At 39.5% G+C, this 72,089-nt stretch overlaps 1 long non-coding RNA gene across 1 annotated transcript; it reads right to left on the bottom strand.

Annotated features, from left to right (window-relative positions):
- Positions 1-23,955: 23,955 nt before the first annotated feature.
- LOC128656061 (uncharacterized) lies at positions 23,956-48,940 on the bottom strand. Its single transcript, XR_008401967.1, has 2 exons — positions 48,433-48,940; positions 23,956-24,426 (listed from the first exon to the last, which is right to left on the bottom strand). It is a non-coding gene; the product is annotated as an uncharacterized LOC128656061 (long non-coding RNA).
- Between the last annotated feature and the right edge of the window lie 23,149 nt (positions 48,941-72,089).

Here is a 72,089-nt window from a genome sequence, read left to right on the forward strand (position 1 = left end):
AATTGTATTATATTCCTAAAACCTTTATTCTGCCATAACACAAAAATCTTTTGGTCTATTCCAGGTGGAAACTGAGGGTTGCCACAAATTGGTAGGTATTGGGATAGATGAGGGTTACTCTTGATTAGATTGCCATAAGATTGCCTTGCTACTATTACGTTCTTAAATACCAGTAATTTAGAAATCTTCCTAGGCAGGTCACTTAACGGACAGTGCAACAACGCCTTCAAAGAGAAGGGCCTACATAGGGCTGTTTCCAACTGATAGGTTGTAACATGGTTCTTTGCCATTAGCCAGTCAACTGCATATTTCAGGAGTGCTGCAAGATTATAAAATTTAAGATTAGGTAATGTTAATTCTCCCAGTCTATAAGGTGAGGAGAGTTTACCAACCGAACAACAAGATCTTTTGCCCTGCCATAGAAAATATGTGCACATTTTGTTAAAAAGATCAATATCTTTTCTTTCTAATGACACGATGAGTCCACAATTCATCTAATTACTATTGGGAATATCACTCCTGCCCAGCAGGAGGTGGCAAAGTGCACCACAGCAAAGCTGTTAAATATAACCTCCCTTCCCTCCAACCCCAGTCATTCTCTTTGCCTACGTTAGAGTAAGGAAGTGGTAAGGTTAGGTGTCTGGAAAGATTCTTCAATCAAGATTTTATTATTTTATTTGCAGTACTAGTATGTGCTGTTTTTTCCTCCAGGGTGTAGCTGTAGTCTATTTCAGTCTCTTCAGTAGAGCATTGGTGGCTTTTAAGCAAAGGGAACTTGTGGGACATAATTCTCACTGCGCCTCCCTCATATTTAAATAAAGTTGCTGCCCTTATTATTATTTTCCACAGGTCCATGTGAGGGAAAGGACCTCTCAAACCTAGTGAGCTGCTAGGCAGATTTTATTGAGGTAAGTGCTAACTTTATTTTCTTAAGCAGCTTTAAGGAAAAAACATGGCACTGACAAGGATACTTAATACATTACTCCTAGTGTTTTAAGGGGATTATGTATGGCAGTTTTGCAGGCACTGAAGACTTGAGGAAATTTGGCTCAGTTTTGGTGGTTTTATTAACGTTTTTTTATTAAAATGTCGACTGAGACGTTATATTTGACACGCCCATGATGAGCGGGGCATGTGCGGCGGTAAAGATTATCTGTTGCGCACTTCTTATTCTCTCACTTCCTGTATATGGAGGAGAGATATCTGCATCTTGATGGGTTTTTTTTTTGTTAAAATGGATAGTTGTTAGCCTGACATTATTGAAGCAGCTCCAATCTGGTTTCCGTTTTTTCTTTCACATATACTACGTTATCCTGCATGGTAGACACCTCAGCAAAGCTGTGGCTGAGGTGTAGAGGTTGTTTGAGGTGTTATTTAAGTCTTTTATATTTCATATGTATATCTTTGGGGGGGGGGGGGGGGGAAGCAGCAACATTTTTTGCATTTATTAAAAAAAATATAACGGTTTAGTTTTTGCATTGCATTAAAAATAAAGCAGTTTCGTTTTAAAATTTAAAGAAACAGTAACGTTTTTTTTTTTTTTTTTCTTTATTAATATTGTTTATAATTTAATTATTTAATTTATTCTGTTAAGATGGACCAAGACTCTGTTATAGATTACAGATGTCCTTTATATTTGAATGCTAATATTGAACCACTAATCCCTTTTATGTTCCTCATGTGTTGAGAGAACATTAAATGTTAAGGATAGTCTTTTGAGCCTATATTGTCTAGGACAGATGCTGTCCGGGAGTCTTCTGTCAATGTTTCTCCTCAGGTGTCCCAAATTTTAGTACCCATTAATACAGTGTCCTGCGCTTCCTCTCAAGATCCGTCTGGGGTCTCTTTGCAAGACATTGCTTCCCTCATGTCTTCTGCAGTTTATCTGCCTTTCCCATGCTACAGGGATAGTGCAAGAGGCAGTTTAAAGAATTAGTGTGTAAGGCGTCTGTCTCATTTGTGGCTATTCCGAATATTCCTTCTCGTAGATCTGTTGAGGAGGATTCTTTGGTGGTGTCTGAGGGTGAGATCTCAGAATCTGACAGTGTAATTCCTTCTTCTGATGCTGAAGTTGTATCCTTCAGGTTTAAGCTAGAGCCCCTCCCTTTACTACTCAAGGAAGTTTTGGCTACTCCGGACGACTCTGACACTACTGTCGTTGTCAACCCTAAAAAGTATGTTCACCAGGGTTTACAATAGCAACCTGCGGTCAGGGGCAGACTGAGACCAACCAGGGCCCCCTGGCAAAAGTGTGGCAGGGCCCCCCACCACCTCTTTGCTCCACCTACCTCCTATTGCCCCTCCCATCCCAGTGCCCCGCCCATCTCCATTGCCTCTCCCACCTCATATACTTCTCTTCTACCATGTTTTTAATTGCCATATAAAAAGACAATTTTTTCCTTTTTAATAAGAACTAAATATTGTAAATTAACAAGTGACACAGACTGATTCACACACACTGCCATACCCACGCTGATTTACACACACTGCCATACCCACACTGATTCACACACACTGCCATACCCACGCTGATTTACACACACACACTGCCATACCCACACTGATTCACACACACTGCCATACCCACGCTGATTTACACACACACACACTGCCATACCCACGCTGATTTACACACAGACACTGCCATACCCATGCTCATTTACACACGGACACACTGCCATACCCATGCTGATTCACACACTGCCATACCCATGCTGATTAACACACAGACACACTACCACACCCACGCTGATTCACACACAGGAACACTGACAAACCCACACTGATTCACACACAGGCACACTGATTCACACACAGGCACACTGCTAAACCCACGCTGATTCACACACAGACAAACTGCCAAACCCACGCTGATTCACACACAGACACACTGCCATACCCACACTGATTCACACACTGCCATACCCACGCTAATTCACACACAGACACACTACCACACCCACGCTGATTCACACACAGGAACACTGCCAAACCCACACTGATTCACACACAGACACACTGCTAAACCCACGCTGATTCACACACAGACACACTGCCATACCCACAGACACACTGCCATACCCACACACACACTGTCATACCCACACTGACACACACTGCTAAACCCACAATGATTCACACACAGACACACTGCCATACCCACACACACACTGTCATACCCACACTGACACACACTGCTAAACCCACACTGATTCACACACAGACACACTGCCATACCTACGCTGATTCACACACACACTGCCATACCCATGCTGATTCACACACAGACACACTGCCATACCCATGCTGATTCACACACAGACACAATGCCATACCCACGCTGATTCACACAGACACACTGCCATACCCACGCTGATTAAAAACAGACACACTGCCATACCCACGCTGATTCATACAGACACACTGCCATACCCACGCTGATTCATTCAGACACACTGCCATACCCACACTGCTTCACACACAGAGACACTGCCATACCCACACTGCTTCACACACAGACACACTGCCATACCCACTCTGATTCACACAGACACACTGCCATACCCATGCTGATTCAGACACACTGCCAAACCCACACTGCTTCACACCCAGACACACTGCCCTACCCACACTGCTTCACACACAGACACACTGCCATACCCACGCTGATTCACACACAGACACACTGCCATACCCATGCTGATTCATACAGACACACTGCCATACCCACACAGACGCACTGCCAAACCCACACTGCTTCACACACAGACACACTGCCATACCCACACTGCTTCACACACAGACACACTGCCATACCCACGCTGATTCACACCCAGACACACTGCCATACCCACGCTGATTCACACCCAGACACACTGCCATACCCACGCTGATTCACACCCAGACACACTGCCATACCCACGCTGATTCACACCCAGACACACTGCCATACCCACGCTGATTCACACCCAGATACACTGCCATACCCACGCTGATTCACACCCAGATACACTGCCATACCCACGCTGATTCACACCCAGATACACTGCCATACCCACGCTGATTCACACCCAGATACACTGCCATACCCACGCTGATTCACACCCAGATACACTGCCATACCCACGCTGATTCACACCCAGATACACTGCCATACCCACGCTGATTCACACCCAGATACACTGCCATACCCACGCTGATTCACACCCAGATACACTGCCATACCCACGCTGATTCACACCCAGATACACTGCCATACCCACGCTGATTCACACCCAGATACACTGCCATACCCACGCTGATTCACACCCAGATACACTGCCATACCCACGCTGATTCACACCCAGATACACTGCCATACCCACGCTGATTCACACCCAGATACACTGCCATATTCACGCTGTTTCACAAACACAGCCTGATACCAGCAGTAATTGTTTTTTCTATTAGTGTGCTGAGAAGCAGTTTCAATATGGTTACTCACTAATACAGCAGTATTACAGGCCTGTCAAACATGACATAGCAATGTACACTCCTTGTGCATTGGGGTTATGTACTGCATTTCATAGCAGTAGTTTTTCCTAAATGCCTCATATTTAATATTTAACAAACATTTATTATATTGATTCTTATAAAGCTAGCATATTACACGTCAAGCATCCAGTGAATTATTTTTTGTTTACTGTGCAAGTTTAATAAAAAGAAAAAAGGTCAAAATTGGTCATCTCTAAATACCTAGACTTCCTGGGGTTCATTAAGGGTAGTGTTAGTCTATCAGCTAATAATGTGTATAGCAAGCTAAATTATAGAGCCTTCTACTGAAGTCAGGAGGGAGCTACATCTGTAAGTGAAACAAGCAAGGTTTATGAATTACAGCTAGACCCTTATATACCTCACAATAGGGGTTAAGATGGAATTCATATAATAAGCAACTAAACAAAACATATTATTATCCATTTACTATCCCCCCTGCCTCTTTCTCACCTCTATCCCAGCAGCTCCCTCCTCACCTCTGTCACAGGCGTGAAGCATCATTATACTGAATTTTTGGCTGATAATTGTAAATGCTCCATATAAGTTTCTGTCAGAGATTTTAAACTAAGATTTTATTATAATGTAATAAGTAACTAGTCCTTGCTATGGGATCACAAGGATCATGGCCAGATAGTATATAACAGAATAGATCAGTAAAATATGTATCTGTGGCAGCCAATGGCAGAAATATTGTGCTGATCAATTGTTTGCAAATTGGGATGCAGGGTAAAAAGTTTATTCTGTGAACACTATCAATTTACAACACATATCATGGTGACACACATACTAATTAAACTCTTTTAATATTAAAAATACAACCTTTTAGAAATTATCTAGGCTTACTCCTCGGTTAACCCATATATATAACCCATAATAATAATAATATACTTACAAAAGTTTCACATCACATTCAATAACTTTACATTTGTGTCACTGTTGGGAGGTCATAGATATTTTCAGCATTAATTTGAGATTCAGGCTAAATTACAAATAAAAAGGCTGTGCATTTTTGTTTTGCATATAGATGACCTTATTGACTTCCACACCAAATGACAAAAAGCAGTGCCTAGTCCCTTTAAACCCCATATTGTTCTGGGGTAATTACTTATGATACCAATTTTATTCCATAATGTATCTAGTCTCTACAGTCTTTGGGTTATAAGTATGTGGTATAGGTGTGTACTCAAAGCATGTGTCAGTTAACAAGAAATCACAATGTAATATTCAATAATGAAGTAAAATCTGATCTCTGAAAACTGTAGTAAAATCATGTGCAAATATGGCTTTTACTCAATAGGGCTATTTACTTTTCTGTGTCTGCAGTTAAACCCAATGGTTTGACATATCACTGGTGATCCCTCTAAGAAGGCCATTCTCCTAGTAAGACAATAATTCTGTGCACAGGAAAAACAAAGCACCTCTGACCACCTCATATTGTGCATTGGGGATTTATGACATAGCAAGAGCTTAATACCTAAAGTGGTTAACGGCTGTGTATGTATTTGTGTAAAGCAGCTCCCTTCTCTCACCTCTGTCAAAGCAGCTCCATCCTCACCTCTCTCTCTTAGATGCTCCCTCCAACTCCAGCAGTTTCCTGTTCCTGTCTGACTCTGAATCAGAGAGCTGTGTGGGCGGTCATATGACCTCCCGCACGGACTGAGGACTCTCATTCAGAGGGAAGCAGGGTACCTGGAGAGGGAGCTGTGTGTGAGCGTCTGCACCTGACACTGTCACAGGTACACTCACAGCTCTCTCTGTGGGTATAGAAGGTGTGCTGCCTGGGCTGGTCAGGGGAGCAGTGTGAATTTGGTAATAGAGTCCCCCTCTTTGGGCCGGTGTGTGTCACAGAAAATTTTCATTTTGCCTTTGGACTTGCATGGGGTAAGTGCGGCCGTGTCATGGGGGATTTAAAGAGGCCCACCCCCCTTCTCGGCAACCCCCCGAGCCCCCACCCCCTTCGCGGCACCCACACTCGCCCCCCAACAGTTCCACCAAAAAAAAATTGTCTAAAATAATAATAAAAAAATTCTAAGAGCTGCATGATGCAACTGCCTGTAGTGGTAGAGGGCCCTATAAGATGCAGAGCCCTCGGACCAGGGCCGATTTGCCCGACTTATCAGTTCGCCCATGCCTGCGGTGTGTATTGCTACCGTTTCTAGTGCAGCGGCATACTGGTTTGATGCGTTGTCTGATTTCATTCAAACAGACACTCCCCTTGAAGAGATCCAGGACAGGATCAAGGCTTTTAAATTGACCAATTATTTTATTTCTGATGCTTCCCTTCAGGTTATCAAATTGGGAGCAAAGATTTCTAGCTTTCCCATTCTGTCTCACAGAGCCTTATGGTTGAAATCTTGGTCTGCAGATGTGTTGTCTAAGTCTAAGCTTTTGGCTATTCCTTACAAGGGTAAGACCTTGTTTGGCCCAACTTTAGCTGAGATTATTTCTGATTAGTGATGTCCGCAAAAGTTTGCGAACCGGGCGAACCGCCATAGACTTCAATAGGCAGGCGAATTTTAAAACCCACAGGGACTCTTTCTGGCCACAATAGTGATGGAAAAGTTGTTTCAAGGGCACTAACACCTGGACTGTGGCATGCCGGAGGGGGATTCATGGCAAAACTCCCATGGAAAATTACATAGTTGATGCAGAGGCTGGTTTTAATCCATAAAGGGCATAAATCACCTAACATTCCTAAATTGTTTGAAATAACGTGCTTTAAAACATCAGGTATGATGTTGTATCGATCAGGTAGTGTAAGGGTTACGCCCGCTTCACAGTGCGCAGTGTAGGTGATATACCTGCCCTGACCATGCTTTGCAGACCAGGTATCAGTGGTCAGATGGACCCTTGCCCCAACACTGTGTGCCAGACATGCCATTATAGCAGACTTATATGGCTTTGGCGTTGCTTTTTGGTAATTAGAAGGCTGCTAAATGCCACTGCGCACCACACATGTTTTATGCCCAGCAGTGAAGGGGTTAATTAGGGAGCATGTAGGCATCTTGTAAAGTTAATTTTAGCTTAAGTGTAGTGTAGTAGACAACCCAAAGTATTGATCTAGGCCCATTTAGGTATATTTAATGCCACCATTTCACCGCCAAATGCGATCAAATTTAAAAAAAACTTACATTTTTTCGCAATTTTAGGTTTCTCACTGAAATTATTTACAAACAGCTTGTGCAATTATGGCACAAATGGTTGTAAATGCTTCTCTGGGATCCCCTTTGTTCAGAAATAGCAGACATATATGACTTTGGCGTTGCTTTCTGGTAATTAGAAGGCCGCTACATGCTGCTGCGCATCACACGTGTATTATGGCTAGCAGTGAAGGGGTTAATTGGGTAGTTTGTAGGGAGCTTGCAGGGTTAATTTTAGCTTTAGTGTAGAGATCAGCCTCCCACCTGACACATCAGACCCCCTGATCCCTCCCAAACAGCTCCCTTCCCTCCCCCACCCCACAATTGTCCCCACCATCTTAAGTACTGGCAGAAAGTCTGCCAGTACTAAAATAAAAGGTTTTTACATTTTTTTATTTTTTTTTAGCATATCTACATATGCTGTGGTGTAGCATCCCCCTTAGCCCCCAACCTCCCTGATCCCCCCCAAAAACATCTCTCTAACCCTCCCCATCTGCCTTATTGGCAGCCATCTTGGGTACTGGCAACTGTCTGCTATTATTTCACAGTCAAAAAAGTGTTGTTTTTTTAAATGTACACTACTGTTACACCAGATATGAGTGGTGGCACTGGGCAAGTGGGCACAGTATACGCTGTGAGCCTGACACACACGCTGGCAGGCAGGCAACTGCAATTAGATTACACAGGGAAAAAAAGCAGACTGATGTTCTAGCCCTAAAAAGGGCTTTTTGGGGTGCTGTCCTTACAGCAGAGATCAGATGAGTCCTTCAGGACTGTAGTGGACACTGAATACACTAGCCTAGCTATCGATTTCCCTATTAAATCACTATACTGTCCCTCCTCTCACTAAAAATGCAGCTTCCAAATAAATCTGAAATGGATGCTGTCCAGGAGGTGGGAGGGTCTGCTGCTGATTGGCTGTAATGTATATTCTGACTGTGAGGTACAGGGTCAAAGTTTACTCAATGATGACGAATAGGGGGCGGATCGAACATCGCATATGTTCGCCCGCCGAGGTGAACATGCTATGTTCGCCGGCAAACTATTCGCGACATCACTATTTCTGATATACAGGAGGAAAAGGACATTTCCTCCCTCAGGATAAGAGAAATAAGAAGGGACGTCAGAGTAATTTTCGTTCTTTTCAAATCTTCAAGGGTAAACCTTCCTCTCCCTCTACAAGACAGGAACAGTCCAAGCCTTCCTGGAGACCCATCCAATCTTGGAATGAGGGAAAGCAATGATCCAAAGTCAGCATGAAGGGTCTGCCCCCGATCCGGGACTGGATCTTGTGGGTGGCAGACTTTTCTTTTTTTGCTCAGGTTTGGGTTTGGGATGTTCAGGATCCTTGAGCGATAGACAAACTAGAATTCAAGACCTTTTCCCCCAGGGGCAGATTTCTTCTCTCAAGATTATCTGTCGACCAGATAAAAAGAAAGGCGTTCTTTCGTTGAGTTCAGGATCTATCCAAAATGGGGGTGATAGTTCATGTTCCAGTTCAGGAGCAGGGTCTGGGATTTTACTCCAATTTATTTGTGTTTCCCAAGAAAGAGGGAACTTTCAGACCAATCTTGGATCTCAAGAGTCTAAACAAATTTCCCAGAGTACTGTCCTTCAAAATGGAAACTATTTGTTCCATTCTTCTTTTAGTTCAAGAGGGTCATTTTATGACAACAGTAGATTTAAAGGATGCGTACCTTCATGTTCCCATCCACAGGGATCATCACAAGTTTCTGAGTTTTGCTTTTATCCACAAACACTTTTGTGGCTCTCCTTTCGCTCTTGCTACAGCTCCCAGAATTTTTTCAAAGGTACTGGGATCTCTGTCGGCAGTGCTCTGGTTACAGGGTATTGCAGTGGCGCCTTATCTGGACGACATTCTGGTTCAGGCCCAGTCTTTTCATCTAGCAAACTCCCACACAGAGATGCTCTTATCCTTCCTGCGCTCTCATGGTTGGAAGGTGAATCTGGAAAAGAGTTCTTTAATTCCATCTACAAGGAGAACCATAATAGATTCCGTTTTGCTGAAATTTTTTCTGACAGAAGTCAGAAAATTCAAGATTTTCAATTCTTGTCTGTCTCTTCAATCCTCTCCTCAGCCATCAGTGTCCCAATGTATGGAGGTAATCGGTCTGATGGTAGCCACCATGGACACTATTCCTTTTGCTCGTTTCCATCTCAGACCTCTGCAGTTATGCATGCTCAGACAGTGGAACGGGGATTATGCGGATCTGTCTCCGCAAATTCATTTGGATCAGATGACAAGAGATTCTCTTCCTTGGTGGTTGTCTCAGGATCATCTTTCACAGGGAACCTGTTTTTGCAGGCCTACCTGGGTGATAGTGACAACGGACGCCAGCCTGATAGGTTGGGGAGCAATCTGGGGCCTTCTAAGGGCTCAGGGGACAAGGACTCGGGAAGAGTCCATTTTCCACATTCTAGAGCTAAGAGGAATCTTCAATGCTCTTCTGGCCTGGCCTCAGCTTCCGGATAATCAGATTTCAGTCGGACAATATAACCTCAGTGGCTTACATCAATCATCAGAGTGGAACTCTGAGTTCTTTGGCCATGAAGGAGGTGTCCAAGATTATTCAGTGGGTGGAAACCCACAACTGTTGTCTATCTGCGATCCACATTCCAGGAGTGGACAATTGGGAAGCGGCTTTTTTGGACAGACAGACCTTTCACCTGGTGGAATGGGAACTACATCCAGATGTGTTCTCCAACTTGATTCTCAAATGTGGACAGCAGAATCTAGATCTCATGGCATCTCGTCAGAATGCCAAGCTCCCGAATTATGGGTTGAGGTCCAGGGACCCTCAAGCGGTTCTGATAGATGCTCTGGCAGTTCCTTGGAATTTCAGTCTTACATACCTATTCCCCCTGTTCGCTCTCCTTCCTTGAGTCATTGCTTGGATCAAGCAAGAAAGGGCGTCAGTGATTCTTATAGCTCTGGCGTGGCCTCGCAGAATTTGGTATATAGACCTAGTGGAGATGTCATCTCTCTCCCCTTGGAAACTTCCTCTGTGAAAGGACCTTTTACTTCAAGGGTCCTTCCTTCATCCAAATCTAGTTTCTATGAAACGGACTGCTTGGAGAGAGAACGCTTAATTTTATCTAAGAGTGGTTTTTCTGAGTCGGTCATTGAGAATATGATTCAGGCTCGCAAGCCTGTTACCAGTAAATTTACAATAAAATTTGGCACAAATATCTGTATTGGTGTGAATCCAAAGGCTACTTTTGAGGTAGAGTTCGGAATTCCTAGGATTTTATCTTTTCTCCAAGAAGGTTTGGAGAAGGGTTTATCGGCAAGTTCCTTGACAGCTCAGATTTCTGCCTTGTCTATTTTGTTACATAAGCGTTTGGCAGAGGTACCAGATGTTCAATCTTTCTGTTAGGCCTTGGCCAGAATCAGGCCTGTGTTCAAACCTGTTACTCCTCCCTGGAGTCTTAATCTTGTTCTTAAGGTTCTTTAGCAGGCTCCGTTTGAGTCTATGCATTCCTTAGATATTAAGTTGTTATCTTGGAAGGTTTTGTTTCTTGTTGCTATTTCTTCTGCTCGTAGAGTCTCAGAGCTCTCGGCTTTACAGTATGAGTCTCCGTATTTTATTTTTCATGCAGATAAGGTTGTTTTACATACTAAATTAGGTTATCTTCCTAAAGTGGTTTCAGATCGGAACATTAATCAGGAGATTGTTGTTCCTTCTTTATGTCCTAATCCTACTTCTCATAAGGAACGTCTTCTGCAAAACCTAGACGTGGTTTGCACTCTAAAATTCTATTTACAGGCGACTAAGGATTTTCGTCAGTCTTCGGCGCTGTTTGTAGTTTTCTCTGGGAAACGTAAGGGACAGAAAGCTACGGCTACTTCTCTGGAGGTTGAAGAGTATAATTCGCTTGGCCTATGAAACTGCTGGGCAGCAGCCTCCTGAGAAGGTTACCGGCTCATTCTACAAGGGCTGTTTCCTCTTCCTGGGCATTCAAAAATGAAGCTTCTGTGGAACAGATTTGCAAGGCTACAACTTGGTCCTCTCTTCACACTTTTTCTAAATTCTATAAATTTGATACTTTTGCCTCGGCTGAGGCTTCTTTTGGGAGAAAGGTTCTTCAAGCAGTGGTGCCTTCGGTTTAGGTTCCCTGTCTTGTCCCTCCCTTATCATCTGTGTCCTCTAGCTTGGGTATTGATTCCCAATAGTAATTAGATGATCAGTGGACTCATTGTGTCATTAGAAAGAAAACAAAATTTATGCTTACCTGATAAATTTCTTTCTTTCTTGACACAAGTCCACGGCCCACCCTGTTTTTTTAAGACAGGCTTTTGTCATACTATAAACCTCAGACACCTCTGAACCTTGTTGCTTCCTTTCTCTCCTTTTACTTCGAATGACTGGGGTTGGAGGGAAGGGAGCTGATATTCAACAACTTTGCTGTGGTGCTCTTTGCCGCATCCTGCTGGGCAGGAGTGATATTCCAAATAGTAATTAGATGATCCGTGGACTCATTGTGTCAAGAAAGAAATAAACTTATCAGGTAAGCATAAATTTTGTTTTTATTAGTATAGGTAGGTTTTGTAACAGATAAAATATACAGGGGAATTTAATAGCTTTAATGAGCATTATACGTGCCAAAAGGGAGATGGGGAGAGGTGACCAGAATTTGAGATCTTTATTACATTTCTCTAAACATACTGTGATATTTTGTTTATACGATAAGAGAGGGTTACTATGGATATTAATACCAAGATATTTGATTTGGTCTACTTTCTTAAAGTGGCATTTAAGTTGATTTAAAGTGGGTTTAGTGATCCAAAGTATCTCTGATTTCTCAGGATTTATTTTATATCCTGAGAATGAGCTGAATTGGTGTGCCAATTCCAGAAATTGCTTAATACTTTTTGTATTACTAAGAAAGACTAGAAGGTCAAATGCAAATAAAGAAAGGGTCATATTTGATGTACCTTTCTGGATTCCTTCCAATTCTTGTCTGAGCATAATTGTGAAATGTTCAATTGATAAGTTGAAAAGTAGTGGAGACAAGATTAATGTTAGATGTGAGTCTTTTGTTTACTATTATTTCTTTCCTAAGATATGGTGAGTCCACGTCTTGAGTAATTACTGTTGGGAATATCACTCCTGGCCAGCAGGTGGAGGCAAAGAACACTATAGTTAAACTGCTAAGCATCACTCCCTTACCCACAACCCCCAGTCATTCTCTTTGCCTTTGGTGCAAGGAGGAGGTGAAGTTTAGGTGTCTGAAGAAAAATTTTGATTTCCTCTACAAGCAAGTTTTGGGGTATAGCCGTATTCCACGTTATTCCTTGCAGTCGGGTAGTGGTGGCTTTAAAGCAGTTAGGAACTTGTAAAGAGGTACTTACTGCGTTTTCCTAACAATAGCTGCCCTAGTTTAGAAAGCCAGTGTTGGCTACTCTGTTTTTTCTTTTTCAAAGGTCTCTGTGAGGAACTGTGTCCTCTCATACCTTGTAACTGTCTACATGCTGGACAGCGGAGCAGGTAAGTGCTTTTTCTTCCAGTTGGGGAGACCATGCACTTAACAAATTAAGACACTGCTTTTTTATTGGGACATATATAATCCTGTTGTATGAGTTACACTGGGGCATGAAGCAGGCACTGTAGCATGTGTGAGACTAATATTTAAACTCTTTTAAACAGAAAGGGTACAATGTTTTTATTAGGCTTTATTTTCTGGAAATTATTGGCTATCATAGCGGTTCAGTTTCCTGCCTCGAACTGGGTCTGGGAAGCGCACTGAGACATCTCCTTAACGGAGTATATCGGCGTTATACTTATTTGAGTATTTTTTAATTCAACTCTAGTCCTTCATACAAGATTTGAAGGGTGTTTATTTCAACCCCAATATTATTTCTGTTTGTGTTCATATAATGCCACAATTTCTATGTGTTTGTTCATATAATGCCACAATGAGGGGACTGAGGTTTCTGATTGCTTTTATTTTTCAATTCAGAACTATGTAAATGCAGTTTATATTTTTCAGGACGTTTTTTCTCCTGAAAATACTGTGTTTTCCTAGTATTCGCCGCCATCTGGTGGCAGCTAAGGCAAATGCATGCTCTATTTTATTTTATGCTTATTTCTGGAGTCCTACTATGATATATTCCATTGTTATATGTATGTAGAGGTAAAAAGTGTATTTATATAACTGTGTTGGTTATGCAAAACTAGGGAATGGGTAATAAAGGGATTATTTATCTTTTTAAACAATAACAATTCTGGTGTAGACTGTCCCTTTAAGTCCTTTTCATAGGAGATTGCTGCTCTTTTTTGGTAGCATCTTTATAAGATGCATAGGTGTCACGCCGCACTGCTCCTTTCTTCGGTGCGCAACGCTGTTGCCATAGACGTGGCGGTTGCTGTGAGCGTGCGACAATGACGTCATCGCCGCACATCAATTCCCCCTCATGCCGGTTGGATCCTCAGACTCTCCTTGGCGCAAATCAGCGCCAATATAAGTACCTGTATTCCTTATACTCACTGCCCAAGTATAGGACTTACTCTGTGTGCTCCTGGGTGCTATTTACTATTGTTGCTTGATTACCTTATTGCTGATCTTTGCCTGTCTGACCACACTGCTGTTTAACCCCTGAACTGCTGGATACCTTGTTGCTGATCTTTGCCTGTCTGACCACTCTGCTCTTTAACCCCTGAACTGCTGGATACCTTGTTGCTGAACTTTGCCTGTCTGACCACTCTGCTGTTTAACCCCTGACCTGCTGGATTGCCTTTCTGCTGTTTTATCCTGTACAGCTTATTTTAAGGACTGCCCTGTTTTCCGTGAGTACTACTTACCCCATTTCATACCTCTCATTTTGTTCTGGGATATTTCCTTATCCTTCCACTGGACGCTGGGATAAGAAGACTACTGGCCAAGTTTGGTCTGATATGGAAATATCCCACAAGCATTACAATAGGTTTCCAAATAAAGTTATACTTTTTATACAGGGGTCCTGTATTTTAATCTTTTCTCTTATTAAGATTTTTTTCCTATCGTCTGTGACTTGTAGGTTGCCAATGTATTATACTTCACCTCTTAGTGTCTTTAGGACGCTAATATATTTATTTCTATATTTTTTGATAGGAATACAATATTATAATTTTATTCATATTGAGGTGACTTTTGTCTGTGACATGTCTTCATGTCTCAAACTCATTTTGTTTGTGTTTTTAGGACACTTGTATACCTATATTGTTATTTCTATTTTTTATTTCTAGAAATACTATGCTATTTTCTCCTATTAAGGTGATATTTGATATGATTTGTTTGTTTCCCTGTATCATACTCCGTTCTTAGTGTTTTCGGACACTATTATATTTATTTCTACATTACATCTGACTGGCTCAACTCATAAAGAGACAGATTTGTAGAGCACATAGTCATGCTCAGATCCCTGATCAGTCCTGTCAGGCAGAATGCCTCCCAGATCTTGGGGCTGAATATCGGTACCATCTTACTTGTCTGATGTTATTTAGATAGATAATGTTATAAGCATTATGTTTGCTTATCGCTTCCTTTTCTACTGTACTTATGAATAGTGTTTGTTTTTTTTGTAGAAGTATATATTGATATCCTCCTTCTTTGTACATATTCAAATCTTTTTCCCTCTCTGTCTTCGGTAAAGGGATATTCTTGATGCCTTGACATTCTTCCAGTGGATGTAGTCTCCCAGGGATACAAAATAGGATCAAATTTTCTCCTACCTGAGGCAGATTTCTCAAGATTATCTGCAATCCAGATATAGAGAGAAGTTTGGAAGGATTGTCCCCTGTTCTTCTGGAGGAACTCGTCAAGGTTTCTATTCAAACCTATTTGTGTTTCCCAAGAAAGAGGGAACTTTTCGACCCATTTTAGAAGAGTCCTCCAGTGGTTCAAGGGAATATGCCATTGTCCAGAGATTGGAGGTTTCAGGATCTATTGCGGGCATGCTCTGACAGCGTGCAGTATTTCTATCCTAAGACATGGAGAGTCCACAACGTCATTCCAATTACTAGTGGGGTATTCACTCTTGGCCAGCAGGAGGAGGCAAAGAGCACCCCAGCAAAGCTGTTAAGTGTCACTTCCCCTACCCATAACCCCCAGTCATGCTCTTTGCCTCTGTCAATGGAGGAAGTGAAGTTAGGTGTCTGAAGATATTGATTCCTTTTTTGGGTACTTTTCCCTGCAAGCAAGGATTTGGGTTTAGCTGTGTCCATGTCAATCTCTTGAGCAAGAGTAGTGGTGGCTTTTAGGCAGTTAGAAAGTAGTGAGGTGGTCCTTGCTCAGTTTTCTAACATATATTGCTGCCCTTCATGTAGAAAGCCAGAATTGGTTATTATGTTCTTTCTTTTTCTACATGTCTCTGTAAGGAGTATGTGTCCCTTCACACCTTGTGAACTGTCTTCCTGCCGGACAGCTGGATTTGCAGGTAAGTGCTTTTGTCTTCTAGGTCTTGGAGACTTGCACTTCAGGGGATTTTACTGCAATAGTTAATTGGGACACGCTTAATCCTTTATACAGGATTTACTTAGGCAGGGTGCAGGCACTCTTTGTATGTGACAGGAGACTTAAAGGGCCATGATACCCAAATGTTGAAACACTTGAAAGTGATGCAGCATAGCTGTAGAAAGCTGACTAGAAAATATCACCTCAACATCTCTATGTACAAAAGAAAGATATTTTACCTCAAATGTTTCTCAGTAGCCACATCCCATTGTAAAGGACTTCTAAGTAGCAAATCAGTATGTCTGTCCCGGGACAGCTAAGGGAGTGAGCTTTCGTGCACACTCATCTTATTTCCCTATTCAGTTTAAGAAAGTTTACTATGAAATCTCATGAGAGTTAAGTCAAATCTCATAAGATCACAGTAAAAGAGTTCATGGCCTCAGCACTGCTGATGCTGATTGGCTGCTGTTCATTTCTTCTTCCTTTTTTTTTTTTTTTACCTGCAGCTGGGCAGCAGCTGAGTGTAACTTTTTACACAGATCTTACTCTGCTGAGCTGAGGAAATTTTGAGGTAAAATATCTTCCTTTCTTTCATGTAATTGGCAAGAGTCCATGAGCTAGTGACGTATGGGATATACATTCCTACTAGGAGGGGCAAAGTTTCCCAAACCTCAAAATGCCTATAAATACACCCCTCACCACACCCACAATTCAGTTTTACAAACTTTGCCTCCCATGGAGGTGGTGAAGTAAGTTTGTGCTAGATTCTACGTTGATATGCGCTTCGCAGCAGGCTGAAGCCCGGTTTTCCTCTCAGAGTGCAGTGAATGTCAGAGGTATGTGAAGAGAGTATTGCCTATTTGAATACCATGGTCCTCCTCTAGGGGATCTATTTCATAGGTTCTCTGTTATCGGTCGTAGAGATTTCTTCTCCTACCTCCCTTTTCAGATTGACGATATACTCTTATATACCATTACCTCTACTGATTCTCGTTTCAGTACTGGTTTGGTTATCTACTTTATGTAGATGAGTGTCTTTGGGTAAGTAAGTCTTATTTTATTTATGACACTCTCAGGTATGGTTTGGCACTTTATATGTAAAGTTCTAAATATATGTTTTATACTTATATTTGCCATGATTCAGGTAAATCAGTTTATTTTCCTTCTTTCAGACTGTCAGTTTCATTTTTTGGGAAAATGCATATGAATGAAATATTTTTCTTACCTAAAATTTTCAATTGACTTTTTTCCTTTAAATTGCAGGCTGTTAGGCTCGCGCGTGCAAAAAATGCTAGAATTTATTGCGTCATTTTTGGCGCAAGACTTTTTTGGCGCGAGATTGACTTTTGTCTGACGTCAATGACGTCATTTCCGGCGTCGTAGTTGACCCCGGAAGTTTTCACGTAGTTGCAGCATTTTTGAATCTCGTGTTTATTACAGACGTTTTTGGCGCCAGAAAATATGTGGGCGTCATACTTGGCGCCAGTTTTTTTACATTATTTAAGTCTCACTTTTTAGTTGCTTCTGGTTTCTAGAAGCTTGTTCTGTTTGCATTTTTTCCCATTCCTGAAACTGTCATTTAAGGAATTTGATAATTTAGCTTTTTATGTTGTTTTTCTATTACATATTGCAAGATATTCCAAAAACTGTTCCTGTATCAGAAAATACTGTTGGATTCCTGATGACTGATATCAGTCCTACCAAAGCTAAGTTCATTTATTTTAATGTTATGAATTTTATCTTTAGCTATGGTTTGTAATAAGTTATCATGATAAACTTTTACATGCAGAGTCCATTAGTATTTATGCATTATCTATTGCTATTCTTTTTACATCTAATGTACAGGATATACCTAGGAATCTATGAGAATGTTTTTCTGATTCTATCCTAAAGGCTTTGTCTGACATCCCGCCTTCTAATAAAATTTATAGGTCTTTTTTAAACTTCTCATTTAGTTGATGAATTTTTAAATGACCGACAACATACTGAATTATCCTTCTCTGATGATGTTTTTTCTCATTTAGAATATACTTCATCAGATATTTGACACTAACAAATCTACTTTTTTATTTTTTAGAGTACATTCGTTGTTGAAAAGGTGTTGATTATACTGGATATTGAGGAGTCTAGTTCTTTTGATTTAAGACTAGCTAACATTTAAATTCTGCTCATTAACCTCCTGTGGTTTCTTCAGAGGTTTTTTTCCCAGTTCATGATACTAGGGAATGGAATAGGCCTGGGACTTCTTTTATTCCTTCTTTAAGGTTTTTAAATTGTATCCTTTGCCGGCAGTTAGTTTATAGTTTTGAGGAAGATCCCCAAAGTTAATGGGGCTATCTCTACTCTTGCTAAACATACTACTATTCCTATAGAAAATAGTATTTTTTTCCTTCAGATGGGAAACTTGTATCTTATTTAAGAAAAAGTATTTCTTTCATGTAATTGGCAAGAGTCCATGAGCTAGTGACGTATGGGATATACATTCCTACCAGGAGGGGCAAAGTTTCCCAAACCTCAAAATGCCTATAAATACACCCCTCACCACACCCACAATTCAGTTTTACAAACTTTGCCTCCCATGGAGGTGGTGAAGTAAGTTTGTGCTAGATTTCTACGTTGATATGCGCTTTGCAGCAGGCTGAAGCCCGGTTTTCCTCTCAGAGTGCAGTGAATGTCAGAGGGATGTGAAGAGAGTATTGCCTATTTGAATACCATGGTCTTCCTCTAGGGGATCTATTTCATAGGTTCTCTATTATCGGTCGTAGAGATTTCTTCTCCTACCTCCCTTTTCAGATCGACAATATACTCTTATATACCATTACCTCTACTGATTCTCGTTTCAGTACTGGTTTGGCTATCTACTATATGTAGATGAGTGTCTTAGGGTAAGTAAGTCTTATTTCTATTCATGACACTCTAAGCTATGGTTGGGCACTTTATATGTAAAGTTCTAAATATATGTGTTAAACTTATATTTGCCATGATTCAGGATAATCAGTATTCCTTCTTTCAGACTGACAGTTTCATTTTTTTGGGAAAATGCATATGAATTATATTTTTTCTTACCTTAAATATTTTCAATTGACTTTCTGGGATTTTACTCAAATCTGTTCATTGTACCAAAGAAGGAGAATTCCTTCAGACCATTTCTGGATCTAAAAATATTGAATCGTTATGTAAGGATACCAACATTCAAAATGGTGACTATAAGGACTATTCTGCCTTTTGTTCAGCAAGGGCATTATATGTCTACAATAGACTTACAGGATGCATATCTTCATATTCCTATCCATCCAGATCACTATCCGTTTCTGAGATTCTCTTTTCTAGACGAGCATTACCAGTTTGTTGCTCTTCCGTTTGCCTAGCAACAGCTCCAAGGATCTTTTCAAAGGTTCTCGGTGCCCTTCTCTCTGTAATCAGAGAACAGGGTATTGCGGTATTTCCTTATTTGGACGATATCTTGGTACTTGCTCAGTCTTTACATTCTGCAGAATCTCATACAAATCAACTTGTGTTGTTTCTTCAAAGACATGGTTGGAGGATTAATTTACCAAAGAGTTCCTTGATTCCTCAGACAAGGGTAACCTTTTTGGGTTTCCAAATAGATTCAGTGTCCATGACTTTGTCTTTAACAGAAAAGAGACGTCTGAAATTGGTTTCAGCTTGTCGAAACCTTCAGTCTCAGTCATTCCCTTCGGTAGCTTTGTGCATGGAAATTCTAGGTCTCATGACTGCTGCATCGGACGCGATCCCTTTTGCTCGTTTTCACATGAGACCTCTCCAGCTTTGTATGCTGAACCAATGGTGCAGGGATTATACAAAGATATCACAATTAATATCCTTAAATCCCAATGTTCGATCTTCTCTGACTTGGTGGTTGGATCACCATCGTTTAATTCAAGGGGCCTCTTTTGTTCGTCCAACCTGGACTGTGATCTCAACAGATGCAAGTCTTTCAGGTTGGGGAGCTGTATGGGGATCTCTGACAGCGCAGTGGGGTTGGGAATCTCAGGAGGCGAGATTACCAATCAGCATTTTGGAACTCCGTGCGATTTTCAGAGCTCTTCAATTCTGGCCTCTTCTGAAGAGGGAATAGTTTATTTGTTTTCAGACAGACAATGTCACAACTGTGGCGTATGTCAATCATCAAGGTGGTCCTCAGGCTATGAAAGAAGTATCTTCGATACTTTTATGGGCGGAATCCAGCTCCTGTCTAATTTCCGCGGTTCACATCCCAGGTATAGATAATTGGGAAGAGGATTATCTCAGTCGCCAGACATTACATCCGGGCGAATGGTCTCTTCACCCAGAGGTATTTCTAAAGATTGTTCAAATCTGGGGACTTCCAGAAATAGATCTGATGGCTTCTCATCTAAACAAGAAACTTCCCAGGTATCTGTCCAGATCCAGGGATCCTCAGGCGGAAGCGGTGGACGCATTGTCACTTCCTTGGAATTATCAACCTGCTTATATCTTTCCGCCTCTAGTTCTTCTTCCAAAAGTGATTTCCAAAATCCTAATGGAGCGTTCGTTTGTACTGCTGGTGGCTCCAGCATGGCCACATAGGTTTTGGTATGCGGATCTCGTTCGGATGGCCAGTTGCCAACCTTGGACACTTCCATCAAGGCCCATTTTTCCATCAGGATCTCAAATCATTAAATTTGAAGGTATGGAGATTGAAAGCTTAATACTTAGTCATAGAGGTTTATCTGATTCAGTGATTAATACTATGTTACAGGCTCGTAAATCTGTGTCTAGAAAGATTTATTACCGAGTTTGGAAGACTTATATTTCTTGGTGTTCTTCTCATAAATTCTCTTGGCATTCTTTTAGAATTCCTAGAATTTTACAGTTTCTTCAGGATGGTTTGGAAAAAGGTTTGTCTGCAAGTTCCTTGAAAGAACAAATCTCTGGTCTTTCTGTACTTTTTCACAGGAAGATTGCTAATCATCCTGCTATTCATTGTTTTGTACAGGCTTTGGTTCGTATTAAGCCTGTCATTAAGCCAATTTCTCCTCCTTGGAGTCTTAATTTGGATCTGAGGGCTTAACAGGCTCTTCCGTTTGAGCATATGCATTCTTTGGACATTGAATTACTTTCATGGAAAGTATTGTTCCTTTTGGCCATCTCTTCTGCTAGAAGAGTTTTTGAATTATCTGCTCTTTCTTGTGAGTTTCCTTTTCTGATTTTTCATCAGGATAAGGTGGTTTTGGTGTCTTTATTTAAATTTTTACCTCAAGTTGTGAATTCTAACAACATTAATAGAGGAATTATTGTTCCTTCCTTGTGTCCTAAATCCTAAGAATTCTTTGGAAAGATCTTTACATTCTTTGGATGTGGTCAGAGTTTTGAAATATTATGTTGAAGCTACTAAGATTTCAGAAAGACTTCTAGTCTATTTGTTATCTTTTCTGGTTTTAGGAAAGGTCAGAAGGCTTCTGCCATTTCTTTGGCGTCTTGGTTAAAGCTTTTGATTCATCATGCTTATGTGGAGTCGGGTAAATCCCCGCCTCAAAGGATTATGGCTCATTCTACTAGGTCAGTTTCTACTTCCTGGGCTTTTAAGAATGAAGCTTCTGTTGATCAGATTTGCAAAGCAGCAACTTGGTCTTCCTTGCATACTTTTACTAAATTCTACCATTTAGATGTTTTTTCTTCTTCAGAAGCAGTTTTTGGTAGAAAAGTACTTCAGGCAGCTGTTTCAGTCTGATTCTTCTGCTTATAATTTCAGTTTTTTTCATTATAAAGTTTAAAACTTTTGATTTGGGTTGTGGATTGTTTTTTCAGCGGAATTGGCTGTCTTTATTTTATCCCTCCCTCTCTAGTGACTTTTGCGTGGAGTTCCACATCTTGGGTATTTGCTATCCCATACGTCACTAGCTCATGGACTCTTGCCAATTACATGAAAGAAAACATAATTTATGTAAGAACTTACCTGATAAATTCATTTCTTTCATATTGGCAAGAGTCCATGAGACCCACCCTTTTTTGTGGTGGTTATGATTTTTTTGTATAAAGCACAATTATTCCAATTCCTTGTTGATGCTTTCGCTCCTTTCTTATCACCCCACTTCTTGGCTATTCGTTAAACTGAATTGTGGGTGTGGTGAGGGGTGTATTTATAGGCATTTTGAGGTTTGGGAAACTTTGCCCCTCCTGGTAGGAATGTATATCCCATACGTCACTAGCTCATGGACTCTTGCCAATATGAAAGAAATGAATTTATCAGGTAAGTTCTTACATAAATTATGTTTTTTTTTACATAGAGATGATCAGGTGATATTTTCCTGTCAGCTTTTTACAGTTATACTGCATCAGTTTCAAGTGATTTAGCATATTAGTATTATGTCCCTTTAAGGGTTAATCTTCCTTTACTGTGCATGGAGGATATACCTTAAAATGTAGTTTTAGTATGTGGCTCATGTATGTTTATTGAGGCTCTGATGTGGGACTGTTTTGGGGACTTGCAGTGAGACCATGATAGAAGAATGGCTATCACACGAGTCTTACAAGACTTTTTAGCACTTTGACTTTTTTGGTTTTGCTCTGCAGTATAATAAAATGAGCGCTTTTACTTTTGTTGCGCAGTTTCTTTTCGGCCGATCACATGACTCCCTGCGCTTCCGTTCATAGACTTTGAGCAGAGCGGTGTCTTCTGTGTCAGCCTCTCTAGCGATATTCCTTTGATTTGCAATATTGTTTTTACTCCGGAGGGTCGGGTAGGGCACCTCAGACTGTTTGAGGTGTAGAGGTCCTTATTTTAGGGGTATTATTCTGGGCACAAATTTGCTCTGAGTGAATTTAGTTTTTAAAGTGACAGTGTCATTTTGAAAATATTTGTCATTCCTCTAATTTTTGGGAATCATTTCTGCTATGGATAATGGAGCAGGAGTCTGTTTATATGGATAAATGTTTATTGTGTCTAGAGGCCCAAATTGTTTTACTTATGCAATTTTGTTCCTCATGTTTAGAAAAGACATTGCAATGTAAAGATACATTTCTTGTTTCTGAGCCTAATGTCTCTCAGTATGATGCTGTTCAGGCAATGCCACAACTTCACATACAGTGCCCTGAAGTTCCTCTCAGCCTCCTGGAGGAGTTTATTTGCCATAAGATTTTGCTGCTCAGATATCTTCTGCGGTATCGGCAGCTTTATCTGCTTTTCCCATGTTGGGGAAGCACAAGAGGAAATCTAAACATTTTTCTGAATGTAAGGTATCTGTCGCTTCTGCTGCTGCGAAGAGACACCGCGATAGCCTCTGAGGGTGAAATCTTAGATTCTGACAGTATAAATCCCTTATCTGATTCTGAAGAGGTAAACTTCAGATTTAAGCTTGAACACTTCTTCTTACTACTAAAGCAGGTTCTGGCTACTTTGGACGACTGACGCTTCTGTCGCTGTCAACCCTAAAAAGTTTGTGATGTTCTTTCCACTGTGGAAGTATTTCCTGTGAGAGACCGTGTGTCAGAGATTATTGCAGAGGAATGGGATAAAACAAAGAACATACAATAAAGCTGCGCTTCTCCACTTATTGGCATAAATAGTAATTTAAGATAATTTTGTAATGAGCAAAAAAATGCTCTTTCAATATTTAATACCAATATATGGGAAATTCAGGTGTCTCCGCCAAATGAGTACATATATATAAATGAGGTAAACAGTCAAAACAGTCCAAGTGAATGTATAAATAAAATCAGTCGTAGGAAGCTATAATAAAAACAATAGTTGAATACGTGTGTGCTGCTCTGGTACGGATGTCAGGGCTGTGCTCCTGCTCCTAAGAACAAACTGTAGAAATACAAAAGAGAACAGAGCACATCCCACTCTAAGAGTAATATTGTTTAATTTGAACACAAATAAAAAGCGCAATAAATCGCACGTACAAAATGTTAAACATTAACATGCACAATCACCACATCACAAAGTTCTTAACCGGTTACGATGGGTCTGAAATCTGTCACCCTATCCTTGCGCTCATCTGAGGGACTTCCGGAACCTCCACAGGAAACTGCGCCTGATCAGGGTATACGCCAACGTGAGAACCCGGTGTGACCAGGGACGTGGTAGAGCCAAAAGGAGAGTCTCTACACGTTTTGTCAGGCAACGTCCTGACTTTCTCAAGAGTAGTAGAAAAGAGTACACCGCTGATGCTTTTTAAAAGTCCCGGGCTTGACACACCTCCAACACTTTGCGGCACATCATTGGCTCCAGTTTATTGGGGATCTTGGGATTGGCTGATAAATGTATAATACACAGACAGTCCGCATCAGCGCTATCACTACATGAAACACACATCTGAAACAAATATAAATATAAAATATACACATAAGAATATCTTTGACATTTCATCAATAATTCATTTGGTACGAGAAATATATGCACACAAAAAACAACAGATTTGATCTATACTTCGAATAAAATTTGATAGTGAATTTACAAATAAATTGGAACCGTCAGATTTTAAACCAATAGTACTAGGCTTAGACACTATGTTAGAGTATTAATACATTAACGAATGTTTCTAACTTGTTGCAAGTAACGGGAAAAACAACTAAATGAGAAAAATAATAAAAATACTCCGATGTGATAGGAGGAAAAAACAACTAAATGAGGAAAATAATAAAAATACTCCGATTTGATAGGAGGCAAAACATTAAAAAATTAAATGATCCCTATAATACCGGGGCTTGTACATAAAATACCTCAGGTTACCCATATATGTTAAAATTAAGTATGATCAATGTTAATATGTCAAAACCTAAAAATGTAATACACAGTGGGGACCGCCAGTATTTGTGAATTCATGAATAAAATTTAATTGAAGCGAACAACCGAGAAGAAGAAACAATCTCTTAAAAAAAAAAAAAAAACTATATATATAATATATAAATAAATAAATAAATATATATATATATATATATATATATATATATATATATATATATATATAGTAGCCAAAATGAAGTGCACTCTCAGGTCTTTCACAGAGTGCACAGAGTTTCACAGAGTGCACTTCATTTTGGCTACTATTTGTTGTTTAAAGTTGCACCCAGGCAGTTTTCCACTTGTGGGTAAGATCTGGAATTTTGGATATCTATATATATATATATATATATATATATATATAAATATATAAATATATATATATATATATATAGGGAGACTAGAGAGAAATGCACTCACAGGAACGAACAACCAGCTCAATATCATTGTTAGCCTGTTCTATGGCGATTCACCACCTGGGTGCAACTTCCTTTAGCCCAGTAATGCTTTTCACAGAGTAGAATTCTCCTGTAGTATATCAGTCTGACCCCTCCCATTACGGCCAGTCCAGCGCCGAAATACCAGGCAACTCCTCTCTGAACAAGGAACACAGCAACCCCAGACGATCGTTTCGGCCTTCATTGGGCCTCGTCAGTGAGGTGTAGCAGTATTCCTCTAAGCACACTGAGCAAGGAGTCCACGTCTGGGTTACCCTTTTTCACATCCTCTTGCAGCTTCCTGTTGGGAAGGAGAATATCCCACAAGTAATGGATGAATCCGTGGACTGGATACCCCACAAGAGAAATAAATTTATCAGGTAAGCATAAATTTTGTTTTTTAAATTTTTAAACAGCTGGCTAAAACGCGCTTGCACTCTAAAATTATTAATGGTTGATATAAGACTTCCCATTCTTTCTTCACCCCCATATATTTATCCCAGCGTTCTTTAACTGGGTTTGCAATATAGGAATTAAAACCGTTTTTAACATGATTGGAAATTTACAGTTCTTTTATTTATATTTCTACACTTACAAACATATGCTTTGATTTCCCCTTGTAGAACTACTTTAGCTGCTTCCCATAGAGTTTCAGATTTTTGAAGTTGAACATAGGCTTTAATAATTAAAAAATAGTTTCTCCATGCAGAGATAAGCCATTTTTTAAATTTTGCATTGGTATACAAAAGCTTAGGGAACATGAACTTATTAGACATGTTTTTATCTACAGAAGCTACTGGCATTAATGGTCTGAAATTAAGATATCTGAGATTTCCCATTAAATGCTCAAAAACTAGAAAGAAAAATGTTTAGAGGGACAGTAAACACAAAAATTGTTATTGTTTAAAAAGATAGATAATGCCTTTACTATCCATTCCCCAGATTTGCACAAAAACATGGTTATATTAACCCCTTAACGACCAAGGACGTACCAGGTATGTCCTACAAAAAACGGTCATTAACGACCAAGGACGTGCCTGGTATGTCCTCAGGGGTTTTAAGTGCTGGAAGCGATCGTGATCGCTTCCAGCCGTTTTCAGGCTATTGCAGCGATGCCTCGATATTGAGGTATTGTGCAATAGTTAGCAACCAGCGATGGTGCCGATTGTTGGTGGCGTGGGAGGGCTTGGAGGGAGGTGGGTGGGCGACCTATCCCTGGTGGAGGCAGGAAGGGGCGTGAAGGGGGCGAGAGAGGGTGGGACCTCTACGCCACGCTATATCACGGCAGGGAGAAGGGGCAAGGAGGAGAGGGGGATCCTATGTGGGATCCATGTCTGGAAAGGGATCTGGGAGGGGGTATGCTAATGAGGGGGGCAGATACACTATGGGGGAAAAAAGTTTTTGGGTTTTTTTTATACAATAATTTAGAGCAAACTGGGTGCTGGCAGACAGCTGCAAGTACCTAAGATGATGGCAAATAGGTAGAGGGGGGAGGGTTAGAGAGCTGTTTGGGGGGGGCTCAGGGAGGTTGGGTGGTAAGGGGGATCCTACACTGCAGAAAATATATAATAATAAAAAAACACCTTATTTTTATACTGGCAGATTTTCTGCCAGTACTTAAGATGAAGGTGACCTTTGGGGGGTGGGGGGAGGGAAGAGAGCTGTTTGAGAGGGGTCAGGGAGGAATCAGGGGGTGGGATGTGTCAGATGGAAGGCTGATCTCTACACTAAAGCTAAAATTAACCCTACAAGCTACCTAATTAACCCTTTCACTACTGGGCATAATACAAGTGTGGTGTGCAGCGGTATTTAGTGGCCTTCTAATTACCAAAAAGCAATGCCAAAATGGGCCTAGATCAATACTTTGGGTTGTCTACTAAAAAAATATATATACATGTGAAGGGTTATTCAGGGATTCCTGACAGATATAAGTGTTACAATGTAACTATCGCTAATTTTGAAAAAAGAAATTGTTTGGAAATAGCAAAGCGCTACTTATTGTACTTATTGCCCTATAACTTGCAAAAAAAAGCAAAGAACATGTAAACATTGGGCATTTCTAAACTCAGGACAAAATTTAGAAACTATTTATCATGGGTGTTTTTCGGTGGTTGTAGATGTGTAACCGATTTTGGGGGTCAAAGTTAGAAAAAGTGCGTTTTTCAATTTTTTTTTCATCATATTTTCTCCAACATTGGTGTGTCCGGTCCACGGCGTCATCCTTACTTGTGGGATATTCTCTTCCCCAACAGGAAATGGCAAAGAGTCCCAGCAAAGCTGGTCACATGATCCCTCCTAGGCTCCGCCCACCCCAGTCATTCTCTTTGCCGTTGCACAGGCAACATCTCCACGGAGATGGTTAAGAGTTTTTTGGTGTTTAAATGTAGTTTTATTCTTCTATCAAGTGTTTGTTATTTTAAAATAGTGCTGGTATGTACTATTTACTCTGAAACAGAAAAGGATGAAGATTTCTGTTTGTAAGAGGAAGATGATTTTAGCAGACAGTAACTAAAATCGATTGCTGTTTCCACACAGGACTGTTGAGATGAAGTAACTTGAGTTGGGGGAAACAGTTAGCAGTTTTTTCTGCTTAAGGTATGACTAGCCATATTTCTAACAAGACCATGTAATGCTGGAAGGCTGTCATTTCCCCTCATGGGGACCGGTAAGCCATTTTCTTAGTTAAACATAAAAGAATAAAGGGCTTCAAAAAGGGCTTAAAAACTGGTAGACATTTTTCTGGGCTAAAACAATTGCTTTACTAGGCATATTATGCAGATTCTAACTAATTATTGGTATTATAATCTTGGGGAACGTTTAGAAAAACGGCAGGCACTGTGTTGGACACCTTTTTCAGATGGGGGCCTTTCTAGTTATAGACAGAGCCTCATTCTGGGACTGTATAGGGGTTAAATGTAAAAACGGCTCCGGTTCCGTTAATTTAAGGGTTAAAGCTCTGAAATTTGGTGTGCAATACTTTTAATGCTTTAAGACACTGTGGTGAAATTTTGGTGAATTTTGAACAATTCCTTCATACTTTTTCACATATTCAGTAATAAAGTGTTTTCAGTTTGAAATTTAAAGTGACAGTAACGGTTTTATTTTAAAACGTTTTTTTGTGCTTTGTTGACAAGTTTAAGCCTGTTTAACATGTCTGTACCATCAGATAAGCTATGTTCTATATGTATGAAAGCCAATGTGTCTCCCCATTTAAATTTATGTGATAATTGTGCCATAGTGTCCAAACAAAGTAAGGACAGTAATGCAACAGATAATGATATTGCCCAAGATGATTCCTCAAATGAGGGGAGTAAACATGATACTACATCATCCCCTACTGTGTCTACACCAGTTATGCCCACACAGGAGGCCCCTAGTACATCTAGTGCGCCAATACTTATTACCATGCAACAATTAATGGCTGTAATGGATAACTCCATAGCAAATCTTTTTTCCAAAATGCCTACTTATCAGAGAAAGCGCGATTGCTCTGTTTTAAACACTGAAGAGCAAGAGGACGCTGATGATAACTGTTCTGACATACCCTCACACCAATCTCAAGGGGCCATGAGGGAGGTTTTGTCTGATGGAGAAATTTCAGATTCAGGAAAAATTTCTCATCAAGCTGAACCTGATGTTGTGACATTTAAATTTAAATTAGAACATCTCCGCGCACTACTTAAGGAGGTGTTATCTACTCTGGATGATTGTGACAATTTGGTCATTCCAGAGAAATTATGTAAGATGGACAAGTTCCTAGAGGTTCCGGTGCCCCCCGACGCTTTTCCTATACCCAAGCGGGTGGCGGACATAGTAAATAAAGAGTGGGAAAGGCCCGGCATACCTTTTGTTCCCCCCCTATATTTAAGAAATTATTTCCTATAGTCGACCCCAGAAAGGACTTATGGCAGACAGTCCCCAAGGTCGAGGGGGCGGTTTCTACTCTAAACAAACGCACTACTATTCCTATCGAAGATAGTTGTGCTTTCAAAGATCCTATTGATAAGAAATTAGAGGGTTTGCTTAAAAAGATTTTTGTACAGCAAGGTTACCTTCTACAACCAATTTCATGCATTGTTCCTGTCACTACGGCAGCGTGTTTCTGGTTCGAGGAACTAGAAAAATCGCTCAGTAAAGAATCTTCGTATGAGGAGGTTATGGACAGAGTTCAAGCACTTAAATTGGCTAACTCTTTTGTTTTAGATGCTGCTTTGCAATTAGCTAGATTAGCGGCGAAAAATTCAGGGTTTGCTGTTGTGGCTTTGGCTAAAGTCTTGGTCAGCGGATGTGTCTTCCAAGACAAAATTGCTTAACATTCCTTTCAAAGGTAAAACATTATTTGGACCTGATTTGAAAGAGATTATTTCAGACATCACTGGGGGAAAGGGCCACGCCCTCCCACAGGATAGGTCTTTTAAGGCTAATAATAAGCCTAATTTTCGTCCCTTTCGCAGAAACGGACCAGTCTCTAATTCTGTATCCTCTAAGCAAGAGGGTAATACTTCACAACCCAAACCAGCCTGGAAACCAATGCAAGGCTGGAACAAGGGTAAGCAGGCCGAGAAGCCTACCACTGCTACCAAAACAGCATGAAGGGATAGCCCCCGATCCGGGACCGGATCTAGTGGGGGGCAGACTTTCTCTCTTTGCTCAGGCTTGGGCAAGAGATGTTCAGGATCCTTGGGCGCTAGAAATAGTTTCTCAAGGTTATCTCCTGGAATTCAAGGAACTACCCCCAAGGGGAAGGTTCCACAGGTCTCAATTATCTTCAAACCAAATAAAGAGACAGGCATTCTTACATTGTGTAGAAGACCTGTTAAAGATGGGAGTGATACATCCAGTTCCAATAAGAGAACAAGGAATGGGATTTTATTCCAATCTGTTCATAGTTCCCAAAAAAGAGGGAACATTCAGACCAATTTTGGATCTAAAGATCCTAAACAAATTTCTCAGGGTACCATCGTTCAAAATGGAAACTATTCGAACGATCCTACCTACTATCCAGGAAAATCAATTTATGACTACCGTGGATTTAAAGGATGCGTACCTACATATTCCTATCCACAAGGAACATCATCAGTTCCTAAGGTTCGCTTTTCTGGACAAGCATTACCAGTTTGTGGCACTTCCATTTGGATTAGCCACTGCTCCAAGGATTTTCACAAAGGTACTAGGGTCCCTTCTAGCGGTTCTAAGACCAAGGGGCATTGCAGTAGTACCTTACTTGGACGACATCCTGATTCAAGCGTCGTCCCTGTCAAAAGCAAAGGCTCATACGGACATCGTCCTAGCCTTTCTCAGATCTCACGGATGGAAGGTGAACAAAGAAAAAAGTTCTCTGTCCCCGTCAACAAGAGTTCCCTTCTTGGGAACAATAATAGATTCCTTAGAAATGAGGATTTTTCTGACAGAGGTCAGAAAATCAAAACTTCTAAGCTCTTGTCAAGTACTTCATTCTGTTCCTCGTCCTTCCATAGCGCAGTGCATGGAAGTAATAGGATTGATGGTTGCAACAATAGACATAGTTCCTTTTGCACGAATTCATCTAAGACCATTACAACTGTGCATGCTCAGACAGTGGAATGGGGATTATACAGACTTGTCTCCGACGATTCAAGTAGATCAAAAGACCAGAGATTCACTCCGTTGGTGGCTGACCCTGGACAATCTGTCACAGGGAATGAGCTTCCGCAGACCAGAGTGGGTCATTGTCACGACCGACGCCAGCCTAGTGGGCTGGTGCGCGGTCTGGGAATCCCTGAAAGCTCAGGGTCTATGGTCTCGGGAAGAGTCTCTTCTCCCGATAAACATTCTGGAACTGAGAGCGATATTCAATGCTCTCAGAGCTTGGCCTCAACTAGCAAAGGCGAAATTCATAAGGTTTCAGTCAGACAACATGACGACCGTTGCATATATCAATCATCAGGGGGGAACAAGGACTTCCCTGGCGATGAGGGTCCATTCGAACATCCGAATCTGGTTTCCCTCCAACTGACGGCTTGGAGATTGAACGCTTGATTTTATCAAAGCGTGGGTTTTCAGATTCTGTAATAGATACTCTAATTCAGGCTAGAAAGCCTGTAACTAGAATAATTTACCATAAAATATGGAAAAAATATATCTGTTGGTGTGAATCTAAAGGATTCCCATGGAACAAGATAAAAATTCCTAAGATTCTATCCTTTCTACAAGAAGGTTTGGAGAAAGGATTATCTGCAAGTTCTCTGAAGGGACAGATCTCTGCTTTATCTGTTTTACTTCACAAAAGACTAGCAGCTGTGCCAGATGTTCAAGCATTTGTTCAGGCTCTGGTTAGGATCAATCCTGTTTACAGACCTTTGACTCCTCCCTGGAGTCTAAATTTAGTTCTTTCAGTTCTTCAAGGGGTTCCGTTTGAACCCTTACATTCCGTAGATATTAAGTTATTATCTTGGAAAGTTTTGTTTTTGGTTGCAATTTCTTCTGCTAGACTTTCTCTCTTTGCTCAGGCTTGGGCAAGAGATGTTCAGGATCCTTGGGCGCTAGAAATAGTTTCTCAAGGTTATCTCCTGGAATTCAAGGAACTACCCCTTAGGGGAAGGTTCCACAGGTCTCAATTATCTTCAAACCAAATAAAGAGACAGGCATTCTTACATTGTGTAGAAGACCTGTTAAAGATGGGAGTGATACATCCAGTTCCAATAAGAGAACAAGGAATGGGATTTTATTCCAATCTGTTCATAGTTCCCAAAAAAGAGGGAACATTCAGACCAATTTTGGATCTAAAGATCCTAAACAAATTTCTCAGGGTACCATCGTTCAAAATGGAAACTATTCGAACGATCCTACCTACTATCCAGGAAAATCAATTTATGACTACCGTGGATTTAAAGGATGCGTACCTACATATTCCTATCCACAAGGAACATCATCAGTTCCTAAGGTTCGCTTTTCTGGACAAGCATTACCAGTTTGTGGCACTTCCATTTGGATTAGCCACTGCTCCAAGGATTTTCACAAAGGTACTAGGGTCCCTTCTAGCGGTTCTAAGACCAAGGGGCATTGCAGTAGTACCTTACTTGGACGACATCCTGATTCAAGCGTCGTCCCTGTCAAAAGCAAAGGCTCATACGGACATCGTCCTAGCCTTTCTCAGATCTCACGGATGGAAGGTGAACAAAGAAAAAAGTTCTCTGTCCCCGTCAACAAGAGTTCCCTTCTTGGGAACAATAATAGATTCCTTAGAAATGAGGATTTTTCTGACAGAGGTCAGAAAATCAAAACTTCTAAGCTCTTGTCAAGTACTTCATTCTGTTCCTCATCCTTCCATAGCGCAGTGCATGGAAGTAATAGGATTGATGGTTGCAACAATAGACATAGTTCCTTTTGCACGAATTCATCTAAGACCATTACAACTGTGCATGCTCAGACAGTGGAATGGGGATTATACAGACTTGTCTCCGACGATTCAAGTAGATCAAAAGACCAGAGATTCACTCCGTTGGTGGCTGACCCTGGACAATCTGTCACAGGGAATGAGCTTCCGCAGACCAGAGGGGGTCATTGTCACGACCGACGCCAGCCTAGTGGGCTGGTGCGCGGTCTGGGAATCCCTGAAAGCTCAGGGTCTATGGTCTCGGGAAGAGTCTCTTCTCCCGATAAACATTCTGGAACTGAGAGCGATATTCAATGCTCTCAGAGCTTGGCCTCAACTAGCAAAGGCGAAATTCATAAGGTTTCAGTCAGACAACATGACGACCGTTGCATATATCAATCATCAGGGGGGAACAAGGACTTCCCTGGCGATGAGGGTCCATTCGAACATCCGAATCTGGTTTCCCTCCAACTGACGGCTTGGAGATTGAACGCTTGATTTTATCAAAGCGTGGGTTTTCAGATTCTGTAATAGATACTCTAATTCAGGCTAGAAAGCCTGTAACTAGAATAATTTACCATAAAATATGGAAAAAATATATCTGTTGGTGTGAATCTAAAGGATTCCCATGGAACAAGATAAAAATTCCTAAGATTCTATCCTTTCTACAAGAAGGTTTGGAGAAAGGATTATCTGCAAGTTCTCTGAAGGGACAGATCTCTGCTTTATCTGTTTTACTTCACAAAAGACTGGCAGCTGTGCCAGATGTTCAAGCATTTGTTCAGGCTCTGGTTAGGATCAAGCCTGTTTACAGACCTTTGACTCCTCCCTGGAGTCTAAATTTAGTTCTTTCAGTTCAAGGGGTTCCGTTTGAACCCTTACATTCCGTAGATATTAAGTTATTATCTTGGAAAGTTTTGTTTTTGGTTGCAATTTCTTCTGCTAGAAGAGTTTCAGAGTTATCTGCTCTGCAGTGTTCTCCGCCCTATCTGGTGTTCCATGCAGATAAGGTGGTTTTGCGTACTAAGCCTGGTTTTCTTCCGAAAGTTGTTTCCAACAAAAATATTAACCAGGAGATAGTTGTACCTTCTTTGTGTCCGAATCCAGTTTCAAAGAAGGAACGTTTGTTACACAATTTGGACGTAGTCCGTGCTCTAAAATTCTATTTAGAGGCTACTAAAGATTTCAGACAAACATCTTCCTTGTTTGTTGTTTATTCTGGTAAAAGGAGAGGTCAAAAAGCGACTTCTACCTCTCTTTCCTTTTGGCTTAAAAGCATTATCTGATTGGCTTATGAGACTGCCGGACGGCAGCCTCCTGAAAGAATCACAGCTCACTCCACTAGGGCTGTGGCTTCCACATGGGCCTTCAAGAACGAGGCTTCTGTTGACCAGATATGTAAGGCAGCGACTTGGTCTTCACTGCACACTTTTGCCAAATTTTACAAATTTGATACTTTTGCTTCTTCGGAGGCTATTTTTGGGAGAAAGGTTTTGCAAGCCGTGCTGCCTTCCATTTAGGTGACCTGATTTGCTCCCTCCCTTCATCCGTGTCCTAAAGCTTTGGTATTGGTTCCCACAAGTAAGGATGACGCCGTGGACCGGACACACCAATGTTGGAGAAAACAGAATTTATGCTTACCTGATAAATTACTTTCTCCAACGGTGTGTCCGGTCCACGGCCCGCCCTGGTTTTTTAATCAGGTCTGATGAATTATTTTCTCTAACTACAGTCATCACGGTATCATATGATTTCTCCTATATATATTTCCTCCTGTCCGTCGGTCGAATGACTGGGGTGGGCGGAGCCTAGGAGGGATCATGTGACCAGCTTTGCTGGGACTCTTTGCCATTTCCTGTTGGGGAAGAGAATATCCCACAAGTAAGGATGACGCCGTGGACCGGACACACCGTTGGAGAAAGTAATTTATCAGGTAAGCATAAATTCTGTTTTGTAAAACAATTTATAGTAAATTATATGATATGATAAAAATAATGGTGTCTTTAGAAAGTCCATTTAATGGCGAGAAAAACGGTATATAATATGTTTGGGTACAGTAAATAAGTAAAAAGAAAATTGCAGCTAAACACAAACACTGCAGAAACGGTAAGAAAATGGAAAACTGGTCTGTTTCTAAGGGGTAGATTTATCAAATCCATTCTCCTTTAATTCCGTCCAAAATAGCGCATACGAACTGATAGTCATATTCATCAAAGCACTCTGCGCCTATAATTGCGCAAATCTGAAAGAAACTTCTTCGCACTATGCGTGCATTCGCCTAAGCGCATGGCGCGTCCCGAGTGCAACAATATAAATTAGTAATAGGCGTAATTTAACAGCCCGACCTACAAATATGCCCAGTTTCTTATTTATCATTGTTTTGCGCCGATAGGCAACTGAAATTTCTGCTTCAATTGTGTGTTGCATATTCCGCCATACAGACTGAAGCGAACACCATTATAATACATGCTTTTACATCTTGTGATGCAGTACTTTCTTCTTTTAACTAATTTTTCAAAGGCTCAGCGCCAAGAAGAGACTGTTATTGCCAGAAATGTGCTCTTCCACAGACATATATGGGTACCAACAGTTATATATATATATATATATATATATATAGAAGATAAACAAGGGGCGCCAACGTAGTGTGAATCGTTAAAACAACAAATATAAAAGTGCAAAAAACTACTCACAAGGAAAGTGGCACCTTAAATGAATAAGGTGCGATAAAGCAGGCTGGCATTCGAATTCCAGCAGTCAGTACGCTGGAGGTCTCACCCAGAGGACCTGTGGAATCCAGATAGGCATCTAGAAAGTAGCACCCACGTTTTTTAGGGCCAATGGCCGGACAAGGTGAGCTGCAAGCTGATAGGTGTTCTCCTGCTGCACTCACGCCACCGAGACTTTTCTCCAAAACTGACAGTGTCAGTGTATGAAAGGTTCCGTGGTAAAAGTCCTGTTTCAAAAACAAGTGGATCGTGGAAAGAAGCAAAAATACCGGGTCGTGGTATAAAACAAACAGTATTTATTTTGCAACGCGTTTCTCAGTCTATTCCAGACCGTTTCATCAGGCATAATCATAGTTAACAATAGAGATCTATTTAAACCCACAGTGACCCGGAATTGAAACAAAAGGTCAACTCTATTAACAATGTTGCAATTGCAAAAACATTTAACTTTTGATACATTGTATAAATTGGTTTGAACAATTGTGACCGCACAGATAACACTTAAATAAAAAGTACATAAAAAAATCCTATTCACAATTACCAAATATATCTGGAAAAAAATATATCATAGTAAACTGGACATATATTAACATGTGTGTATATGTATATCTTATCTCCTGGTTGTATTCGAACCCAGGACCTAATGTGTGCTAGGCAATGGATAAATCAAAAGGCTACCTTTATGTCTTATTTAAATTTCTTGCAAAAAGGATTAGTATTGATACAAAATGTATAAATTGATCTACATGTCTCACAATGTCTAGAAGATAATCTTATTTGGTCTTTTTAATAAATGACTCTAATTTTTAAAACCAAACTAAAAGGAATTTTCTTATAAATATAAAACTAAAAAAGAAATGTTTGTGACAAATGCTTACTATAAATAAGTGACATATAAAAATTGTATGTGTATATATATATTTTATGGCTCCACTGGACTCGAACTTGGGACCTTCTGTATGTTAAGCGAGCATGAAATTGATATGGCTATCTTGAAGGCCTATTTTTATGTTATATATTAGAGCAGAAATATGTTAGGAATTATGTTATTAATAATATATGTATATATATATTTGTATATATATTTGGGACTCCACTGGACTCGAACTTGGGACCTTCTGTATGTTAGGCGAACATGAAATTGGTAAGGCTATCTTGAAAGTTTGTTATATATTGGGGCAAAAATATATTAGGAATTATGTTATTAACTGTTTCCAATCATATACAACAACCAAATAGACTAAAAAGTGTATCCAGAATGTATATAAACAATTGTAGGTGTATGTGTTGATGAATAATCAAACATTCAAAAAGATGAAATGTGCAAAATGGTGTATCATAAAAAATAATATAAATCAGGTATGTAAAATATAATATAATATGAAACTATATAGGTGCTTGGACTACTAGGTTTAGAACCGGATAGACAAGTGCATACATATACACAACTATGTGGACATGCTCGTCATGGGCATATACACATAAATATAAGTGTATGGAAATATAACATATTCTATATGTGTCTAAATTGCATTAATGCAATATATTATTGAAGACTGACAAAGAAGAGAAAAAGAAATAAGAGAGATATAATGTAGTGGTATCGACGTATGGTAGTGTTTGTTAATCTATAGCAAAAAATATAAGAAAATATGATGTACTAGACCCTAAAAGCTAAATCTCATGTTAGATACAAATGTAACCTGTATAAAAGTAATAATTTATGTGAAGGCTGCCAAATCTACATTGGCATTTAAGCCTAATGGATACAGCATTTAAGCCTAATGGATACAAGGTTTTGAGTTTATGTATCCAATATGTTTCTAATTGCCTGAGTTTAATCAGACGATCATAATCTGTGGAAGGTGGTACATGATCAATAGGGATAATTTTATAGATATCTGAACTCCCGTCGTGTATCGTTTCACAATGGTTGGGGACACTATGGTTGGTTTTAGTTTTTTTACAATTTTTACAATTTCGATGATGTTCACCCCAACGGGTACGGAGATTTCTAATAGTGCGCCCTACATACTGGACGCCACAAATACATTTAAGGAGATACACTATATATTTAGATTCGCAATTGAGACGATGTGTGATTTGATAAGTTAAACCAGTAATATTGGATTTAAAAGATTTTTGTGAAATTGTAAATTTGCACATGTTGCAACCTCTTTTGCCACCTTTAAATGATCCATGGGAAGCTAAAAAGTTTAAAGTTTTGGTTTGTTTATTGGACCGAAATTGGCAATGTTTTACTCTTTTACTGGGGGCTAATTGATTCCTTAAAGTGGGAGCTCGTCTATATACAATTTTGGGTTTTTCACCGACTATATCTTTAAGGCAAGGATCCTTTTGGATAATGTTCCAATGTTTATGTAGTATGTTTCGAATTTTGTAGTGGTTGTTATTGTATTGTGTAATGAAAAGTGGTTCACAAACAACGTTGTTTGTGGATTTCTTTTTGGTTTGATTGTTGGTGCTATTTTGGACTTTTTCAAAGATTAATTCTCTATCTAGATTGCGTGCTTTTTTAAGACATTGATTTAGTAGATCTATAGGATAACCTTTGTCTACAAAGCATTGGTAAAGAACCTTGCTTTGAATGTCAAAAGATTCTAAATTGGAGCAATTCCTGCGTATTCTCTTAAATTGGCTGTATGGGATGTTTCTTTTCCACCCTATATGGTGGTTACTAGAAAAGTCTAGATAGCTGTTGCTATCGACTTTTTTGAAAAAGATTTGAGAAATTATGTTACCTTGATTATCCCAACTTAGTAATAGATCCAAGAATTCTATTGAAGATTTTTGTATATTAGCTGTGAAGGTTAAACCCATCTGATTCTGATTTAAGTGTTCTATTAGTGTGTTAGCTAGCTCGTGGTTCCCTCTCAAAATAAAAATCAGGTAATCTATATAGCGGCCATAGTATACCAGGTTCGCCCAAAAGCTTGAGGAATAAATATATCGGTCTTCAAAGATTCCCATAAACAAATTTGCAAAGCTCGGGGCGAACCTGGTACCCATGGCCGTCCCCTTGACCTGTAGAAAAAATCTATCTTGAAAAATAAAATAATTATTCAAGATAGATTTTTTCTGCAGGTCAAGGGGACGGCCATGGGTACCAGGTTCACCCCGAGCTTTGCAAATTTGTTTATGGGAATCTTTGAAGACCGATATATTTATTCCTCAAGCTTTTGGGCGAACCTGGTATACTATGGCCACTATATAGATGACCTGATTTTTATTTTGAGAGGGAACCACGAGCTAGCTAACACACTAATAGAACACTTAAATCAGAATCAGATGGGTTTAACCTTCACAGCTAATATACAAAAATCTTCAATAGAATTCTTGGATCTATTACTAAGTTGGGATAATCAAGGTAACATTATTTCTCAAACCTTTTTCAAAAAAGTCGATAGCAACAGCTGTCTAGACTTTTTTAGTAACCACCATATAGGGTGGAAAAGAAACATCCCATAGAGCCAATTTAAGAGAATACGCAGGAATTGCTACAATTTAGAATCTTTTGACATTCAAAGCAAGGTTCTTTACCAACGCTTTGTAGACAAAGGTTATCCTATAGATCTACTAAATCAATGTCTTAAAAAAGTACGCAATCTAGATAGAGAATTAATCTTTGAAAAAGTCCAAAATAGCACCAACAATCAAACCAAAAAGAAATCCACAAACAACGTTGTTTGTGAACCACTTTTCATTACACAATACAATAACAACCACTACAAAATTCGAAACATACTACATAAACATTGGAACATAATCCAAAAGGATCCTTTCCTTAAAGATATAGTCGGTGAAAAACCCAAAATTGTATATAGACGAGCTCCCACTTTAAGGAATCAATTAGCCCCCAGTAAAAGAGTAAAACATTGCCAATTTCGGTCCAATAAACAAACCAAAACTTTAAACTTTTTAGCTTCCCATGGATCATTTAAATGTGGCAAAAGAGGTTGCAACATGTGTAAATTTACAATTTCACAAAAATCTTTTAAATCCAATATTACTGGTTTAACTTATCAAATCACACATCGTCTCAATTGCGAATCTAAATATATAGTGTATCTCCTTAATTGTATTTGTGGCGTCCAGTATGTAGGGCGCACTATTAGAAATCTCCGTACCCGTTGGGGTGAACATCATCGAAATTGTAAAAATTGTAAAAAAAACTAAAACCAACCATAGTGTCCCCAACCATTGTGAAACGATACACAACGGGAGTTCAGATATCTATAAAATTATCCCTATTGATCATGTACCACCTTCCACAGATTATGATCGTCTGATTAAACTCAGGCAATTAGAAACATATTGGATACATAAACTCAAAACCTTGCATCCATTAGGCTTAAATGCCAATGTAGATTTGGCAGCCTTCACATAAATTATTACTATTATACAGGTTACATTTGTATCTAACATGAGATTTAGCTTTTAGGGTCTAGTACATCATATTTTCTTATATTTTTTTATATACATTAACAAACACTACCATACGTCGATACCACTACATTATATCTCTCTTATTTCTTTTTCTCTTCTTTGTCAGTCTTCAATAATATATTGCATTAATGCAATTTAGACACATATAGAATATGTTATATTTCCATACACTTATATTTATGTGTATATGCCCATGACGAGCATGCCCACATAGTTGTGTATATGTATGCACTTGTCTATCCGGTTCTAAACCTAATAGTCCAAACACCTATATAGTTTCATATTATATTATTTTTTATGATACACTATTTTGCACATTTCATCTTTTTGAATGTTTGATTATTCATCAACACATACACCTACAATTGTTTATATACATTCTGGATACACTTTTTAGTCTTTTTGGTTGTTGTATATGATTGGAAACAATTAATAACATAATTCCTAATATATTTTTGCCCCAATATATAACATAAACTTTCAAGATAGCCTTACCAATTTCATGTTCGCCTAACATACAGAAGGCCCCAAGTTCGAGTCCAGTGGAGTCCCAAATATATATATATATACATATTATTAATAACATAATTCCTAACATATTTCTGCTCCAATATATAACATAAAAATAGGCCTTCAAGATAGCCATATCAATTTCATGCTCGCTTAACATACAGAAGGTCCCAAGTTCGAGTCCAGTGGAGCCATAAAATATATTTCTTTCATGTAATTAGCAAGAGTCCATGAGCTAGTGACGTATGGGATATACATTCCTACCTACCAGGAGGGGCAAAGTTTCCCAAACCTCAAAATGCCTATAAATACACCCCTCACCACACCCACAATTCAGTTTTACAAACTTTGCCTCCGATGGAGGTGGTGAAGTAAGTTTGCTAGATTCTACGTTGATATGCGCTCCGCACCAAGTTGGAGCCCGGTTTTCCTCTCAGCGTGCAGTGAATGTCAGAGGAATGTGAGGAGAGTATTGCCTATTTGAATGCAGTGATCTCCTTCTACGGGGTCTATTTCATAGGTTCTCTGTTATCGGTCGTAGAGATTCATCTCTTACCTCCCTTTTCAGATCGACGATATACTCTTATATATACCATTACCTCTGCTGATTCTCGTTTCAGTACTGGTTTGGCTTTCTACAAACATGTAGATGAGTGTCCTGGGGTAAGTAAATCTTATTTTCTGTGACACTCTAAGCTATGGTTGGGCACTTTGTTTATAAAGTTCTAAATATATGTATTCAAACATTTATTTGCCTTGACTCAGAATGTTCAACTTTCCTTATTTTCAGACAGTCAGTTTCATATTTGGGATAATGCATTTGATTTAATCATTTTTTCTTACCTTCAAAAATTTGACTCTTCCCTGTGGGCTGTTAGGCTCGCGGGGGCTGAAAATGCTTCATTTTATTGCGTCATTCTTGGCGCTGACTTTTTTGGCGCAAAAAATCTATTTCCGTTTCCGGCGTCATACGTGTCGCCGGAAGTTGCGTCATTTTTTGACGTTATTTTGCGCCAAAAATGTCGGCGTTCCGGATGTGGCGTCATTTTTGGCGCCAAAAGCATTTAGGCGCCAAATAATGTGGGCGTCTTATTTGGCGCGAAAAAATATGGGCGTCGCTTTTGTCTCCACATTATTTAAGTCTCATTTTTTATTGCTTCTGGTTGCTAGAAGCTTGTTCTTTGGCATTTTTTCCCATTCCTGAAACTGTCATTTAAGGAATTTGATAAATTTTGCTTTATATATATGTTGTTTTTTTCTCTTACATATTGCAAGATGTCTCACGTTGCATCTGAGTCAGAAGATACTACAGGAAAATCGCTGTCTAGTGCTGAATCTACCAAAGCTAAGTGTATCTGCTGTAAACTTTTGGTAGCTATTCCTCCAGCTGTTGTTTGTATTGATTGTCATGACAAACTTGTTAAAGCAGATAATATTTCCTTTAGTAAAGTACCATTGCCTGTTGCAGTTCCTTCAACATCTAAGGTGCAGAATGTTCCTGATAATATAAGAGATTTTGTTTCTGAATCCATAAAGAAGGCTATGTCTGTTATTTCTCCTTCTAGTAAACGTAAAAAATCTTTTAAAACTTCTCTCCCTACAGATGAATTTTTAAATGAACATCATCATTCTGATTCTGATGATTCCTCTGGTTCAGAGGATTCTGTCTCAGAGGTTGATGCTGATAAATCTTCATATTTATTTAAAATGGAATTTATTCGTTCTTTACTTAAAGAAGTACTAATTGCTTTAGAAATAGAGGATTCTGGTCCTCTTGATACTAATTCTAAACGTTTAGATAAGGTATTTAAAGCTCCTGTGGTTATTCCAGAAGTTTTTCCTGTTCCTAATGCTATTTCTGCAGTAATTTCCAAAGATTGGGATAATTTGGGTAATTCATTTACTCCTTCTAAACGTTTTAAGCAATTATATCCTGTGCCGTCTGACAGATTAGAATTTTGGGACAAGATCCCTAAAGTTGATGGGGCTATTTCTACCCTTGCTAAACGTACTACTATTCCTACGTCAGATGGTACTTCGTTTAAGGATCCTCTAGATAGGAAAATTGAATCCTTTCTAAGAAAAGCTTATCTGTGTTCAGGTAATCTTCTTAGACCTGCTATATCTTTGGCTGATGTTGCTGCAGCTTCAACTTTTTGGTTGGAAACTTTAGCGCAACAAGTAACACATCGTGATTCTCATGATATTATTATTCTTCTTCAGCATGCTAATAATTTTATCTGTGATGCCATTTTTGATATTATCAGAGTTGATGTCAGGTTTATGTCTCTAGCTATTTTAGCTAGAAGAGCTTTATGGCTTAAAACTTGGAATGCTGATATGGCTTCTAAATCAACTTTACTTTCCATTTCTTTCCAGGGTAACAAATTATTTGGTTCTCAGTTGGATTCCATTATTTCAACTGTTACTGGTGGGAAAGGAACTTTTTTACCACAGGATAAAAAATCTAAAGGTAAAAACAGAGCTAATAATCGTTTTCGTTCCTTTCGTTTCAACAAAGAACAAAAGCCTGATCCTTCATCCTCAGGAGCAGTTTCAGTTTGGAAACCATCTCCAGTCTGGAATAAATCCAAGCCAGCTAGAAAGGCAAAGCCTGCTTCTAAGTCCACATGAAGGTGCGGCCCTCATTCCAGCTCAGCTGGTAGGGGTAGGTTACGTTTTTTCAAGGATATTTGGATCAATTTTGTTCACAATCTTTGGATTCAGAGCATTGTTTCAGAAGGGTACAGAATTGGTTTCAAGATGAGACCTCCTGCAAAGAGATTTTTTCTTTCCCGTGTCCCAGTAAATCCAGTAAAAGCTCAAGCATTTCTGAAATGTGTTTCAGATCTAGAGTTGACTGGAGTAATTATGCCAGTTCCAGTTCCGGAACAGGGGATGGGGTTTTATTCAAATCTCTTCATTGTACCAAAGAAGGAGAATTCTTTCAGACCAGTTCTGGATCTAAAAATATTGAATCGTTATGTAAGGATACCAACGTTCAAGATGGTAACTGTAAGGACTATCTTACCTTTTGTTCAGCAAGGGAATTATATGTCCACAATAGATTTACAGGAATGCATATCTGCATATTCCGATTCATCCAGATCATTATCAGTTCCTGAGATTCTCTTTTCTGGACAAGCATTACCAGTTTGTGGCTCTGCCGTTTGGCCTAGCTACAGCTCCAAGAATTTTTACAAAGGTTCTCGGTGCCCTTCTGTCTGTAATCAGAGAACAGGGTATTGTGGTATTTCCTTATTTGGACGATATCTTGGTACTTGCTCAGTCTTTACATTTAGCAGAATCTCATACGAATCGACTTGTGTTGTTTCTTCAAGATCATGGTTGGAGGATCAATTTACCAAAAAGTTCTTTGATTCCTCAGACAAGGGTAACCTTTCTGGGTTTCCAGATGGATTCAGTGTCCATGACTCTGTCTTTAACAGACAAGAGACGTCTAAAATTGATTGCAGCTTGTCGAAACCTTCAGTCACAATCATTCCCTTCGGTAGCCTTATGCATGGAAATTCTAGGTCTTATGACTGCTGCATCCATCGGACGCGATCCCCTTTGCTCGTTTTCACATGCGACCTCTTCAGCTCTGTATGCTGAAGCAATGGTGCAAGGATTACACGAAGATATCTCAATTAATATCTTTAAAACCGATTGTTCGACACTCTCTAACATGGTGGACAGATCACCATCGTTTAATTCAGGGGGCTTCTTTTGTGCTTCCAACCTGGACTGTAATTTCAACAGATGCAAGTCTCACAGGTTGGGGAGCTGTGTGGGGATCTCTGACGGCACAAGGAGTTTGGGGTGAGATTACCGATCAATATTTTGGAACTCCGTGCAATTTTCAGAGCTCTTCAGTTTTGGCCTCTTCTGAAGAGAGAATCGTTCATTTGTTTTCAGACAGACAATGTCACAACTGTGGCATACATCAATCATCAAGGAGGGACTCACAGTCCTCTGGCTATGAAAGAAGTATCTCGAATTTTGGTTTGGGCGGAATCCAGCTCCTGTCTAATCTCTGCGGTTCATATCCCAGGTGTAGACAATTGGGAAGCGGATTATCTCAGTCGCCAAACGTTGCATCCGGGCGAATGGTCTCTTCACCCAGAGGTATTTCTTTAGATTGTTCAAATGTGGGAACTTCCAGAAATAGATCTGATGGCGTCCCATCTAAACAAGAAACTTCCCAGGTATCTGTCCAGATCCCGGGATCCTCAGGCGGAGGCAGTGGATGCATTATCACTTCCTTGGAAGTATCATCCTGCCTATATCTTTCCGCCTCTAGTTCTTCTTCCAAGAGTAATCTCCAAGATTCTGAAGGAATGCTCGTTTGTTCTGCTGGTAGCTCCGGCATGGCCTCACAGGTTTTGGTATGCGGATCTTGTCCGGATGGCCTCTTGCCAACCGTGGACTCTTCCGTTAAGACCAGACCTTCTGTCACAAGGTCCTTTTTTCCATCGGGATCTGAAATCCTTAAATTTAAAGGTATGGAGATTGAACGCTTGATTCTTGGTCAAAGAGGTTTCTCTGACTCTGTGATTAATACTATGTTACAGGCTCGTAAATCTGTATCTCAAGAGATATATTATAGAGTCTGGAAGACTTATATTTCTTGGTGTCTTTCTCATCATTTTTCCTGGCATTCTTTTAGAATACCGAGAATTTTACAGTTTCTTCAGGATGGTTTAGATAAGGGTTTGTCCGCAAGTTCTTTGAAAGGACAAATCTCTGCTCTTTCTCTTCTTTTTCACAGGAAGATTGCTATTCTTCCTGATATTCATTGTTTTGTACAAGCTTTGGTTCGTATAAAACCTGTCATTAAGTCAATTTCTCCTCCTTGGAGTTTGAATTTGGTTCTGGGAGCTCTTCAAGCTCCTCTGTTTGAACCTATGCATTCATTGGACATTAAATTACTTTCTTGGAAAGTTTTGTTTCTTTTGGCCATCTCTTCTGCCAGAAGAGTTTCTGAATTATCTGCTCTTTCTTGTGAGTCTCCTTTTCTGATTTTTCATCAGGATAAGGCGGTGTTGCGAACTTCTTTTGAATTTTTACCTAAAGTTGTGAATTCCAACAACATTAGTAGAGAAATTGTGGTTCCTTCATTATGTCCTAATCCTAAGAATTCTAAGGAGAAATCGTTGCATTCTTTGGATGTTGTTAGAGCTTTGAAATATTATGTTGAAGCTACTAAGTCTTTCCGAAAGACTTCTAGTTTATTTGTTATCTTTTCCGGTTCTAGAAAAGGCCAGAAAGCTTCTGCTATTTCTTTGGCATCTTGGTTGAAATCTTTAATTCATCTTGCCTATGTTGAGTCGGGTAAATCTCCGCCTCAAAGGATTACAGCTCATTCTACTAGGTCAGTTTCTACTTCCTGGGCGTTTAGGAATGAAGCTTCGGTTGACCAGATTTGCAAAGCAGCAACTTGGTCCTCTTTGCATACTTTTACTAAATTCTACCATTTTGATGTATTTTCTTCTTCTGAAGCAGTTTTTGGTAGAAAAGTACTTCAGGCAGCGGTTTCAGTTTGAATCTTCTGCTTATGTTTTTCGTTAAACTTTATTTTGGGTGTGGATTATTTTCAGCAGGAATTGGCTGTCTTTATTTTATCCCTCCCTCTCTAGTGACTCTTGTGTGGAAAGATCCACATCTTGGGTAGTCATTATCCCATACGTCACTAGCTCATGGACTCTTGCTAATTACATGAAAGAAAACATAATTTATGTAAGAACTTACCTGATAAATTCATTTCTTTCATATTAGCAAGAGTCCATGAGGCCCGCCCTTTTTTTGTGGTGGTTTTGATTTTGTATAAAGCACAATTATTCCAATTCCTTATTTTATATGCTTTCGCACTTTTTTATCACCCCACTTCTTGGCTATTCGTTAAACTGAATTGTGGGTGTGGTGAGGGGTGTATTTATAGGCATTTTGAGGTTTGGGAAACTTTGCCCCTCCTGGTAGGTAGGAATGTATATCCCATACGTCACTAGCTCATGGACTCTTGCTAATATGAAAGAAATGAATTTATCAGGTAAGTTCTTACATAAATTATGTTATATACACATATATTTTTTATAATTTTTATATGTCACTTATTTATAGTAAGCATTTGTCACAAACATTTCTTTTTTAGTTTTATATTTATAAGAAAATTCCTTTTAGTTTGGTTTTAAAAATTAGAGTCATTTATTAAAAAGACCAAATAAGATTATCTTCTAGACATTGTGAGACATGTAGATCAATTTATACATTTTGTATCAATACTAATCCTTTTTGCAAGAAATTTAAATAAGACATAAAGGTAGCCTTTTGATTTATCCATTGCCTAGCACACATTAGGTCCTGGGTTCGAATCCAACCAGGAGATGAGATATACATATACACACATGTTAATATATGTCCAGTTTACTATGATATATTTTTTTCCAGATATATTTGGTAATTGTGAATAGGATTTTTTTATGTACTTTTTATTTAAGTGTTATCTGTGCGGTCACAATTGTTCAAACCAATTTATACAATGTATCAAAAGTTAAATGTTTTTGCAATTGCAACATTGTTAATAGAGTTGACCTTTGTTTCAATTCCGGGTCACTGTGGGTTTAAATAGATCTCTATTGTTAACTATGATTATGCCTGATGAAACGGTCTGGAATAGACTGAGAAACGCGTTGCAAAATAAATACTGTTTGTTTTATACCACGACCCAGTATTTTTGCCTCCTTCCACGATCCACTTGTTTTTGAAACAGGACTTTTATCACGGAACCTTTCATACACTGACACTGTCAGTTTAGGAGAAAAGTCTCGGTGGCGTGAGTGCAGCAGGAGAACACCTATCAGCTTGCAGCTCACCTGGTCCGGCCATTGGCCCTAAAAAACGTGGGTGCTACTTTCTAGACGCCTATCTGGATTCCACAGGTCCTCTGGGTGAGATCTCCAGCGTACTGACTGCTGGAATTTGAATGTCAGCCTGCTTTATCGCACCTTATTCATTTAAGGTGCCACTTTCCTTGTGAGTAGTTTTTTGCACATCACTTTTATATTTGTTGTTTTAACGATTCACACTATGTTGGCGCCCCTTGTTTATCTTCCATTCTAGACACCCTGACCCATCGCACCGCGGGACACAAGAGGAGCACGCCAAACACCTGAACACATCACCGTTCACATATTAGGATTGGACACTTATTTTTTACATCACAGCATTTTTTGGGACATTGATAAGTACTGTACTTTTTATATATTTTACTCATCGCCACAAATATCATTGTTTATCTGTGATATCTGATTATTTCAATGTATCACTAATATTATACACAAATTGTCTTGAGCACTTGTTTTACTCACAATTTTTTTTTTTTTTCCTCATTATTATTAATTTTTCACACATACCAAACACTGTGCTGTTTATATTTATTTATGCATACGGGTACAAACCCAATCATAAAGTGTTAGGTCCTACTTTGATAACCTGTGTTCCTAGCGCATCCTCTTAGGTTTTTCCTCCTCAGGAATTTCTTTTTATATATATATATATATATATATATATATCGATATATATTTATATATTTATTTTTGAGATCTTAAATTTTCAACATGGCAAAAACAGCACAGAAACATTATATAATATAAATATAAGCTAAATAGTTACCTAAAAAAAGCTTTTTTAATAATGAAAACATGGCGGCGTAAATATTAATAGGGATGTTCTGTGATAAATAGGGAGTAAATGCTTTTTCCGACAGACAAAATTTATCATTATTACGCCCCAGCTCGCCTGCGCAAAGTTACGTCTGGTGCGCAGTTACAGGCGAAGCACATACAGAGTTCGCCTAGCCTTTGATAAATCTAGCCCTAAGTCACCAAAGACAACCCCTTGATCACATGTTTTGTATTAGCTTTTCACAACAGGGGAGTGCTAGTTCATGTGAGCTATATAGGTAACATTGAGCTCACCCCCGTGGATTCTAACACAGTACTAATTGGCTAAAATGCCAGTCAATAGATAAAGTCCTAATTACCTGCAAGATAAAGATGGCGCTTTGGCTCTCCAGAGTGAACCACTCCACTGTGAATGATCATCTGAATGAACCGCTCCACTCTGTGAGTGATCATCTGAATGGGACAATGGATCATAAAACTGGGCTGGAAGATGCAAAAGCTCCTATTCCCATGCTCTTAATGTTGCACACCAACGGAAATCTGGCACCCTTTAAGAATGTTCAGGCCTGCAAAGATAATATAGAGAGCGTGGTGGATCCGGTCTTTAAAAGGGAATCATTGGCAACTCCAGCTCTTGACCTGCCACTAAAGAAGGAACTCTACAGGCTTGGGTTTAGTCAGATTTTATTACAAGACCAGAGACTCCTATTTCTTTCATGTAATTGGTAAGAGTCCATGAGCTAGTGACATATGGGATATACAATCCTACCAGGAGGGTCAAAGTTTCCCAAACCTCAAAATGCCTATAAATACACCCCTCACCACACCCACAATTCAGTTTTACAAACTTTGCCTCCTATGGAGGTGGTGAAGTAAGTTTGTGCTAAGATTTCTACGTTGATATGCGCTTCTCAGCATTGTTGAAGCCCGATTCCTCTCAGAGTACAGCGAATGTCAGAGGGACGTGAAGGGAGTATCACCTATTGAATACGATGATTTCTCTAACGGGGGTCTTTTTCATGGGTTCTCTGTTATCAGTCGTAGAGATTCATCTCCTTACCTCCCTTTTCAGATTGACGATATACTCTCAATTTACCATTACCTCTACTAATAACTGTTTTAGTACTGGTTTGGCTATCTGCTATTAGGCGTGTCAAAAATAATCGTTTTTACGATGCATCGCGATGCGGCATGAAACGATTCTGCATCGATGCGGTGAGACGCGAGAATCGATTAACGTTACCCACGTGACCAGCCTCCAGGACAAGTAACAGAAAGTGAGCGAAAGTGCGCGGTACAGCGTTTTGACGTCACTGACGTCACGTCAGTCACCCTATAAAGCAACATGGGCGCTCCATGGGCGGTCTCTGGAAGTGCCGAAGTTACGCAGTAGGAGCAAAGCAGGAGTGTGTTGCCTGAGATTGATGATGGTGAATGTGATGACGATTCCGACTCCAAGTATACACGGCGGCGATTCCGACTCCAAGTATACACGGCGGTATACAGCTACACGGCGGGCTCATTTTTATTTTGTGGGAGACAGAGGAGGAGACCTATGGTGAGAATTAGAAACGAATAACTGCTTAGTTACCAAAACGTCGTACATTTTGCCAATGCCATTGCCAATGCCATGCCATGCCATAATTGCCATTGCCATGCCTAGTGCCTGCCTACTTGCCTATATATATTGCCTAGTAAACTAATTATTAGCTTACTGAAAGAGCAAATCAATAAGGGGTACACATTATTACACAATAAGGGGTACAATTAAATACTTGCCTATATAGCCTAGTAATAATTATTAGCTTACTGAAAGAGTTACTGAAAGAGCACAATCAATAAGGGGTACAATTAAACTATTTACTTAACGCTATGTACTACTACTACTGCTGACTGAGTCTCAGGCTGCTGCATAATTGCTGCATTATTGAATATTGCATATATAAAATGTATTATAAATATAGTATACTATTATTGTCTATTAGTCTAATCTGTATCTATCTACATGTTTTTCACATGGATGCCTGGTCTGAAGTTCAAATATTTTAATAATATACACTTTTTATATATAATAGTATTTACTTATTTAATATAATACATTTTATATATTCAATTTAATATGCAATGCAATTGCAAATGCATGTGCTGACTCTGAGTGCTCTCTTAAAAGATGCCAATCCGAAGAACCCAATCCCTGTTTTATAAGTTAACAAAACTTAACAAGGCTAAAAGCTGCATTTTTTTTTTTTTTTTTATAAATACATTTTTATTGAGGTTATAAATTGTAAACAATATATGTAAAGAATAATACATAAAGTTGGCAAGAAACAAAGTCAGAGATAACAAGTTGACATTAATCCATAGCATAGTGTAATCCTCCATACAGTGTTATAGATATTGAGTATTAAGAAAAAAAGGGAAAAACAAAAACCTCCATTTTATATATTTCTACAACAAGTTCCTCTCTTGGTCCAATAAGCCTCTTTTGGGCCTAAAAAGATTCACATAAATTAGAGGAGGGTAATTAATATTTACAGTGGTCACTTTTGGACCTGAGTGATGAACATGTACAATTACATGGAGAATACTGATGTGAGCATAGATTATGGGAAGCTCTGAAAAGGGCACTGTGAAACTGTCATGAGGGCTAAGCAATGCACAGGGTTGTAAATAGTGAAAGCTATGTAGACAATGAGACCAGCAAGTATTATTTGGTATGGAAATACACTTTAGCCTATAATTAACTCTAAGGGGTTTAATATCTAGTCAATAATGGCTCGGAGAGGCATAAGCAGCATGTTAAATTGTAATATATTATAACAGTGAAACCTCATTTTTTAGGTGTACCTTATGTGCGGCTCTGTATGAACAATTATGTTATATTTACCAACCCTATCAGCCATATATCAAACCAAGAGAGCAATAGTATATAAACCAACAATAGATTATCATAATTTTGTACAAACATACTAGGGTGCAAGAGGACAAGGGACTTATTAGTGAGAATAGGCAGAAACATTAGTTAAGTGTAACAATATATATCCTAACAATGGCTGTCATATGATCCGGTATTAAATATATTACAATGAAAGTTCAGCCGAAGGTGTCCATGGCATAGTATAAACTGCTGCGTATTGCAACACTAGGAGAGTCATGCCGAAATGGTTGGCCCTGTATCAGTCCGGTATTGCCAAGAGTGTACATCACCCTATTCCGGATCTCCAGGATCGCATCTGATGGCTAGCTTTCACTCCGCATCCCATTGCCAGTCTCAGAATGTCCCTAGGGGGGGCTGCTTCACAAAGTATAATGTAAGCACGGGCGGCAAGGCCACGCTTCAACAAAATGGTTATATGGGCAGTAGGTAGGAGCTCCGTGCCTGTCAAGAGTGCGCTCAGCCCGGTTCCTACTCTCTCTTGTTGTGTAAGTTCCGATTGCCCTCGATTATCTACCACCTTGTGCGTGACACATAGACCTCGGTCTGGAAATGATTTCCTCCCCTCGCTTTGTAGTGACACGGTCGGACTTTGCTGGAGGCCCTCATCGGGAGTGTGAGTTTCCAATCCAAGTTCGGCAGTACAGATGTTAGAGAGCTGCGATACAGCTGTCTCTCGCAGCATGGCGCAAAAGCTAATTTCAAAGTTCGTCAAGATTTGCTCCAACACACTTAGTATGCCTTCCATTGTCATGTTGTAAGTTCATAGGCGATGTTATCCACCCTCAAATGTAGCTTGCAACAGAGAGAGGAATTTCTTCAGCGCAGAGGGCTGACTGGTTCGATACGCTAGATCGATGAAAGGGGGGGGTTGGGAAAGGTATAGGCCGCTCCAAGGCCTCTGTAACGCACCTTCCCTGATTAGGTCTGCATGTTCTTGTGGGTCAGAGAGAGTTAGATTGATCTGATCCCTGAGTTGCGACGATCTCAGATCCCCTAGAAAAAGTCAGATCTGCAGGTCTCAGAGAGAATAATCAGTTGTTTATACCCACAACGAGGTGGAGCACTACTTAACAGCAGCCATCTTATTCGGTGGTCGGACACGCTCCCCTAAAAGCTGCATTTTTAAACATACTAAACTAAAAGCCATAAAACCCATTTTGTGATTCAAGAAAGTGCATGCAATTTTAAACAACTTTCCCTATTATATCATTTGCTTATCCTTTGTTGAAATGCATAGCCTCCTCCTTGTGTCGTGCACTAATGTGTGTGCAATGCATTGCTAATATGTCATCAACAAACGATATCTGAGAAGTATGAAGCAAATTAAATAATAAAAGTTAGTTATGATGTTTATTTAAAATTGTATTCTCTATCTGAATCATGAAAGTAAATGTTTGGGTTTCATTGCACCTTTAAGTGTGTAATATATTACAGTAACTTACAGTGTCAGTGAGTGATGTCCCCTGCAATGCAATTTGTTTTCAAAATTATGTTGGCAAAATGTATGGCAAATAGTTGAAGTTACTAGTACTTGTTGATTTTACATTTGCGGCTTGACATTTTGACAACTTGAACTTAGTGTTTTTTTGTTTGTTTTTTTAACATTGACAGAGTTCGACGTTGACAAAAACATCATCCGTCACATATGTACATGTCATGCTAAAATGACAGAGGGAGACAAAAAAGATAGAGAGATAAAAAATGCACCTAGCATTTTAAAAGCAAGCATCTGGGCACATTTTGGATTTTATGAACATACTGGAAAGCACGAATTGGACAAGACACACGCGGTTTGTAAAGCCTGTCGCACAAAAATTAAATACCTAGGGAATACTACTAACTTGAGAAATCACGTTAGCCGTTTTCACTCTGAGATGCTAACACCTGCCGCCAGTGCCACTGCCAAGGAAATAACAAGACTAGCTGAAGCTCATCAGCCAAGAATTGATGCAATGCTGTCAACTTTGCCGCCCAACTCTGAAAAAGGGAAGAGAATAACCAAAGCTGTGGCAAGTTTCATAGCGAAGGACCTACGGCCTTACTCTGTTGTGGAAAACCTTGGGTTTCGCAACCTGTTGAAGACTCTAGAGCCACGTTATAAGATCCTGTCACGCAATCACTTTACAGAAAACGTTATACCTGCACTCTACCATGAAACAAAAGCTCAGGTAATTGCATCAATGAGCCAAGCCAGTCGAGTCGCAATAACGTGTGATTCATGGACTTCAGTCACGACGGAGTATTATGTTACAGTAACTGCACATTACGTTAGCAAGGACTGGCAGATCTTGTTGCATGTGCTGCAAACGAGAGCAGTTTATGAGTCTCACACGGGTTCTCATCTGGCGGAGCTACTATCTCGTGTCGTGGAAGAATGGCAGCTGTCCGATAAATCTGTAGTGCTTGTGACCGACAATGCGTCAAACATGATTGTTGCTGCTCAAGTTGGAAAATTCCCTCATGTAAAATGCTTCGCCCATACACTGAATCTCGCATCCCAGCGGGCGCTGAAAGTGGCCACGCTCTCCAGGCTTTTAGGCAGAGTGCGACGAATATCAACATTTTTTCACCGCAGCACTACAGCAAACCACTGTCTGAAAGAAAAACAGAAATGTCTTGGCCTGAAGAATCATAAGCTGATAACTGATGTGACAACAAGGTGGAACAGCTCATATGACATTGTCGAGAGGTTCTTAGAACAGCAACCTGCAATCTGTGCCACATTGTTGTCTCCAGAAGTCAGAAAAAGTGAGTCAGATCTCTGCACTCTCAACGAAACAGATGTGTTTCTAATGCAGAGGATGCTGTGAGTGCATTAAAGCCAATGAAAGATGCAACCACACTGATGTCAGAAGAGCGCAATCCAACTGTTTCTCTCATTGCCCCTCTAAATGCACAACTGCTCCAGAACATGACAGACACCATGGGAGACACACCCATGATCCATGAGATCAAGAATGCCATCAAAACAGATCTCCTGAAGAGGTACAGCAGTGAGGTAGAGAAGAAGATACTTTATACAGCCTCTGCCCTGGATCCTCGTTTTAAGGGACTGCCTTTTATTCTCACAGAGGAGGAGAGATTGGAGATATACAGAGGAGTGACTGAGGAGGCTGCATCCTTGGAGGTAATTTTAATTGCATCATGTTTCTTGAAAAATGTATAAATTTAAAACAAACATAAAACATACCATCCATAACAAAATAGGCTTAGCTAGCAGTAGCTTGCTTAGTAGCTAGTTTAATGAGTACAAGGTTTAGTTAGATATGACAGTTCGAAAACGCCACAGTCAGTCAACTTTCCTCCTCCTCCGTCCACTCCTAGATGTGAGCTGTTGCATGCATTTATTTATGCATTACTGTCTCTCTGAGCACATACATAGCATTAGCTGGCTAGCTGCTCGAGGTAATAATGAATGCTTTATTTATTCTTTTTTTCAAACACAGATTGAGTGTACTAGTACAGTTACATCTAGGAGGACAAACGTGGATGAAGTGCCACTGCCTGAGGGAAAAGAAACTCTGGAAGAAGAATCACCCATCGAGGAGGATAATCCTTCTCCTCCCAAAAGAAAGTCCACATCGCTGCTCATGACTTTGCTGGGACAGTCTTTCACTGACACTGAAGGTACAATAGAACCCCCTATGCCAAGGCTCAAGAGGAAATAGAGAAATATTGTAAATCCCCATCTCTGCCTCTCACTGAAGACCCTTTGAAATGGTGGCATGTACATGAGGTCATTTTTCCCCTCCTCTCTCATTTGTCAAAGCGATACTTGTGTATCCCAGGTACAAGCGTGTCTGCAGAGCGGGTTTTCTCCACTGCAGGAGATGTGGTAACGGCAAAAAGAAGCACCCTCAAACCAGAGCATGTGGATCAACTAGTGTTCTTACAGAAAAATCTACATATTCCATCATTCTTTCTGAGTATGATTCAGGTTTATATTAATATTTAATGTTTTTTGGCACATCCAGAAGAAAGTGCTGTGTGCCCCACTGCCCAGTGCAGTATTGTTAAGTTATTTTATATTTGTTAATGTTATAGCTTCTAGCTTTTTTAAAAATTAAGCTTAAAACCTTGAGTAAATCTTTGTTGGATCACAAAATATACTAGTACACGACACGACCGACCACGTCACTCACTGTCACACAGTCACACACACACAAACAATACAAAAGAAATGACACACAACTGCACACACCTCATGTGTGCGTGTCACCCTTCTTCACCACCATGATTCACATGATGTGTTGTTTTTTTGGTATTGTTTGACTGTGTGTGACTGAGTGTATGTTGTGTAACAATAAATTTGTGATCCCATAAAGATAATCAAAGTTAGTTAATCTAGTAGTTCAATGCTACTTGTTGTATAATGTCTATTACCCCCAGGCAGATCTGTAGGGGTTAACATAATATAACCTAAACCAACCAGTTAACAATAACAATGTGATTGTGTGTACTGTTATGTAGTGTCTAACTGTCACTCTTTATGAGTGTGACTGTGAGTGAGTGCCAGTTTGAATGTTGTTTGTATGTATGTATCTCTATGAGTCAGAGTGAGTGTGTGTGAGACTGAGTGCCTTAACTGCCTTTGAATGTTTTTGTTTGTATTGTGTGGCTGTCTATTCTATGAGTGTGAGTGTGACTGTGGCTGACTGGCTGTGGTGCCTTTGAATGTTTTTGTTTGTGTGTGTGTCCCTGGCCACTGTCTCTGTCTAGTAACTGTCTATGAGTGTGCAGAGAGTGAGACTGAAGCCAAACCACTATTATTAGGGGAAGGAAAAGCCTTGAGTAAACCTTGAGTAAATCTTTATTGGATCACAAATACTGTGTACAAGACAAGTACAGACACAGTACTACACACACAGCACAGTGCACACACACACACACACAACAGCACAATACAAAAATAAAGCACACACCTCAGGTGAGTGGCGTGGCATGCCACCCTTTCTTCACCATGATTTACTCCTTGATGTCTGTGGGCTTTTGTATGTATTGTAACTTGTTTGTTTGTGTGTACTGTGACTGTGTGTACTGTTCAGTGACAGACTCAGTCACTGTGTTCACTGTTCAGTTGTGTAGTACTGCTTTAACTAATAACTAACTAATTATATTTGTGATCCCATAAAGATAATATAATCAGCAAGAAGAAACTGTAGGTAAAAATTAGTTATAGTAGTTCAGTTCAATGCTACTTGTTTTAAATGTCTCTAGTACTACTGTAACTGTGTAAACTCATTGTATATGTCACATGTGTGTTGTGTGCACACTCTGTGCTGTGGGTTGTGTTCCAGATTCACGTGATTTGTTTGCCACAAATTGACAGTCATGAAGGCACAGTGGAGTCAAAGTGCACCTGTAATTTTGTACCGTATATATATTGGGATTTATGTTTGGTTTTCTGAGGAGGACAATTTTCACACAAATAAGAAATAAGGTATTATGGTGGTAACTTAAGCTTAACCTATCTATTTTGGTTTTAATTTAATGTCTATTATTATTATTATTACTAAGTAAGTAAAGACATTAAATTAAAACCAACATAGATAGGTTAGACATTTATTTGTTGTTCATGTTTCTTTACAAGTGTATAATAGTACTATATAAAATATACATTTAAATATTTTCTTTTATTGAAGAAGTACACTGCGAGCACTGCACTTTTTACACTACTCTGTAACTACAGTTTGATGCCATAATATTGTTTCCAAACCAATACAACAATTGCCATTTAGGATTTACTGTTTTATAAAAAGTTGTTGTCTGCTGTGTTCAGACTTTGCCACAGGAAGTGTCCTTTTTTGAGCTAATAAAATAAAAAAAGAGTTTATTTCAAAATTTTGACTGCTTGATTTTTTTTTCTCTGAAAAATGTAAAAAATGGGCTGAAATAGTGCAGTAATCGTGATGCATCGCAGAATCGGATCGAATCGTTACGATAATAATCGTAATCGAATCGTGAGACAAGTGAAGATGCGCAGCTCTATCTGCTATATGTGGATGGGTGTCTTTTGGTAAGTATGTTTTCATTACTTAAGACACTCTCAGCTATGGTTTGGCACTTTATGCATATTATATTAAAGTTCTAAATATATGTATTGTACTTATATTTGCCATGAGTCAGGTTCATGTATTTCCTTTCTGCAGACTGTCAGTTTCATATTTGGGAATATTAACACTTTAAGAAATGTATTTCTTACCTGGGGTTTTTAGTCTTTTTTCAATTTGACTACTTTTTGCAAATGCGGCTGTTAGGCCCGCGGGTGCGTCAAATGTTAAACTTTATTACGTCCTTTTTGGCGCAAACTTTTTTGGAAAAATACGTTTTTTACGCAACTTCGTCATTTCCGGCGTCATACGTGACGCCGAGACCTTTCACAGGGCGGCGTCATTAGTGACGCAAGTGTGTCATTTCCGGTCATTTTTGGCGCCAAAAAAGTTCACGTTAGGTTGTGCGTCATACTTGGTGCCAAATTTTCTTCATTATTTCAATACCCCATTGTTGTTTGCCTCCTGCTTTCTTTTCTATCAAGAGGCCTATGCTTTTGCATTTTTTTTTTAATTTTTTTTTTATATTTTTTTTTTACGTGAACCATGTTAGTTATTTTAATTTTACTATTTTCCACACAGGTAGAGGTGTGTGTGTGTGATTACTTTTTTTTTTAAAATAATTTTTTTATTGAGGTATTTGAATAAAATATATATAAAACACAATACACCTTTTTGTCAACAGAACAGGATACAAACATAAGTAACCAAAACATTTCGACATCTGTATAAAACGTTGACTAAAGGCTAATGAGACCTCTTTTTTTTTTTCAATAATATATCATATATAGCTGACCAGTTAGAAACATAGTTTTAATCCCCATGGATCAAAAGTATAGAAAATAGAAGATATCTGATGGTCAGGAGTCTAGCTCCTTAGAAACTTCAAAAGGAGCGTGAAGACGTATGTAGACAAGGGGGAAGGGGAAATTCAGCGGGTAAGCACCGCTATCTTATAGTAGGGAAAGGGCGGAGGGCGGAGCCATATATATATAACAATATTTTAGGAAACTTGGAGGGGGCTTTTAGTCCTGTCAATGAAGGAGATTAAATGGACCATGGAGCTGGATTAATTATCTACTCATTGTTAGCTATGCACACACATAGTGGGGGTATATATGAAGGCTAAATGACCTATCGGTAAACAGATAATGCATGTTACACAGATTTCTTAACTTAAATGAGATAGAAGGCTCTGGTAGTATGGATGTTTTATAGATATAGGGGGATGAAGTGGGGAGTAGGCCAAGGGGTTATGATAGCATATGTTAGGATTAAGTACTAAGAGTATGCCAAAAACTGAAATCATATCTAAACTAGTAAGGGAAGGGGAGTCATTTACAATGTAGGGCAAGACTATCTATTGAGGTAGATTCTTACGCAGAAGATTTAAAAAAAAAAAATACCTTGGGAACACATATTATATCAGAACATGAAATATTGACTAAACTGAATCATTATTTATAGTGGGCAAATAAATTACATTAGAACAATAGAGGCTAACACCAAGGCCAGCACATGCAACCTAGAGAGCTTTTGAACCCGACAGAGATAGGTTGATGCCATATTTTCTAAGTTCTAAAATATATAATGGAGACATTTACACTAGGAAAGCTCAGGCATTAACAAATAGTGAGCTAGTACATAAAACACAATAGGATGGGAGATTCCCTGACCTTATTTTACTAGGTTATGCTAACAATCTAACTGAACCCTTCTAGAAAGAAGTGCTTCACTATAACATTGGAATATCTGAGCCTGTCGTATAGAGAGATTTTCTACAGTTATTTAGTTCTGCTATAGCTCCTAAGAGCACAGCCATGTATCATGTAGTAGGTTGTGACACAGTATGTTTCCTAAAGCTGCATAACCCAGCACTCATAGAAACTTATTAGCATCTACATTGGTTGCCTTAACTCCATATTACAGTCTACTAATAGGTGGCTATGTGAAAGATTGAATATAGGCGAAGTCTATAATACTGACATGGTGAGCCCAAAGCAGCAACCATTAGGCATTTAAAAATATCTAAACCTAAAAATTAGAATGTATGGTTCTTGTGGGTGAAGAGCTAGTAGGGGTACATGTGGAGACACAATTGAAGTTATATCCTCCAAATAAGATAATATAGCGCCAGCGTGGGCTGTCTAAATTATGAACCAGCAATACTGTATAGACATGGGCCTCAAGACAATAGCAAGTTAAGAGATAAACATCATTGATGCAATTGCAGATAAGCATTTAACTAGAGAATGAACACATAAAATCTAACAGCATTAGGTATATTAGGTGTAAGCGTTCCTGCAGTCCACTATATCCAGTATAAGAGCACATCTAAAATGTTCTGAAATCACAGTATACACAAAGAGCTAAATAAGTGTCTTGTAACATTATAAAACATAACTGATATTATAATTAAACAGAGAGGTAGGATATAATACTATTGGGGGAAAAAGGAGGTAAACTGTCTCCTACATATAAGTAGACACTAAACATTTATAAGTAGAATGTGGCAGCGTATCAGAGACCACAGTGTACATGATAACCTGAGTAGGAATGTAACAACATTATAAGGTGTAGATTGCATTGATACTGAACAACTAGAGAGTATATAAACCTGTTTAGAAGAGAAAGTATCAAACTGCCTCTTATATATAGGCACCGTAGATATGGTTCAGAGAACTAACATAACACAAATGAGCATATGTATTATAGCATATCTGCAGAGTAATTATCCACCATTGTGTGTGCACATTATGACTTCAAGCCTAAGAGCTATCATAAATATGTGTCCTTTAGGAGAAACCAGTGAATACATTCTGCAGATATAGGCCTACACCCGCAGATAGTAATATAATTAATATTAATACTTATCAGCCCCAGTGCCCAGGACGTCAAGTACATATCAGGAGTGACCAAAACAAAGTTTATGCTGGAGGGACACTCAGAGATACTTGTGAAGGCTGCCTTTTAGCCAATGCCTGTAGCCCTGACTACTCCAATTCTTGCTAGCTGTGTTACGGTGAGGAGACTGCATAGCCAGATAGAAAGGTTTTTCCGCCCAGGGATTAGGCCATGAACTCGAGGATTGTGAGCGCAGGCCAGCATCAAAAATTTGATTAGTGAGCCGAACCTGCACAGTTTTCCCTTTTGCTTCTTGATTCCGAGCCGATGCTCATTAGACCGGGGAGAGCTGATACAAAGGCCTAGGATGCGGCGTATCTCATAGTAGTCAGCGGCTTCTTCAGGTCTCATCCCAGCTGGAGTTATAATAGGGATGCCAGCAGAATTATCAGCAATCGCCACATCGGACATCTGGCTGCCCTCTCCTTCTCTCAGGCGAGCGGCATCACTCTGTGCGTGTTGGGACCAGGTAGGTGAGGATATAATAGTCTGGTGCGGTAATGTCGGTTCAGCAAGCTGTTGTTCGACAATTAGAGCCTTCTGTGAATGTGACCAGAGGACTGCCCACTCTGTCCCCATCTCCGCCACTGCAGGCGTTTCTGTGTATTCTGAGCCGCTACAAATGGCGATTCTTAGGGAGGTAAATTGGCTCGTCATGCGTCGATCTAGCTCCATCAGGAGGGCTTTAACTTCTCCAAGATCCTCCATCCTGTAAGGGTAGAGCTGCTCTAAGCTATCAATCTAGGTTGCTCTGTAGTAGCAGGAGAAGTGTGGTATATAGAATGACAGCGCAGACCGCATGGCCTGCGCCTGGGGTTATAGATTGTGAACTGCAGTAGGCCCCAAGTTCCGATGTCTCTGAGATACCTTGAGATCTCACAAATCTGAATTCTGCTTCCTCAGAAGTTGGTAGAGGTAGTTCCCTTTTAAGTCCAGCGTGTTTTGAGGGTTCAAATGGTTATTAAAGAAAGTATTTGTCCTTGTTTAGTCAATTATAAGAGAGGAGCTCCAGGCATATATACGTCTGCTCTCTCTGAAGGTTGGCTCCGCCCCCCCCCCGCTTTTGCATTTTTTCCCATTCCTGAAACTGTCATTTAAGGAAATAGATAATTTTGCTTTATATGTTGTTTTTTCTCTTACATTGAGCAAGATGTCCCAATCTGATCCTGCCTCTGAAGTTTCTGCTGGAACATTGCTGCCTGACATCGGTTCTACCAAAGCTAAGTGCATTTGTTGTAAAATTGTAGAAATTATTCCACCGAATGTCATTTGTAATAGTTGTCATGATAAACTTTTACATGCAGATAGTGTTTCTATCAGTAATAGTACATTGCCAGTTGCAGTTCCTTCAACTTCTAATGTGCATGATATACCTGTAAATTTGTTTCTGATTCTATTATGAAGCCTTTGTCTGCATTTCCACCTTCTAATAAATGTAAAAGGTCTTTTAAAACTTCTCATTTAGCTGATGAAATTTCAAATGACCAACAACATAATAATTCATCCTCTTCTGATGAGGATCTATCTGAAACAGAAGATACTTCCTCAGATATTGACACTGACAAATCTACTTATTTATTTAAAATAGAGTTTATGCATTCTTTATTAAAAGAAGTGTTAATTACTTTGGATGTTGAGGTAACCAGTCCTATTGACGTTCAGTCTAATAAACGTTTAAATGCTGTTTTTAAACCTCCTGTGGTTTCCCCAGGTGTTTTTCCCATTCCTGAGGCTATTTCTGATATGATTTCTAGGGAATGGAATAAGCCAGGTACTTCCTTTATTCCTTCTTCAAGGTTTAAGAGATTGTATCCTTTACCAGCAAAATCTATAGAGTTTTGGGAAAAGATCCCCAAAGTTGATGGGGCTATTTCTACTCTTGCTAAACGTACCACTATTGCTATGGAAGATAGCACTTCCTTTAAGGATCCTTTAGATAGGAAACTTGAATCTTATCTAAGGAAGGCCTATTTATATTCAGGTCATCTTCTCAGACCTGCTATTTCTTTGGGTGATGTTGCAGCTGCATCAACTTTCTGGTTGGAAAATTTAGCGCAACATGAATTGGATTTTGACATATCTAGCATTGTTCGTTTACTACAACATGCTAATCATTTTATTTGTGATGCCATTTTTGATATTATCAAAATTGATGTTAGATCCATGTCTTTAGCTGTATTAGCTAGAAGAGCTTTGTGGCTTAAATCTTGGAATGCTGATATGACATCTAAATCTAGATTACTATCTCTTTCTTTCCAAGGTAATAATTTATTTGGTTCTCAGTTGGATTCTATTATTTCAACTATCACTGGAGGAAAAGGAGTTTTTTCGCCTCAGGATAAAAAACCTAAGGGTAAATCTAAGGCTTCTAACCGTTTTCGTTCCTTACGTCAGAATAAGGAGCAAAAACTCAATCCTCCTCCCAAGGAATCTGCTTCCAATTGGAAGCTTCCTCAAATTGGAATAAATCCAAGCCATTTAGGAAACCAAAGTCTGCCCCTAAGTCCGCATGAAGGTGCGGCCCTCATTCCAGCTCAGCTGGTAGGGGGCAGATTAAGGTTTTTCAAGGATTTTTGGATAAAATCTGTCCAAAATCATTGGATTCAGAGCATTGTCTCTCAAGGGTATCGAATAGGATTCAAAGTAAGACCTTCTGTGAGAAGATTTTTTCTCTCACACATCCCTGTAAATCCAGTAAAAGCTCAGGCTTTTCTGAAGTGTGTTTCAGACCTGGAGTCTTCAGGGGTAATCATGACAGTTCCTCCTCAGGAACAAGGTTTGGGGTTTTATTCAAACCTATTCATTGTACCAAAGAAAGAAAATTTGTTCAGACCAGTTCTGGATCTGAAAATTTTGAATCGTTATGTAAGAGTACCAACTTTCAAGATGGTGACTATAAGGACTATTCTGCCGTTTGTTCAGCAAGGACATTATATGTCCACAATAGACCTGCAGGATGCATACCTTCATATTCCGATTCATCCAGAAAACTTTCAGTTTCTGAGATTCTCTTTACTAGACAAGCATTACCAATTTGTTGCTCTTCCATTTGGCCTAGCAACAGCTCCAAGAATCTTTTCGAAGGTTCTGGGTGCCCTACTATCTGTAATCAGAGAACATGGTATTGCGGAGTTTCCTTATTTGAATGATATCTTGGTACTAGCTCAGTCTTTACATACTGCAGAATCTCATACGAATCAACTAGTGTTGTTACTTCGGAAACATGGTTGGAGGATCAATTTACCAAAAAGTTTCTTGATTCCTCAGACAAGGGTCACCTTTTTAGGTTTCCAGATAGATTCAGTGTCCATGACTCTGTCTCTAACAGACAAGAGACGTTTAAAATTGGTCGCAGCATGCCGGCTCCTTCAGTCTCAGTCATTCCCTTCAGTGGCTATGTGCATGGAAGTTTTAGGTCTCATGACTGCAGCATCGGACGCAATCCCCTTTGCTCATTTTCACATGAGACCTCTACAGCTTTGTATGCTGAATCAATGGTGCAGGGATTATACAAAGATATCACAATTAATATCCTTGAATCCCAATGTACGACACTCTCTGACATGGTGGATAGATCACCATCGTTTGGTTCAAGGGGCTTCTTTTGTTCGCCCAACCTGGACTGTGATCACAACAGATGCGAGTCTTTCAGGTTGGGGATCTCTGACAGCACAAGGGGTTTGGAAATCTCAAGAGGCGAGATTACCAATAAATATTTTAGAACTACGTGCAATTTTCAGGGCTCTTCAGTTCTGACCTCTGCTAAAGAGAGAACCGTTCATTTGTTTTCAGACATACAATATCACAACTGTGGCTTATGTCAATCATCAGGGTGGGACTCACAGTCCCCAAGCTATGAAAGAAGTATCTCGGATACTTGCCTGGGCGGAATCCAGCTCCTGTCTAATCTCTGCGGTGCATATCCCAGGCGTAGACAATTGGGAGGCGGATTATCTCAGCCGCCAGACTTTACATCCAGGGGAGTGGTCTCTCCATCCAGATGTGTTTTCTCAGATTGTTCAGATGTGGGTGCTTCCGGAGATAGATCTCATGGCCTCTCATCTAAACAAGAAACTTCCCAGATACCTGTCCAGGTCCAGGGATGTTCAGGCAGAAGCAGTGGATGCGCTGACACTTCCTTGGTGTTATCAACCTGCTTACATCTTCCCGCCTCTAGTTCTCCTTCCAAGAGTGATCTCCAAAATCATCAAGGAACAGTCTTTTGTGTTGCTGGTGGCTCCAGCATGGCCACACAGGTTTTGTATGTGGATCTGGTTCGGATGTCTAGTTGCCCGCCTTGGCCACTTCCGTTACGGCTGGACCTACTATCTCAAGGTCCGTTTTTCCATCAGGATCTCAAATCATTAAATTTGAAGGTATGGAAATTGAACGCTTAGTTCTAAGTCATAGAGGTTTCTCTGACTCAGTGATTAATACTATGTTACAAGCTCATAAATCTGTCTCTAGAAAGATTTATTATAGAGTTTGGAAGACTTACATTTCATGGTGTTGTTCTCATAAATTCTCCTGGCACTCTTTTAGAATTCCTAGAATTTTACAGTTCCTTCAGGATGGTTTGGATAAGGGTTTGCCTGCAAGTTCCTTGAAAGGACAAATCTCCGCTCTTTCTGTTTTATTTCACAGAAAGATTGCTATACTTCCTGATATTCACTGTTTTGTACAGACTTTAGTTCGTATTAACCCTGTCATTAAATCAATTTCTCCTCCTTGGAGTCTTAATTTGGATCTGAAGGCTTTACAGGCTCCTCCATTTGAGCCTATGCATTCTTTGGACATTAAACTACTTCCTGGAAAGTGTTGTTCCTTTTGGCCATCTCTTCTGCTAGAAGAGTTTCTGAGCTATCTGCTCTTTCTTGTGAGTCTCCTTTTCTGATTTTTCATCAGGATAAGGCAGTTTTGCAGACTTCTTTTCAATTTTTACCTAAGGTTGTGAATTCTAACAACATTAGTAGAGAAATTGTTGTCCCTTCCTTGTGTCCTAATCCTAAGAATTCTTTGGATGTGGTAAGAGCTTTGAAATATTATGTGGAAGCTACTAAAAATTTCAAGAAGACTTCCAGTTTATTTGTTTTATTTTCTGGTCCTAGGAAAGGTCAGAAAGCTTCTGCTATTTCCTTGGCTTCTTGGTTGAAACTTTTGATTCATCAAGCTTATTTAGAGTCGGGTCAAACCCCGCCTCAGAGAATTACAGCTCATTCTACTAGATCAGTCTCCACTTAGTGGGCTTTTAAGAATGAAGCTTCAGTTGATCAGATTTGCACAGCAGCAACTTCGTCCTCTTTGCATACATTTACTAAATTCTACCATTTTGATGTATTTGCTTCTTCGGAAGCAGTTTTTGGTAGAAAAGTTCTTCAGGCAGCTGTTTCAGTTTGATTCTTCTGCTTTTGAATTAAGTTTTTTTCTTTCAAAAGTGAAAATAACTTATTTTTTGGGTTGTGGATTATTTTCTCAGCGGAATATGGCTGTTTTTGTTTTATTCCCTCCCTCTCTAGTGACTCTTGAGTGGAAGACTCCACATCTTGGGTATTGATATCCCATATGTCACTAGCTCATGGACTCTTGCCAATTACATGAACGAAAACATAATTTATGTAAGAACTTACCTGATAAATTCATTTCTTTCATTTTGGCAAGAGTCCATGAGGCCCACCCTTTTTATGGTGGTTATGATTTTTTGTATAAAGCACAATAATTTCCAAATTTCCTTTGTTGATGCTTTCTACTCCTTTCTTTATCACCCCACTGCTTGGCTATTCGTTAAACTGAATTGTGGGTGTGGTGAGGGGTGTATTTATAGGCATTTTGAGGTTTGGGAAACTTTGCCCCTCCTGGTAGGATTGTATATCCCATATGTCACTAGCTCATGGACTCTTGCCAATATAAAAGAAATTAATTTATCAGGTAAGTTCTTACATAAATTATGTTTTTGCATTATCTTTCTTTGCTACTCAAATACAGCCTTTTAAAGAATAATAAGGAATAGCAGAACAGATATTGAAATAACAATAAGAAGCTACATGAAGCTTATTATAATACAGAAAAAAGTAGCCAGATAAGTAGTTCAAAATATTGCTCTATTATTTTCACTAATACATTTATTTCTCCTATTTCATTTATATTATTTTTACTTCTCTAAGGTTTATTTTACTGTTTTTTCTAATTTACGTTTTTCTGATTATAAATTTTTGCCTCCGTTTTTTGGTTTTGTCAAATTTATTCTCTTTTTACTTTTATCATGTCTACAGCATCGCTTTGTTTTTACCCTAATCCGGTTCCCGTTTTTCGTTTCTAACCCCCTCCTTTCCTTACCGTTACCTTCACACTCATCTTGTGTTTTGTTCTCCTCCCCCTGTCTTATCGTACGCTCCTGGCCGTCGCCATTTTGTGTGCCGTCTTCCCCGCCCTTTCCCGCCCTCTTCCTGACGCGCTGTTTACCTTAGTCAGGCATTGCAACTCTCCGGCTGCTCTATACTTTGTTGCGAGTTGTCAGGGGCTAATTTATTCCAAAGTTTGATAATTGCTATATTGTTCACAGTGCTGTATTGCCATCTTGTGGCTTAACTTATTTTAATATTTCATTATATTTTTAAATAAGAAAAAATTTGTTTAATAGCTTATTAATTTTTTCCTGTCAGAAAATTTTAAGGAGTGTTTTGTTAAAGCTTAGTTAACCTAATTACTCTATTATAATTAACCTTTATTAATATAGTTAATATTATTTAATTTGATATTATTAGTTAATTTCTGTTATTTTAAACATGTCTGAAAATCCAGAAAGCTCATCTACATTGTCAATCCAAACTGTACAATCCATGATTGACTCATCCATGAATAATTTATACAATAAGATGTAATCATTAATGGGCATTAAAGAAACTAAAAAATCTTTGAAAAGGAAAAATCCTTCAATTGCCATTAAGGCGAGTAAAAAACTTATATCAAAGTCTTGTCAGCTTCTGTCTGACTCAAATATTCCTCAAAGCAAATGAACAAAAACAGCTGTTAAAAGGACCCTGCACCCCAAGGGCAACCAAATGGGGGATACTAATATTTTTGTAAAGTTGAAATCAAAAACTAAATATAATTAAAAAATGTCATCCTCTAATTCTGATAGCTCAGATGAGGGTGATTATACCGATATCAATTCAGATTTATATAATGACTCTGATGACTCTTATGATGCACCAGTGGCTAAAAAACAGAAAAAGATGTCTAAAAAAATTAAAGATTGTAATGAGGAGAAAGAGGAGTTTATTGATTGTTTGGGTAACCCCAGATTTAAGCCTGATGACTTACATCACCCCCGCTCTGCCGAATGGTGTCCACCTATTGAGTTGGCAAAGTTTATTGACTATCAACTCCGTAAACCTTTAAAAAAGCAAACACGTAATAAAATTAAAGCAGTGTGTCCTCGTCCCCTTCTCCCCAAAAATTGTTCCACTACCCCAGAAGTTGATCCCAAAATTTTTAAATTTATTGGTACACCTGGCTATAAATTAAAGAAAGGCGTTGACAGATCATGGAAGATCTGTCAAGACAAATTACTCGATTTATTTGAATTATCTGAACAAGGAGTGACAGAAAATTCTCCCTTAGATCCCTATATTGTCCGTGAGTGGGTTCAGAGACTCCTCTGTTTTGTAGGAAATGCCAACTCTGCCATGTCCTTTGAAAGACGGCGCAACATTTTGCGCAAGATTGACCCTAAAATATCAGATTTTTCCTCCAACAACTTTGCTTCTGATGAAAATGGTCTCTTGTTTGGAGACTCTTACTTAAAAGATCTAAATCAATATGTTAACACTTTCTCTAACCTGAATAAAGTTAAAACATCTGTCAAGAAAAACTTTTATCCCAACCAGGGTTTCTCCGACAGCGCCGGGAAAGGCAGAGGCCGCTTTCCCGGCCGTCAACCTTTCCTATCCAGGTCTCAATATTTCCAATCCTACCAAACCCAATACCCTTCCCAATATCACTCTCAATATCAAAGAAATTTCCAAGAACCCTCTACCTCTTCTTTCTTCTTATCGAGAGGACGTCCATGGACTCAAAGAGGATTTAGGAACAGAGCGAGAGCAAGACAAGCTCCAGGTAATATTGTTCGTTCTTTCTTTCCCAGAAAAAATTGGTGGCAGACTCGCCCTGTTTGCCCAAAACTGGGTTTCAATTACCTCAGATCCCTGGGTCCTTCAAGCAGTATCAGGTATTCACATAGAGTTAATTTCTCTTCCAGTCCAAATCAAACTTCCTCAGCCCATTCATTTTTCTCAAGAAGACAGTATTTTGGTCCAAAATGAAATTTCAACCCTTTTTTCCAAAAAAGCAATTCTCCCTGTACCTCAGCCTCACAATATTTATTTAAGCAATCTATTTTTAGTAAAAAAGAAAAACAATTAGTTCAGACCAGTTATACATCTAAAATCCCTAAATGCTTATGTTGTATACCATCATTTCAAAATGGAAGGTATACATTTGCTGAGAGAATGTTTAAGAGAAAACGATTGGTTAGTTCGCCTGGATCTTACAGACGCCTATCTAAACGTACCAATCGCTCAGGAACACTAGAAGTTTTTGACCTTTCGTTGGAAAGATCAGTATTGGAACTTCACCTGTCTTCCTTTCGGTTTGTCCTCCGCCCCTTGGATTTTCACCAAATTACTCAAACCTGTAGTGGTGTAAGGATTCCGCTCCATGTTTCACCTTTACCTTTTTCAGTCACCTGACCTCAGCCTTACCTGTACTTAAGGCATCAGCTGACTACAGACAGGTGCTTAATTATTAAGTTCCTAGACTACGTCTGAAGTCACTCACATCTCTACTTGCTGTGCTATTGCTTTCAAGCTACATTGGTTTTCTACCTAACCGGACCCAGCCTGCTCCTTGGGAGTACTTTAGTAACAAGTTTTCTGATAACACGGTCATAGCCGTACAAGGACTTACTACATGAGGAGAGTTTTTGCTTTCTAGCATGCACGCTACAACTGTGACCTACCTTTTACTGCAGTCTCTTTGCTGCCGTCTCCCTCTGAGAAATTTACAACCGCTGCGGCTCTGAAGCGCTTCACGCTTACCGGACTCCTCCCCCCTTTCACCGCCACACAGCGCAACTTCTCCTCAGACTGCGTTCCCACGGACCAAGCATCAGGACGCTTTACAAGCAGCTCCGTTTCTGATTCACACCAACCGGTGAATGGGGGTAAGCGCTGTAGTTATACTAAAGAGCTGTGCACAACTTAATCCTGGACACTACTCAATTCTGTTGCTTTACTGACCGCAACACTGACAGCACATGTGAAGACAGAACTGCTACATTCAGTCTCTATATTAACAGTAATACTGACAGCTTATGTGAACACAGAACCTGCTATAACTTGTTCCTTCACTAACGGCAACATTGACAGCATACTGGGTCTGGTTTATCGCTACCATATGTTAATATACACTGTGCTAAGCGAACTTTAAACAATCCATCAAACAATCTGAGTTAAGTTTTATGTGTGATTCTGTTTCCTGCCTTTTTCATGAATTTGTGTTGTTGTGACGTTTAACAGCAACTCTGACTTTCTTTATTCATTGCCAGACAAGTCTTTGCTCTGCAATCCAATTATCTGAAAATAACTATTTCACTGTAAGCAGCTTGGTCTATTCTGATCAATAGCCCATTTGCTTAAGTGATACATATCATATATTTATAAAAACTCTGCAGTTGTGATCCAGTCTCATCCTGCACTAAATCATTACAAGTGGCTTGGTTGAGACTTCGGGGTGTACATCTGATAATTTATCTAGACAAAATTTTAATAATGGACCAAGATTTTCTCTCTCTCAAAAATCATCTCTCCTCCACGATATTTTTTATTAGAATCTTTAGGCTTTATTGTAAACAAACAGAAGTCAGTTTTGTTCCCTACCAAATCTTTAATTTTCTTAGGTTTCCAAATAGATACTGTTCTCTCCACCTTGAGTCTTCCTTCGGACAAGGTGAAGAACATCAAGAAGGAAATTTCCAAAACCTTATCCAAAGACTCGGTTCCTATCAGAACTATAGCCAGAATAGTAGGTTTACTATCATCCTCTATTCAGGCTATATTTCCCGCTCCATTACATTACCGCGAGCTTCAGCGATTGAAAATTCTTCACTTGAGAAAAGGTTTTTCTTATTCTCATTTGATTCCTTTTATCCTCAGAAGCCAAAGAAGAACTATCCTGGTGGCTTTCTCATGTGGAAGCCTGGAATGGGAGAGCCATTTTTGGCAAGACCCCCGATTTCATTATAGAATCCGACGCCAGTCTTTCAGGCTGGGGAGCGCGTTGTGGACCCTCCATCACAGGCGGCAAATGGACATTGGAGGAGAAACGCTTTCATATCAATTGTTTAGAATTATTGGCTGGATCGTTGCAGTCAAGAGTTTTGCCAAATGTTCTTCTCCAGTTTCTATTCTCCTGCGTATGGACAATATTTCTGCGGTTCAGTATCTCAATTGTTTGGGAGGCACCAAATCCAGGGATTTGTCCAACATAACCAAAGAGTTTATTCATCTTTGTTTGGACAGGAATATTTCTATCAAAGCAGAATATATTCCAGGTCAATCAAATTCAGCGGCGGACTGGGGATCTCGTTATTTGACGGATTTCAGCGACTGGAGGTTGGACAGGAGCATTTTTCTCTCTCTCCAATCTCTCAGAGGTCTTTTTGCATCCAGGACCAATTTTCAGATTTGTCCGTATTTCAGCTGGCGTCCGGACCCGGAGGCAGCGGCCATAGATGCTTTTCTTCATCCATGGCCTCTTCAGAGAGCTTATGCGTTCCCTTCTTTTTCGATGATTCCAAGAACAATTTCAACTGTTCACAGGGATCTTCTAAGTTTAACAATTGTGACCCCTCTTTGGCCGACTCAATCATGGTACCCCTCTCTCCTAGAGATGTCCATCAACTTCCCGATTTTGTTTCCTCCCCTGCCCCATCTACTCACGAATCCGGAGGGCAACTATCACAACCTAGTTCTCCAAGGCTCTTTTCTCCTAGTGGCATGGACGATCTCAGGGGACCCTGGTCTCTCCGAGGTCTTTTGGAGGGAGCTAAGTCCCTCATTCAAGATTCCTGGACCCCAGGTACTCGTAGATGCTACTTCGCCGCATGGTCTAAATGGTCTTGCTGGTGCTTGCGGAGAGACTTGGATCCTGTTTCTTCAGATTTAACGGAAATTATTAATTACATGTCTCAACTTTTTTCATTCAGGTCTTGCCTACAGAACTATTAACATCCATCGGTCTGCTATTTCCGCTAGACATAATTTAATTAATAACCTTCCCGTCGGCAAACACCCTTTAATTTGTAGGGTTCTCAAAGCAATCAGATTAAAATGTTCTCCGGATCCCTAAACATGATTTTTTCTGGGATGTGGATCTAATTTTTTCTCTCTTAAAATCTTGGCCTGATAATACTTTATCTCTAAGACAACTTTCTGCTAAGCTTGCTACTCTTCTCTGTTTAATCTCTTTAAGAAGAGTTTCCGATGTAAAAGCTTTAGACTGGAATTCTAAACGTTTCTCTCCTGAAGAAGTTACCTTTTTTATTTCCCGTAGAACTAAGACTCTGTCTACCTCCATTTTCTATCCTTATCTTCCTTCCAAACCTTCTCTATGTGTGGTTGAATACTTAAAATCTTATGAGTCTAGAACTATGGTTTTTAGAAAACCATCTGCTAATCAACTTCTGATTTCTTTCGTTCCTCCTTACGCTCCTATCACTTCTACTTCCATTGCTAGGTGGGTTAAATGGGTCATGAAAGAAGCCGGTATTGATATTTCTTTTACAGCTCATTCTGTTAGAGGTTCTGCTGCCTCGAAGGCCTTTTCAAAATCTGCCCCACTCCAACAAATTTTGAGTGCGGCAGATTGGTCTTCAGACTCCATTTTCAAACAATTTTATTTCAGACCCAATCAACACGCCTCTAATTCTCTTAATATGCTTTAAACTTGCAAAATAGGAGTCTCTGGTCTTGTAATAAAATTCAGATTATCCTAATTCTTTGAAGGTATAATCTAGATTTTATTAAAGACACAGAGATGAGTATTTTCCCACCTCAAATATGTTATT

Source organism: Bombina bombina, chromosome 4 (assembly GCF_027579735.1).
Source record: "Bombina bombina isolate aBomBom1 chromosome 4, aBomBom1.pri, whole genome shotgun sequence".
NCBI classification, from domain to species: Eukaryota; Metazoa; Chordata; class Amphibia; order Anura; family Bombinatoridae; genus Bombina; species Bombina bombina.